Source organism: Crotalus tigris, unplaced genomic scaffold, assembly GCF_016545835.1.
Source record: "Crotalus tigris isolate CLP2741 ecotype Arizona unplaced genomic scaffold, ASM1654583v1 scf7180000017614.5298720, whole genome shotgun sequence".
In the NCBI taxonomy this organism is placed as follows: domain Eukaryota; kingdom Metazoa; phylum Chordata; class Lepidosauria; order Squamata; family Viperidae; genus Crotalus; species Crotalus tigris.
This window is the reverse complement of record NW_024096513.1, coordinates 2,869,051-2,938,908: the sequence shown is the minus strand read 5'-3', so window position 1 is coordinate 2,938,908 and position 69,858 is coordinate 2,869,051. Positions and strand designations below refer to the sequence as shown.

The window sequence follows — 69,858 nt, the reverse complement described above, 5'->3', positions numbered from 1 at the left end:
ATTTGTTTTGGGTACTGTCTTGATCATCCGATAGTATTTTATATTTTCCTTCTAAAGGTCCCATATAAACGGGCGGGAAGGGGGGAAAGCAGAGGCAGCCTGAGCAGAACTGGTGCCCCTCACCCGGCAGTCATGTCCAATCAGCTCCTTGCACTCGTCGCAAGTGTTGGCAAAGTGGGAGTCGTAGCAGGGGATGCAGAAAGGACCCCCATCTCCCTGGATGTACTTGCGCCCGTAAAGAGACTCCTTGCAGCTGGCGCAGTCAAAGCTCTCCGTCATGTTGCTGGCTGGAAGTCAAGGGGCTTCCTGGGAAACGAGAAAAAACAAACCGCAGTTGACTTCCCTAGCCAAGTTTCGGGGGAAGATCTGCCCGCTGGGGGGAAAGTGGTCCCATTTGTCTTTCGTACGCAGACCCACGCCAGCTGGGAAAAGGAGGGTGCCGCTCCCTACGAGCTGTGGAAGCCACACCTTGCACTGGGATTGAACGGTGTGGGAAGTGCAAGGTAGGAAAGGGTTTCTGAAGTTTTCAGAATCAGAATCCAACCCTTGATGCGGTTCTCTTTTCTACATCTCTGGATCAGCTGTAGGTACAGCGATTCCCAGCCTCCACTTTCAAACTGTGGTTATCAGGGGCACCCTTGGCTAGGTAGCCCTCCGGCTTTCTTGGCTGACAGCCAGGGCAGCCATCTGGGGGGCAAATTCCCCACTCCTCATCCGCAAGTGCATTGGTTGTCAATTCTCTGCAGAAGCTTTAGCTAGAGGCTGCCCCCTCCCCGGACCAGAGTCAGGGGGAGGGGAGGGTCTTCCAGGGTACCAAAAGCCAGGAGTTCCTCCAGACCTCTCATCTCCTGTCAGTGAACTGCAGCATCCTCCCCAGATGAGCAAGGAGCCAGAGCCCATGGGTTGGTCTCCAGCCAGGAGCCCCCGCGTTAGCATGCCTGGACTAGCTGTCCTGAAACTGGGAGAGGGTGAGCAATCACTGTAGCCTCCAGGAAATTCCAGCATTTCAATTCTTTTTGAAATAAACCAGAGAAGGAAGGAGGGGGGGTACGAAGAGGGTTGAGGAAGAGGGAAAACTGCAAAAGCAGCACACGCAAGGCTGTGTTGCAACAAAAGCTGAACTTCCACTGGCCCTGGCCAAGCCAAGGGCCCTGTCTCCCGTGACGAGCGCTGTCTTGAGCAGAAGAACCACATCCTGGCTCTCCAGCAGCGATCTTCCCAGCCACCGGCTAGTTTTACACTCCAAAATATGAACGAAATGGCTAGTTTTGCATTCAATAACACCCATTTAGCTGCCGTAAACGAAGGCAGATTTTTATTATTTGATCTAACAATCCCGGTGCACTTGGTCACCCAGCTCAAGCTGCAATATCCCAAGTGGCTAGAAAGCTTTTCTTCTGCAAGCTTCATCTTTTGCCCCTTCTTCAAATGCTAATTAATAAATATTTCCTTACATTTGAAACGAACTCCCAACAACCTCCAGAGACAACAGCTCTCCTTGTATGTTCTCCTCATGTGCTTAGAAACAGAGGCTATTTTGTAGGTCTCTCTTTGCCTCCCCCCTTGCCTGTGATTCAGCATCTCACCTCCAGAAATGGTGAGAATGAAATTCCTACAGCAGTGGGGCCAGGGTGGGCGGAAGAAAGAGGGAGCCAACTCCTTAACAAATCCTTTCTCTAAAACAAGAGTTTGCATCTGGGCCATGAGAACAGGAGAAGAAGGGAACCGGAGAAGAAAGGAAAACCTTTCAATGGTGCTCAGTGAAACGAACGTGGACAGGACAGGAGCCTGCAGTTGTGACCTGCAAGTCTGTGAAGAACCGGAGCGGAAGATGTCACACCTGAGTTGGTGAGAAAGGATGTGGATGTGCAAAGACAGGGAGGTGCTATAACAAAGACTTCCTCCGATGAACTGGGAGCAGCTCAGAGAAGGAGGACAATGACCAGAAGCAAAGGGGTTAGAAACCCTCCAGAAACTTAAGAAACCGTTTTCAGCTTCCTAGAAGCCAAAGATGGCAACAGAAAGAGAGGATGGATCTCCAAAGGGTGCAAAGGAAGAGATTGTGCCCGATAAGAAGACAAAGAAGAAGAATGGCAGGTGGTGATTCATTGACTACAAAAGGAACCGAAACAAAGACTATGTTGACTGGACCCATTAGCTCAAAAGGTACGCTGTCTGCCTGGAGTAAAGATCAAGGACATGATAGAACAACTCTCTAGACCTTCCCAGTCCACCGACAAGGCAATTATCCCTTCTTGCTTAGACGTGTGGAAGGAATGATACGGAGAGAGATAGCTGCAGCCCAGACACCACAGGCATGCAGACCTTGGAAGACAGCGCAAGACCTCAAGTGTGTGCTCATCATTCTTTCAGTCTGTAAAAGAGGACTGAAAAGGCAAATGGATCCCTGCAAGTCATGACATGGCTACACAAATGGGCTATCCATGGGAGCAATTGGGTTTCTGGAGCTGGGGCCTGAAATATCTACATAAAGGACTGTTGACACCAGGCGGATTGCATCAAACAAGGATTGCTTAAAAAAAAGTGTTTGGCTAACATGGTAAAATTGGTTTGGGGGGGGGACTTTAAATAGCAACTGAAGATGAAAACTCTATTGCGTAAAGAAATATGCATTGTACAAAGCGAAGGTGTTGCTGAAAGGGGGGGCTCATCGAGGGGTCCCCAAGATCTGGGCCATGAACCAGACCTGGTTCGGAACCAGGCCACACAAATGGCAGGCGAACCCATAGCTCCATTTGCACAAGTGGTGAGTGTGTGGGTGAGTGTGTGAAGCTCTATTTGTGCGAGCCCAGATGGAGTTTCCCCTGTACGTGCGAGGGTAGGCCACTTGCACAAATGGATGGAGCTTCACATGTGTGTGTGAATGGTCACCGCTGACGCAAATGGAATTTCATGCCCGTGCAGGAGTGCCTGTAAAATGGAGCTGTGCCTGCCGCTCGCCTGGAGCTGTTTCCTTTTCTCGGCCCCCCCACCCTCCCCCTGCTGGTCCGCAAAGCCACTTAAACCACTGAAAGAAAAAACAGAATATAGGCTGAGGAAGTTCATCGCCTTCGCTGCTTCTATGGTAACGTTCAGTGTGAAAAATAATAAGGATAGCAAAAACATCATAGGCACAATGAAGGTCAGGTGGATTCACCCAAATGCAGCCGTTATTTGAAAGAAACTGAAGCAACAAAAAAGGGAACAGGATTTAAACTTGCTAAAAAATCTCATCTGGAACAACTTTTTTTATTTTGAACGGGTTTAAATCTCCAGGACCAGTTAAAGGGCATTACAAGGAAGAAAGGAACAAGGTCTAGACCAGGGGTAGGCAACCTTGGCTCTTTTAGGACTTGTGGACTTCAACTCCCAGAATTCCTGAGCCAGCATAGCTGGCTCAGGAATTCTGGGAGTTGAAGTCCACAAGTCCTAAAAGAGCCAAGGTTGCCTACCCCTGGTCTAGACAATCCTTGATGCATTTGCCTTTGAGAAATCCAGAACAGGGAAGTAAGTGCTGGATGACTGGAAAAGGGCAGGTGTTGTCCCTATCTGGAAGGAAAAGGCAAGGAAGGAAATTCCAATAAATTACAGAGCAGCGCTTTGAAAATGTAGTAGTAATTACAAATATCTGCATGGGCTTTCTGCCAGGTTAATTTCATCTCATTTTTTTGATTGGGTAATTTTCCCAATACACATTGCACACTGCTATAAATATGTATCTTGTTTTCAGTGAAGTATGCGGCATGCTGATTAGGGTTCTAATCAATGTGAACCAGAAAGTGTGACAATGAACGGGAAAGATCCCTGCCCCCCAAAACCATCTACTGAAAGATGATGACCAATTATTCTTCACCAAATGAGGGCAATAGGTGGGATGCCCAAAGATCAGTCTCGGGGCCTTTATTTCTCACCATTTTTATGAGATGAGAAGGGGAATCAAGAAGAATTAAGACGGGGAAAATGCTTGTGAAGGGAGACACGAATGTAGAATAGTTTATACCCTAATACAGGGGTGTCAAACTGAATTTCATTGAGGGCCGCATCAGCATTGCGGTTGTCCTCGGTGTGTGTGTGTGTGTGTGGCCAGGGTGGGTGCGGCCTACTGGGTGGGCGTGGATGGAGTGGGTGTGGCCTACTGGGTGGGCATGGCCAGCTCTACATCATTCGTGTCAAGGGTGCCTGTGGGGGCCTGGGCAGGACAGATCTGAGGGTCTCTGGCAGAAGGGGATGGGACCGGGGCAAGCGCCAAGGCATGGTCCATTTCTTCATTCCTCACAAAGGGTGACACCTCTCCAGCATGACCCCGGGGGCCGGGGCCGACACGGCACAGGCTGGTTCCTCGCTGTTTCCAGACGGCCTTGTGGAGCTAAGATTGAATGCGTTTCAGCATAGATGGCCACCACAAAATTGTACATTGGCTCCCAGCCAGACTGGGCCAGGGCCAAGGCAGCGGGGGCCGTTCCCTCACTGTTTCCAGGATGGCTTCGCGGGCCACATGAAACCATGTCCCGGGCCGCATCCGGCCCCCGGGCCTTAGGTTTGACATGTCTGCCCTAATAGCTAATACCCTAAAAGAGAGAAATATACAGTAATAAGATTCACAACGAACATGGTTAGAGAAAAGGGCTGAGACTAACAAAATGAAATTTAACAGAGATAAAGAATAAAAAAAATAATGCTCAGATATGTAACTGAACAGGACCCAGAAGTGTCCTCTATCAGCAAAGAAGACATGCGGTTTAGGTGGCTAACAAAAATATCATGTTCCATTCATAGGACACAATCATTCCACTCTCCCACTTCAGTCAGATGCCTCTGAAGGACGGCCCCATTCTGGATGCCAACAGAATAAAATTGAAAGGTCAATGTAGACCCTGTGAAGAACGACTGAAGGAGCTGAGAAAAGACGAGTGACGGGGGGGGGGGGGAGGACAGCATCTTTCCAACACCAGACTATTTTTTTATCATGCCCAAGAGTGACTTACAGAGTAAACAATCTGTTCCAGAAAGGCATGTGACAGAGAATAACAGAATAACAAGAGTTGGAAGGGACCTTGGAGGTCTTCTAGTCCAACCCCCTGCGCAAGCAGGAGACGCTACACCATTTCAGACAAATGGCTGCCCAATCACTTCTTTAAAAGCTCCAGTGTCGGAGCACCCACAACTTCTGAAAGCAATTCATTCCACTGATGGGGATCAGCATGTGTCCAGATAGTTGAACTCCTGCACTGGCCCACAAGGGTCTCTTTGGCCTCTAGGACAGGGTTCCTCAACCTTGGCAACTTTGTGGACTTCAACTCCCAGCGGAGGGATTCTGGGAGTTGAAGTCCACAAGTCTTAAAGTTGCCAAGGTTGAGGACCCCTGCTCTAGGATACTGGAGGCAACCTAGCGATGACATTAAGCATACTGGTCCACCATCCAAGGAGGCTGGGAAACAGATGCTTCCCCTTATGGTCTGGCCTAGAACCTGCCTCCCATTAAATCTCTGCTTCCCCTTCCCCACCCTGGGGCCGTAAGCAACTCGAAAGGCATTTTTTCCCATAAGAAACAACGTACTTTAAGGCTTCTAGAAAGAGCAGAATTGTTAAAATGATTAACATTCACCGCAAGCAAGTCTTGAAATTGCGGCCGCCCGCTGCCCACATGGAGTCTTCTGAATAATTCCACTCTCTTTTCAGGGAGGTGAGAGCCAAGGAGGCAGACTGATGGAGAGAAGCAGCACAGCAGTTCCCTGGCAGCCCAAGGCTGGAGAAAGCACGTTCTTCACAGCCAGAGCAGGGTTGGCCTCGGCTCTGGCAACTCTGCTCTGTGCCCTCCCAGAGCCCAAGCATGCTTGAGGACCAGCCCCATGAGCTCAGCGGAGGTGACAGCCTAGGATGGGTCTGAAGGGGTGCCTCTCCCCCAGCTTTTAGCAGTGCTGTGTGACTGTAGTGGGTGGGGGTTTGCAGCTCCCAGAAGGCTCAGCGTTCTGGGTCCCAGGCTTGCGAAAGAGTTGATGACTTTTCGTTGACCAGGAAGCGGGGCTTTTGGTGGCAGGTTGATAGGGAAGGCAAAGTCCACGTTTCCTGCAAGCTGTACCAGCAAGAAACATCCCTTCTCACTGGGGACCCAAACACAATTGACTATTCAGCTGAAAAGCACTCTTTAGCCACAATGGGCAGAAGGAATATCCTTGAGGAGAAAGAACCAGAATCAAGACAACAGGAGCACAGGAAGGAAATCTAAGTCTGGGGCAAAAATGTAATTTGAGGAAGCATCTCATACAAGACCCTATTCTCATGAAGACAAAGGGATGGAGGAGGGAGAACAGCGTTCAGACGTGCAAGATTCTGTTAGGGTAACCCTGTAATAAAAGTAACACTGGTAGTCCTCGGTTAACAACCATTCATTCACCAAGCATTCAAAGTTATGAGAGTGCTGGACGAATGGTGGTTACGAGTCCTCGAAGTTTCAGCCATTCCAGCACCCACCCCACCCCGTCACATTATTATTTGTGATTTGGGCACTTGGTAACTGGCTCACACTTATGAGGGTTACAGTGTCCTGCAGTCACGTGGTTGCCATTTTCAACCTTCCCTATCAACTTCCTACAAAGTCAACAATGGGAAGCTGGCAGAGGACGTTGCTTGAGAAAGTCTCCCCCATCTGTGCATCCTGCCCGTCCCTCGGTGCTGCGCCCTGCCACCACCCACTCTCGTGCGCCCTCTCCCACCTGGCAGCAGTCACCCCACACCTTGCCACACCTCTCCCACCCAGCAGCAGCTGCTGGCCTGCCTGGCCTCTTGCTTGCAAGCCACCTGGGGCTTGCAGCTTCCATCCAGCTTCCCCAGAGTTTGGTGGTTGGAAGCTTATAAGAAATTGTGAGGAGGTGCCTGTTTAAAGACCCACAATCTTTGCTTAAAGGCAGCAAAAGAGGTAGCAGGAACAGCTGTTGCTAAGCAATGTGGCCACAATAGGTTGCATTTTTACAAGCAGTCCCAATCGCCACTGTAAAGGCTACTGCTACTGTATTAGCTTGCATGACTTTGGTTTCCTAGTCTGGTTTCCCTTGGAGAGCTGGCAGTCTCCAAGGACAGCCCCCCAAAGGAGATATTGCAGTGGTTTGGGTGCCCTCCTGTAGCTGGGCCTACCTTTTACAGGAAGGGCAGCCACAAAGGCGGGTTCCTGGCTGCTGTCCTTCCACGGCCTTCCCACAAATCTGCTTCTTCTGTGGGAGCACAGTCCCTCTTGCCATGCCCCAGGGCCAGAGTCACTTGACTCATTATCCAGCCTGTGTCCTCATCGCAGGACTCCCTAAAACAGTGGTTCTCAACCTTTTTAATGCCGCAACCCCCAACCGGTCGTAAGTCGAGGACTACTCAACCGGTCGTAAGTCGAGGACTACTCAACTGGTGCAGCACCGTTTGCAGAGTGGGACTTTTGGCGGGCTCAGCAGGGCAGAGACAGCCTGGACAATTCCTATTGGCTTTTGAAAGCCAATAGAATTAGACTCTATTCAAGAGAGTCTCTTCTATTGGCTTTCAAAAGCCAGTAGAATAAAAGGGAGTAGCACAGCTAAGGAAAAGGGGGAAAAAATGGCGGACTGTGTTGTTTGGCGACCCCCGTGAAATGGTCATTCGACCCAAATGGGGTCCCGACCCACAGGTTGAGAACCACTGCCCTAAAACAAGCAGGGCTGCAACAGAGAAAGCTGCTGCTCTACTGCACCCAGGCAAATCCAAACGGAAAAATTGGAGACGGAGACGGTGCTCCTTGGAACTGGTTGCCTGTTCAGCCAGGGGAGGCAGCAGTTCTCCATCTTCCACATACTGATGTTGCTCAACAGCTCAAGGGAACTTTTTTCCCCAAATTTGGTCAAAACAGGCTCGCTCCGCGGTGGTGACTCTTTGTTTGGAGAGCTGCCACTGGGGGGGGGGGGGGAAGGAGGAGGAGAAGCAGGAGACGGGGAGGATATAAATCAGGTGTTTAAGGGTGTGAAGGCTTTGCAACCCTCCCTGATGAGAAATCAAGTCAAGTGGCCGCATCTTGGTTACCGAGGACGGGTAAAAAGAACTTTTGATCTCTTTTCCAGCAAAGGAAACGTGCCCCCTCCCCATGCACCGCCCCCCCCCACAAATTTCAGTCTGAAATGACACAGAGCTGACAGGCTCGGGCTGTTCTTCTCCGGCCATCTGCTGCTGTGTGTTTGCGAGAGGGGGGGGAGGCTGGATAGAATTCCCTTAGCAGAGACTGGGCAGGGGCCATCCGGTATCTATTACAGCCCCAGCACAAATCAACCCTAACTCTTTGCAGAAAGCTTTTCTTGTTTTAAAACCCTGCACAGGAGAGCAGCAACTCAAAACTCCCAGCCTGGTTAAAAGCACCTATGGGCCAGGGGTTCTCAACCGTGGCAACTTTAAGACTTGTGGACTTCAACTCCCAGAATTGGGAGTTGAAGTCCACAAGTCTTAAAGTTGCCAAGGTTGAATATCCCTAAGTCCTATGTTCAAGCAAGGAGGAGATTCATGCGGAGTCTTTCCTGGGAAGAGACCTTTCAAGGCCACGACAAATGCCCTCTTTGGTGCCATGGCTCAGAGGCAAGCCAACCCATTCCACTGGGAGATTTGGTGGGAAGCATCATTGCAGGTTCAGCTTGCCAGACCTGAGAGAGCCTGCTGACCAAAACTACCCCGGTACAACTCCAGAAGGAACCTCAAAGACGTCTACTACGAAAGGGTTGCGGAGGAGAAAAAGGGAACCCCTTCCCCCCACCGCCTTCACCTATAAAATTCAGGAAACGAGGAAAAATAGCCCCCCCTCCCCCCATGTGAACCAAAGATCCAAGAGGCAGACTGAGTATTCTGCCTCCTGGAAGCGAGTTTTACATTCAGAACTCTCGTGTCCCACACTGTAATTGATCTGAGGGCAAAGAGGGACGTTGGCATCTGGATGGACGAGAGCAGCTTCTGATGAAATCCTGCTTTGCCAGTAAGCCTCTGGCAGGGAACACACTTAGCCTGGGAGGGAGGTCCTCCCGACTGGTGGCACCTGCGTAAACAGCAGGTGAAAACCAAGCTCACCTTGCCGCCGTACCGGGTGGAGGAAAGGAAATGCCAGGGGGACGACGTAAGACATTCTGCGAGACAGCCGTTGGAAATGATCCCAAACGGAGACTGGCACAAAGCATATTGGTGGGTGCGTTGGGGAGCACAGCCTGCCCTGGTTGAGCAATGCCATCTTAAAGTTACCTCAAGAGCTTCCAGCCCAGGGCACCCTGCTGCTTCCTAGTCCTAAACCAGGGGTGGGCAACCTTGGCTCTTTCACGACTCGTGGACTTCAACTCCCAGAATTCCTGAGCCAGCATGGGGGAACTATGGCCCCCTCATGACTGGTGGACTTCAACTCCCAGAATTCCTCAGCCAGCCTGGCTCAGCTTGGAAACCTCTCCCTTTCCCCTCAGTACGGCTGGCTCAGGAATTCTGGGAGCTGAAGTCCACGAGTCGTAAAAGAGCCAAGGTTGCCTACCCCTGTCCCAAACCAACCCCCTTATGAGACAGCACCAGGATCTGCCCATCTAGGCCAGACGTCATTGAGGACCCCCCTCCCCAAAGTGCACAGGAAATGGATGAGGCAGTGCTTCTGGGGTAGCCCTTCTCTTTGGAAGGTCCTCTGGATGGACACATGGCTTCCACCCTGTTGACATTTCTCAAGCAGATAAAGCCAATAAGATTCAACAGCGCTTAGCCCAAGCTGGCTATAAGGATTTATGGTTGTGTGATCACGGGTGGACAAATTATTCTATTACATTATTGTATTATTCTACTTTTGTTGATCGACTGTGCGCTGCCCGGAGTCCACCAGGATATAAACACTGTTAAATAAACCAACATCTACACTGAAATTTTCACTGGGCTATTCCAATCTGCCCTACAGGACCTTTGGCATCACCTTCTTGCATACATCCTCCTCACAATTGGTGGGTGGGTGGGTTCAAATGTAAAGGAATTGAGGAGGGGGGGAGTGCTGCTGATCTGGTAACTGGGCTTCTTGGTCCCTCCATGACTGATCAACACCTAGCACAGGGGTAGGCAACCTTGGCTCTTTTATGACTCTTGGACTTCAACTCCCAGAATGCCTGAGCCAGCCATGCTGAGGGGAAAGGGAGAGGTTTCCAAGCTAAGCCATGTTGGCTCAGGAATTCTGGGAGCTGAAGTCCACGAGTCATAAAAGAGCCCAGGTTGCCTACCCCTGGCCTAGCAGGAACTGAGTTGAGGCTGAACATGGTCTAAGAGCCGCAGAGCCAGCCCTTAGGTGGGTCAGGGAAGGAGGGCAATTTTGAAATCCACAAGGAAGCTTCCTGCTGTGCTGAAAGTTTCACCTTTGGGCAGAAAAGCAGTTGCAAAACACAAAGCTGCCGGCGCCACGCCTGATTCACCGAGGAGACAGACTGACACATCCGAGGGAGCAAGTTTGTTTTTCCACATTCTAAGCTGGGGAGAGCCTCCGTGGCAAGAGTGACGGGGCACCGCTGGAAAACCCGAGGCCAGATCCTCCTGGATCCCCTCTGTGCCACTAAGAACATTGTCTTGATGGCATATGTCACAAAGGGTATCAAAATCACTCAGCACCATCCAAGACCGCCTGAAAATTCAGAATAAGGATTCCCCCGGTCGCAAAAGGCGAAACCCATATTAACGGTTACATCTTTAATGCCAGGGATAGGAAAAAGTGAGAGTGGGATTTGTCCCTCTTTCCTCCACCTGAACATGCGGGTGACAGGCCAAGGCAGAAGAGACGGGCCGCTCCAAAGCCCAGGACCCACTCCAGGGGCAGGAAACCCCCCCCTCCCCCACTGACAATCTATTCCAAACTTTTTGCACTCATGAACCTCTAAACTAGTGTTTCCCAAACTTGACAATTTTAAGGCATGTGGACTTCAACTCCCAGAATTCCACAGCCAGCAATGCTGGCTGTGGAATTCTGGGAGTTGAAGTCCACATGCCTTAAAATTGTCAAGTTTGGGAAACACTGCTCTAAACAAAAGGGTGGAGAAGGTCGGGGAGGGGGGCAACCTCACCCATCCATCCACTTTCCTTTGGTCCCAGAGAAGAGACTGATGAGGATCGCATTTGGGTTTACCTCCATAGTGTCTCCACCTTTTAAATGCCTTTGCAAACCAAACGTCGGTGTTCATTTACCCTATTGTCAAATATCAGCCATGCTTAGTACATTGGGTACATCGTCTGACTCTAGCCCCCACCCCCACCCCACCCCACCTGACCTTCAGCCTCCTCTTCAGCTATCAGAAAAGGCTTTGGAAAGCTCTTGCCGTGCTTGGGATTCAACTGGAGTCATATCCAAATTAGTCCTGACTTTTGGCAGCTGGCAAGGCAGCTTCGGAGCTTCCAAAAACAAGAGGCGGAAAGAAAAGTGGCAATTTGAGCCCCAGAGCTCCTTGGGGTCGCAATAGAGCGGTTCAAAAAGGACCCAGAGATTTGAGCAGTTTTCATTTTCTTTGCAAAGTGGGGTCAAAGTGTTCAAGCCAATGTCATAAAGCACGCGAATTGTGCATTGTATAAAGCAGAAGTGCAAATCTGCTTCTTGGCCAGTAGAACGGTGCAAGAAAATTTTTTTGACTGACACAGAATGTGAGGTCAGTTGCAATGCTCAAAACTACTGAATAACTGAATGCCTGTCATTCTAAATAAGGGTGTATTGGTATCTGGTGCGAATTCTTGTAATCTTTCGTCTGATAGCCCTTTAAAATGCACACAGATGCAACAATATTAAATCTCTCTCTAGAACTGGACAAAAAGAGGTGTATATACTGGCAGCCCCCAGCTGACGCACAGCGCATACCTTTTCCACCAAATTCTAGTATGGAGTTGCCCAGAAAAGAGGTGAAAAGCAGGCATGAAAGCTATAACAGATGTTTGAGGCTCTTCTGGAGAGGTTGAAAGCCCTCTTTAAAGGCAGTTCTATAGGAGATGACCAGGTTCGGCCAGGAGTCCCTGTGCCTCTGAAAGAGACTTAAGTCCAGCCCCCCTTGAAGTCCGTTGACTCTTATCGGGCACCAATTCACACTGACTATGAGTAGATCAGATCCTGAATAGACGGCATAGAATAAATTTGCTTCTGAACTCTCTCCTGGCTCCGTGTTCCTGACAACTCAGTGGCTGAGTGAGGGAAAAGGTGAACCAAATGGGGGCTCTACAGGCGCAGCTTTGTATGGAGAAGGAACAGATGATCTTCCTCACTCCCAGACAAGTTCTCCCAGTCATTTTTTTATGCAAGGTGGTGATCCTCTACCTCCCCCCACCCCCCATGATCACCCTAATGCCTTTCCAAGGGTAGCATAAAGGGGTGGAATCAATACACGGTTGACACACAAAGTAACATAGCTCTCTGTAACAATCCCCCTATTTTGGTTGCTGTGCAGCTTGGGAGAGAATAGGAAGGCATGCCCTGATGACAGCGAGAGCAGGTGGGAAAGGGCAGCTTCCAACACGGGAGGACACCAAGGTCTTGGCCAGCTGCTTTGGACCCTCCAGGCACCCATATGATGGGCCACCACAGAAGGACAGAAGACCTTCTAATCTGGAACCAGTATTTTTAGTCTGAGAGATGCCAGGCATTAATGGAAGCAGGAAAGTGAGCAGAGGATTCAAGCCAGCAGCTGCTCTTGGCAGAAGCCGGCAAGCTGGGAGGGGAGGGGGAGCATCCAGGCATTTGTAGCAAGTCCCCAGGCACAGAAAAGTGGGGTGTCTTGAGGAGTGGAAGGCTGCTTCCTAAAGATTAATGTTGAGTTGGTTTAACTGTGTGCTCACTGAGGCCTTGAGTCCCTGACAAGGGGATCGCTGTAGAGAGACCCCCACGCAGCCTTCTGAAACCTGCAGCAATGGCCCTGCCAAGGAGGCCGAAGCCTTTGGATGTGTGTCTGAGGCCCTGGACCGCCCGAAAGAAAGCAGTTGCGCTCTACACCCTGCGGCCCACACTTTCTTCCTACTTAGCCATGCACAGGAAGTTGGTCAGCATTGGAAGCTTGCGGCCTCTCTCTTGGCATACAAAGGCAGCATGACTTAAATCTGTTTAAATCTGGGTTTTTTTCCCCCCTTTTTTCATGTTGCCCAGCCAGGGATCTTTGGGAAATCCAGTGCTGCAAAAGGAAAAGGAGAAACAGCACATTCCCAACACTCTCATGGGACTGCTGACGTGGATCCCTGGCACAGCCGTGACCGCCAAGATGATCTCCATTTGCCTTAGCTATTCAACCCCCCCCCCCCCCTGGTGGGAATCAAGGCCAGGCCAGGGGGCCTCCTACGGCCCAGCAGAGCCTGGCAGCCAGGAGGGCAGCAGCTACAGCACAAAGCAAGCACAGAGTCCCACTCCCCACCTGGGAGCCAGACCAGAGCCTGGGGGAGGCTGCAGGGAGCTACCTTTGAGACCTTAAGACTCATACTGGCTTCTGTGAGATTGTGAAATGAATCAGCAGCTGGGAGGAAGGCAGAAGAGGGAAGCCACATTGCGAAAGCAAAGGCAGGCAGCCTTGGGCCAAGCCTCCCTGAGCAAGAGCGACCTCGGCTTCTGCATGGGAATCACTCCAGATCTCTGAGGGAAGGGCTTCATCTGACAACAAAAGAGGTGGTTTCTCTGGGAAGGCGGATTGGCGGCGGTGGTGGGGGGATGGGGTGGAAAGATCTGGAAAGAGAACATTCCAGACCACTGAGTCAACCTGCCCAGGGCTGGGGGTGAATTGGTGGATACAGTGGCTTCTTCAGTAGCTTCAAAATGGATCCCAAGCCCAGAGAGCTCAAAAGAAGGGGCTCTGGAGAGGTGGCCTGTCTCTGCCACCCATGCTGCAACCTTGGGGGGGGGGCTCGGTCTGGGTGGGAGAAGCTCCAAGCTCAGAGGGCTTCTCTGTACTTCTGCCAAACCTGCTCTTCGGGCCACTATTTATTTGATATAAACCAGGGGTAGGCAACCATGGCTCTTTTATGACCCGTGGACTTCAACTCCCAGAATTCCTGAGCCAGCCATGCTGAGGAGAAATGGAGAAGTTTCCATGCTGAGCCATGCTGGCTCAGGAATTCTGGGAGTTGAAGTCCACGAGTCATAAAAGAGCCAAGGTTGCCTACCTCTGATATAAACTAACTGCTTCATTGGGTGATTCCTGGAAGACTTCATGGATCTTCAATTATACTTGGTTGTCAAGCAAGTCTAGGATAAACGCAAGAGAACTTTTTAAACGAGAAGTTGATGGTTACTGCCGTTGCAAATCCAGCTCCTGAAAGACTGGGTAACTCAGGACTGGGGGGAGTGTCTGGAGAAAGGATTGATGGGCTGCCTCCCCAGACTCCATCTCCCGGAGTCAGACCACATTTTCCTATTTGAGCTGTAACTGAAAGAGATGTGAGCGTCCAGATGGCCTTTGCACCCAAGGAGACAGACAAGGAGGGGGAAAGAGCAACCCCCCATCCATTTGCATGGCCTTGCAATCCAGCCTGGGCCTCAAAAGCCTCTTTCAAGTGCCTCAGCGTGAGTGAGGTCCGTGTAGAAGTAGAAGGGAGACGCACACCTCCAGAGACCCTGACCCAAACACTGTGGGAGGGTGTACAACCTCATTCCCCCCCCCCAGGAATCTAGGAAAGTATTTGTCTCTACTTCTTCAACCTGTCCCCAGCTGGAAGGACATGGAATGGAGACCAGAAGCAGAGCAAGGACGTTTTTCTGGAGCCAACTCTCACCAAGGACAATCTTTGCAGCAGCAGCAACAACAACAAAAAGGGGGACCAATCTCCATCCTAAGCACTGACCAGCCAGACAGCATCCTAAAAGAACTACCCCCAACCCCACGCTTCATGTTTGGGAAGACCCAGCCGGGCTTTGAACTGCCATGACCAAAAGTTCAGAAAGCTTTCAGCATCTTGGCCAGAAAATGGGGAGGTGGGGGGGAGGCATCTCAAGGTGCTACAGATGCCATGCAGGAGGCTGTGGGCCTGAGCTGGCTTTTCTGCTTTGAAAGCCAGCAACAAGAGACTGTTAGTCTTAGCAATGCCTCGCAGCCAAGTCCGTTTCCAGGCTGGCTGCGCCTTGGCACCGTTCCTGGGGTTGAATCCCCTGCGGAATGCAGCGTGCCCCCCCCCCCAGAAGGAGCCTGCTGCTCTAGGAATAGCCGGGAACGGATTCAATAGCTGCTGTACTCCATTTCCCAGCCAGCTTTACTTAGCCACTGTTTTCTTTGGCCAGGGAGCCCATTTTTCAGCAGCACAAATACAAGGGCCACCAGGGCCGGCTTTATCTATTCCCCCACACCACGATACAGTTGGATCCCACCCTCGCTGCATTGGAAAGAGCCCTGAAATCCTCCATCTTTCCCCAGGCTTCAGGAGTTTTTAGGGCACATCGCCCAGGGTTCTTGTAGAACCTGGCAATCTGAGATAAATAGCTACAAGTGGGCAGGAAGCAAATTACTCACGTTGCGAATGTGCATGCGGGTAGATCGAACAGTTTTCAATTAGGCACTTAGATCCTGGCCTGTGAGAGGACTCAAGCCTTCCCCAGGGAAACAGGTCAGGCTGTACAGAAGACGGCCGACATATCTGAGAGAGCCAGGGTTCTGCCAGCAGCTAAGCTGGTTTGCTATCTCTGAGTCTCACAAATGCCCCCACCACACATGGAGTCTCCTCCAGGCACCCCCAGCCTTCAGAGACACTGAAATCCAGTGCCTTGTGAGAACACAGCATTGTTCAGTAGTCACAAAATATCAAATGTCTGGTATTGTAATGGCCAGAACCGGGTGCTAGCTGACCAGTTCAACATAGAGCAAAACTGCTCCTCTGTTAATGCATCCCAAGGTTACAGAGGCTGCACTGCTGGCTTAATTTGTGGTATCCTAGGACAGGCCTTCACACACACACTGTTGGTGAGACAAGTGGCCTTTACTGTACATCTGGTTTTCCTTATTTAAATGCAGAATGCCACATAGTTCTCACCACTGGACTGCATATTATGAGAGAGGGCCCAGTGTCAAATCTACTGGGATCCCTTTGAAGGTTGATTCTGGTCACCAAATCGTATTCTATGTCAATCCTGCAAATACCACCCCATTTAGAAAACATGTGGTAGGAGGAAATCAAACAGTCTCTCAACATCATGGGCTGACGCTATATTGGCATGGAGTTTATGCTGATCCAACCAGCGTAATGGCACAGCACCCCAGTAAGAAAACCTCCATCCTCCAAACAACAGCTAGTTCCTGGGACTGGAGTCTTCTACTACAACTCTCCTGAAGACAGAAGGCTTCCTGCTTCCCAAGGAAAAACATCCTGGAGAGGGACCCAGGTCAGGATCTTAACACACCCACACGTAACAACATGAAAACGGCATTGCAAATGCTCTGGAGCCAAGTATGACAATTCTACTTCGTTGTTTTTTTTTTCTCCTAGCGTGAACTTTTCATTTTCACAAATGAAAATGAACACACACCCCCACCCACCCAATGATGTCTTCGCAGAACTGCCGCTCTTTGGCGATGCAATAGCAGCCAACACCTCCCAAATGCAATTCTCCACAGCTGGGACTACAGCAGCACGAATGCGTCACCTGGTAAGATGCCAAGTGGGCACCTCCAGGGCAAGACTGGCCCCGTTCTTTGAGGGCTCAACCTTTTAGCCGTCAGGATTTCTCCTTGGTAAGGAAGTCTCTCCCCCCCACTCGATGCTATCAGCGGACTGTGACCAAGATAAGCAGGCAGCTTCCTATGCAGCGGAGACCCTTTGACCGAGAGGCCAGGCTGACCCAGCACTCGCTTTACGCCAGTTTTCAGTTGCAGTTTTCAAACTGACCGAAGAACAAAGAAGCCAAATTTGGGGGGGGAGGGAGGGAATGGAGAGGGTTTGATCCAAGATTTAGGAAGAGATGGCAGGATTGCTGGCAGTGGGTGGGTGCAAGACGAAGCAGACGGCCCAGCACAGAGGAGGGGGCTGGTCGCCAACTTGTGCCCCCTCTGCGAGAGGAGGGAAGCAACCCTCCTGACCCCCTTTGGGCCTCCAGGACGGAGGTCTCTACTCTTCGCAAGGGCGGTGGGACAAGCTCCCTGCTAAGGCGGGGAGGGGGCTCCCCCTGCTCTGGAGGGAGACGGGAACCGTCCCGAGGGAATCTGCCCCGTCAGCCTGCAGAGCAGCAACGGGAATCTCCCGGGACTGAATTGGGTGCCCCGAGAAGGGCGTCCACGGCCCACGAGCCTCGTCCTCCCGGAGACTCGCTCCCGAAGGCGGCCAGGCTGCGGAGGCCCCCAGCAGCCCCCGCCCCCCCAGCCGAAAAGGGAGATCGAGTCCGTCGAGAAGCCCGCCGCACTTTGGGAGGCTCTGGGCGGGCAGTCCGAAGGGCGACCAGGCGGGGGCCGGAGGGGAAATCCCAGGCCGGGCGGCCGAGCCTCCCCCTCCTCATTCAAACTCCCGACGGGCACTTTCCGCCTCCACCGACCCAGCCGGGCGGCGGGCTCCACCGTCGGCCCCTCCGCTCCGTCCCGGACACATACCCAGGAGGGGAAGCGCGAACAAAGGGACAAAGGGGCGGCTTTCCCCCCTTCGATCACCCACCCGCCCGCGCTGTCCCACTGCGACAGCCGCCGGGAACCCGCACCCCCACCCCCGGCGCCTCTCGCCCGCTCTTACCGGCAGCGGTCCGGCGCACGACGGGACCCGTCGGAGGCAGCCCGCCGAGTCCGAGCAGCCACGCGAGCCGCCCGCCTTGCCCCCCCGAGGGCGTGGCCTGGGAGCGCGGAGGCGGGGCGCCGCCGCTGCCGCACGTGGGGGGGGCGGGCTTGGGAGCCAGAGGCGCGGCCCCGCCCAACAGGTCGGGAGCGCGCGAGGGAGCCCGGGGCGGGGCGAGGGACGCAGGCCCCGCCTATCGCGCCTGCGTGGCGCGGACGGGGCGGCCCTTCGCCGGAAGCGGGAGCCATGGCGGCGTTCACGAAGGCGGCCAAGTCGCGGCAGCGGCAGCACCTCGAGCGGGGCCAGGTGGGCTCCGGGGTCGCGGGGGGGGGACGGGTGGTGGCGGGGGGTCTCTTTCTCACCCTCTCCCCCACTGACGGCGCGTTTCCCCTCAGCTGGCCTCGCGAAGGGCGCTGGGGCTGCTGGAGAAGAAGGGCGACTACCGGCTGCGTGCCGCGTGAGTGACGGGCCTCGCGGGCGGGGGGAGGGGGCGGGCCGGCCGGCGGGTCTCCCTGGGGCTGCTGACCCCGCGCTTTCCCCCGCAGCGACTTCCACAAGAAGCGGGATGCGTTGCGGGCGCTGCGCCGCCGGGCGCAGGAGAAGAACCCCGACGAGTTCTACTTCCGCATGACCCGCGAGCGGCTGCAGGTGGGTTGCGGGGAGTGGTGGGGGGGGTAGGTGGCCCCGCGGCCCGCCTTTCCCGCCCGGTTTCCCCGCTGGGCTGCGCGGGAGTGGGCCGGGGGTGTCCGAAAGGGTCCCGGGTCCCCCTCCCCTGCCCTCGGAGCCCGACGCCCGCTTCCTTGCCGGCAGGACGGGGCGCACGTGATCAGCCAGCAGGAAGAAGACCCGCCGCCCGAGCAGCAGAAGCTGCTGAAGACGCAGGACCTGAAGTACGTGGAGATGAAGCGGGCGGCCGAGGTCCAGGTGAGAAGACCCGCTTCCCGGTCCTGGCACGCGCAGCCCTTCCCCCTGGCCCTGCGGAGGAGGCCGCGCGTCCCACCTGTTAGCCCGAAGGTGGCTGGGAAGAGGGAGCCCTTGACTCCCCCCATCCCCCTCTCTCCCCGGGTGCTGGCGAGGTCTTCTGGCCCAGCCGCTCTCCGCTTGTTTTGTGGAAAACCAAAATATTGGCTTTTGGTTTTTTTTAATGCAAGGTTTAGGCCCAGGCGAACTAAATCAGGCCTCATGGGCCAAGTATTGAACCCAAGTCTGTGCTATGCTTAATTTTGCAGTTTGCAATTGTACCTCACTTAATATGATTTTGCTAAGCTTGCTTGCTTCAAATATATTTAGAACATAGTCTGGAACAGTAAGAAACAGGGTACTGAAAGTAGCTGATGGATGCAGGTTCCAATGTACACCTGCAAGGAACTGATTTTGCAAGATAATGACTATCTGTGGGTGGTCATTAGAAGAAGAAAAGTATAAAAACGTTAGTTTAAGTCTAGCTCGGGGCCATTGGCCTATAGGTGTCCTTCTGGAATCTGCTATGCCATATGGTCGTCATTGCAATGGGTTATTAATGTAAGTGATGTGTTATGCTTCCTATGTTCCAAATTATTAGCAAAATAAACCTCTGGATATTATTGTTTTGCGTTGCCCTTGTGTTTCTTTCATTGGGTTTTCCACAAAAGAGGAAACCCGCAAGGAGCCCATGGGGCTGAGGTCCTCTCCGGAGGGTGGGCCTTGCTTGGACCTCAGGGGTTCCAGCAAGCCAATAAACCCCATCCTGGTGCTGGGAGAGATGGCAGTTGGGGGCCCAGAATCCTTCCAGCTTCTCCTTGTTCAGCTGTTCCAGGATCGCCTTTTTTTGGGGGGAGGGAACCAATGCCTGACCTCAGAATTTTGCTGGGGGCGGAGGGGGGAGGCAGCTGCCCAAGCCTCTGTTCCTGACTTTGTGCCTGGCATTTTTTTAAATCCCAGAAAATCGAGAGGCTGAAGTCGGAGCTCCACCTGCTGGGAGCCGAAGGGAAGCAGCCCAATAAGCACCTGTTCTTTTTTGACACCAAGGAGGAAGGTAAGGAGGATAGCAGCGTTCCAATATCTCGGGGGCTGCCCCAAAGAAGAGGGAGTCAAGCTGTTCTCCAAAGCGCCTGAAGGCAGGACAAGAAGCAACGGATGGAAACTAATCAAGGAGAGAAGCAACCTAGAACTAAGGACAGTTAGAGCAATTAATTAGTGGAACCACCTGCCTCCAGAAGTGGTGAATGCTCCAACACTGGAAGTTTTTAAGAAGAGACTGGACAGCCATTTGTCTGAAATGGTTTAGGGTCTCCTGCCTGAGCAGGGGGTTGGACTAGATGACCTCCAAGGTCCCTTCCAACCTTACTATTATTATTATTATTAGACTGGGTATGGAAAAATCAAGGTGGCAGAGAAACCTGCCTAACTGGACTTTGACCTTCTGGTAGGACGCTGAAGGAAAGGGAGCAGGGCTACCTTGTTGGTCATTTATCTTGATCTGATTTTTTTTTTTTTACATCTCAAAATCCTTGCATTTAACAGGGGGGTGTGGTGTTTTTATATCCACTGTATTCACCCTTTTGTCTCAGAGCCAAAATTCAGAACTAGCAAGTTTTTCAGTTTGGCTGAATTGCAATTCACCTAGAACAGATTGGTGAAACTTCCAAGACTCAAGGTATTCAAGTCTTTGTGGATATTCAGTATCAGTAAAAAGTAAAAATCTGGTTTCTTGAGATCGTGAACCTTTTTAAGAAGATTAGGGGACCCCCCCCCCAAGGAAGAATGCAACCAGCTTCTGCTCGCCCTCTGCTGAAGCTGTTCTAAGTGAAGTAGCATGCCTGAGTTATTTGGCCTTTTCCCATTGGTGCAGCACGTTTCCTTTGTAAACCTAAGGCTGGCCTCAGTCGGTTTGCAAGCTGGGAGTCGGTGAGGGAGGGCCCAACTAATTACGAAAAACCAACTAATTACGAAAAACCAACCTGTCCTTTTCTCAGTGCAAGGGTTTGATGTTGCTCTCCACCTGAACACTGCTCCGGAGCTGGTCAGCAGAGTCTACAACAGGCCAACCCTTGAAACCCTGAAGAGAAACGCTGTTTCGGGGATCACCACTGATGGGCAATTACAGGTCTGATATTCTAAAGCTTCTTAGATTCCAAGAGTCTTCTCTTGGTCTCAGTTTGCACCCAGGGGTGGGGGGAGGAGCAAATTTGTGCAGATACCTGAAGTCGTTGGGAGTGGCCAGGGCACCTCAGTTGTACGTGCCAAAGCTGAGTAGGCACTCGCTTTCCTTTTACTGTCCAGGAGAAGGTTTATGCTCTTCCTAGTGTGCCTTCAAGCCCCTCCTCCTGGATGGGGCAACATGTAGGAAGAGGTCAGGGTGGACAGAGTCCTCTCTGGTTCTCCACGGTGTTGCCAGTCCTACTTAGACTCAGTGTTTTTTTTTTTTTTGTGGTTCGTAAAACATGCTTCAAAAGGCAGTGTCTTAAGTGGCAACTGGGAGGTGATGGGAAGTGGCCGTTCATCCTTTTCAAGGGACTTCAGTGAGCTTGTGGCTGCTGCCAGGTTTAACTCTGGGTGGCTTCTTATTGCTCCGCTGGCAGAAGCTGGATGGCCTGGCGGCTGGGATGAGCAGCTGAGCCACAGAAGAGTGCAACTGTTCTCCCTCCTGTTGTGGATTTCAGGCTGATCTGCCAGGGAAGCCACTTTCAGGGCTGAGTGCGGCTGCTTCCTCTGCATGTGAGGTTGTTGCTGTTCACTTGGTCCCCTCCTGTAAAGCTGGAGTGGAGGGAACTTAGCTCCAGAAGCTGCAATGGAGTTGCACCAGGCTGCCTTTGGGATGGGGAGGACCCGACGGGAGATGTAATGCGGGGACATGTAAAGGTTGCCTAGAATAGTGTTTCTCAACCTTGACAATTTTAAGGCATGTGGACTTCAACTCCCAGAATTCCACAGCCAGCATTGCTGGCTGTGGAATTCTGGGAGTTGAAGTCCACATGCCTTAAAATTGTCAAGGTTGAGAAACACTGGCCTAGAACCACCGAGGGGAAGGGAACCTCAACAGATGATGATAAACTCCCCTTCTCTCTGGCTGGCTTATTGCTGACATCGCTAGACTAGTTCAGACTGGTGGGTTTGCTTCTTTCCCAGGAGACTTGAGTCATCCTCGTCTACAGGGGAACAAGTTTGGATCTGTCCTGAGTGTTGGGGCTAATCAGCTCACATCTGCCATGATGGGTTGTGCTCAGGAATGCTTGGGCTAGGGTGCAGCAGGACTGGACAGCCCTGTTGCTGGGGTGAGCCAGCCCCTGCCCCCTCCAGTTCTCCTCCTGCAAAGGCAGAGCAGCGTCCCTTGACTGCAGCTTCAGAGCACTTCCATTAGGTGGTCCTGCCCAACCTGATTGCAGAAGGACGGGGTTGCAGGGAGGACCTGGGTGCAAGGAGAGCCCCGCCCAGCCTCAGGGAAGGAGGTGGGAGCACTCTGAACATTGTGTCACTTTGGGAGCACCTGGGTGAAAAGAATGGCCTCTTTCTTCTCTGCCTCCAGAGGTTGGCCCGCCAGAGGAAGGGTCAATACAGCCTGTTGAAGCAGCGCATCGAGCGTGAGCGGAAGATGTTTGTCATTGCGCAGAAGCTCCAGACCCGGAAAGATCTCTTGGTGAGGATTGCTGCTGATGGGCCCTGCAGAAGGTGGCCTCTGCTCTGCCTTGCAGGCGATGGGAGCAGCAACCCCCTTCCTCTCTGGCATTTTGTCTTTCTGGCTACCAGCTTGGGAAGACCCTGTTTTTTCTGTGGGGAAGCAGCTGGCTGATGGGCCAAGGGCTGGGCTGGGCACCTGGCCCTTCTCTGGAAGCAACGGCCAGGCTTTTGACAGAGCAAGCGGCCTAGAGAATCTTTTCTTCTTGATTTCAGGACAAAACAGAGAGAGTGAAGTTGAAGAAGGAAACTGTAAATCAGCCAGCAATTTATAGGTTCCAGTTCAGACGGAAGCGCTGACTCTTCTGTGAAGAGGGATCTCTTCCCTTGATTGGCTTGCAAACTTTACAAATGCTTCCCCCCTTAGCTTTTTACCTGGTACCTGTTCAATAAACCCAATAAGAATGGTTGCGAGTGTGTTACTGTCCTTTCCACCCTGCCCATCCAGGCGCTGTCTTTGGAGCTTGGCTCCTCCTTTTTCCCTTTTTAAGGTAGAAGGACTGGGGAAAAAAGAGCCCTGCGCCCGATCCCGGCCAGGTCAGACGGAAGGGGAAGGTAAGCCCTGGGATAAGATGCCTCTTGCCTTCCTGAAGGGCTCTGAAAGTGGGGAGAAGCTGGGCCAGGCTGGGCTTTGGCAGCCTCCCACCTGGCTTGGGGTTTGCACAGCTCCCGAGGGAGGAAAGGGACTTGCAGAAGTGGAGGGATAAAAATGTGCATTCCGGGGCTGTGATGCAAGTATAAAAAAGGCGGACCCTGCGTGGCACTTCTGCGTGTTTTAGAATTTGGTGCTGTGCTTATATGCCCTAGAGGCTTCGGCGTGAGAGAGTAGAGTGGCGAGGTGCAGGTGTGCTCCCCAATGGCAAGGTGGGTGTTGTGGATGGATGCCCAGCAGGTGGCGGTGCTGTTTCACGGAAGGCTGGCTGGGAACGTGACCGCTGTGGCTGGATTTGGGCGCTAACCAGAACGGGCTTTGGTCTGGATGGGCTTGCTAGGCTCTGCCAGCAGATACACTGGCTATAATCTGGTTGGCCAGTCTTGCTGCTCTCCTCTTTCCCCCCATTTGAAGTATTTGTCCCTGAAAGAGAATGGCTGTGATGATGGGAGACGCTGAACCGTGTGGTTTGTTGCAATGTGCAAGGCTAAAAGGGAGCTGGAAAATCTGGTTTGTGGTATCAGGCCAGCTCTTCTAGGGGAGGTGAGTAACCAAGAGAGGGTTTTGTGTGAGCTGAGAGGCAGCAAGCACTCTGACCGATTTGCAGTTTCTCCATTTTTCTGTGTTCCCGTGGCTTCCTGGCTCTCCTTCAGTCCCACGCCTGTGTCTTGAAGGAGGAGAAAAATTCTCTGCCCGACCGTTTCCTTTCTGCCCTACTGTTGGGCATTGGGAAACGTTCCTGCTGGAAGGGGAAGAGTCTTAAGGGGTTGTCTTGCAAGTCCACGAGGAACTGAGGGTTCAGGGCAGTGAAGTGAAAAGCAATTGCAAAGAGCTGCCGTAAAATCTCTCGCAATGGGGTGGATGGTGCCTCAGGGGATGCCTGGAAACCAGGAGAAAGTGACTCGTCCCCTTTGCCTGAAAAAGTCACAAAAGAGGCAAGGTTGCCTACCCCTGGCCCAAGGGAAGAAGCGCTCCCCCCCCACTTCTGCTGGCGGGGCCCCACCGGTGAGCAGAGGGAAGGGTGACGGGCACAGCTTCTGGGCTGCAGCTGGAGCAGGGGCTGTCTGGCTGCTCCTCAGCATGGGGGGAACGGTGTCCCTGCGAGGTTGATCCAATTTAATTAACCTAATTAAAGGCGCTGATTGCAGAGATGATTGGGGCGCAGCCAGCAGCCACGGCATCTTTCTAATGAGCTGGAAGGTGCGGGACCTCAGCCAAGCGAGATGCGTCTCTAATGAGCCGGGGCGCTCGGAGCCTCCTGCTTCGAGAACGCCGCTCTTGGCTTTTGGCAAGCGCCCTGTGTTTCTCTCCCTGAGAAAGGTGTGGGAGCCTTTCACCTCCCCCCTCTCCCCCCGCCCTCTTGCTGCAGACAAACCCAGGGGCCTCTTCTCAGATTGGGGGGAAAGCAGGACTACCTTGGGGGGGGGGTAGGATGCAGGAATGAGAGCAAGAGACCCCCTTCCATCGACAAAGAGTGATGGCCCATACAAGTGATGCTAAAAGATGGGCTATGGCTGCAGTTATGTGTAGCTGTGATAGTTTTGCTAAGGCAAGGCAGAGTGGCTGGTCCACTGCCTTGGTCAGGAACCAAGAACAACACAATCAGTTGTACTTTCTTTTATTGCTGTCTTCCCACAGCCCTCCCTCCTGCAACTTAGGGCAGATTCCACCAGGCCTACCTGCCTGTATGCTTGCTCTGTCCTCTCTGCTCAGTACCTGCCAACCAGAGCTGGGGGGGGGGTCAGTTTAAGGCTACCCTTATGACGTCTCTGCTCTTTTTGCCCTGACTCAGAGCTGTCATATGAATGAATGAATGTTCTTTATTGGCCGTGTGATTAGACACACAAGGAACAAGGAAAGAATTAGACCTACAAGAAATTGAATTGCAATCAGCTTTGGAACTCTAGCGTGTTTCCCTTTGTCAGACATCTCAGGCGGTGTTAAAGCCGTGGGTACATCTGCATTGGGGCTGTCCCAAAATCTCCTGAGAAAACAAGCACGCCGATGAAAAGAAATGGATCCTCCTCTGAGCTCAGCGGAGTCCCAAATTCATTTCCTGATGTGGGCAAAGAGATGGATGGTGGTGGGCCTGTTGTTGCTGCTCAGGGCCAGCCTATGTTGCTGAGAGTCTGGGCCCCAGCAGACTAGCAATTTCCACACCTGATGGGGCACCTTGTTACCTCTCTTTTCTAGGCAGAAGTCAATCAGGCTTCCTTCTGGCAATCCAGCCATGACTTAGGGCTAAGTCAACCTAACTGGGAGCTACCAGCTACCCCTTGGCTGGTTTTCCTGGGCATTTGCAAAAGCCTCGGAGGTCCTTTTTTTTCCCTGGGCATCTCTCACCAATCTCTCTACAATTCCAAGCAGTCTCACACACTTCCTTGATAGCCTGTCTTTGTTCCCCACCTTGTGGATATGTTCTTCCTGTTGTTTACAGAGCATCTGTTAAGTTTTTGTTCAGCTATTCTGTTTGCCTTCTATTATTTTCAGCTTGGAATTCCTTGAGCGTTCGCATCTCCCTTTTCAGACACTTTGCCAATTCAAGGCCCTTTTTCTTGTTGTTTCCTCTTTACCACTGATTTACCCTGGTTAAACTCCGTGTGTGTGCTTTACAGATGTGGCTTTTGCTTCTCTAGCATTCCGTGGCATCTTCACCCAATTTTTCTTTTCTCTTCCACCACAGAACGCTCTCTGCAGATGAGGATCAAGATAAAGATAGATAAACAACTCAAGAAGGAAGTTGTCAGCCAAACAGGCTGGAAATCCCCTGGAGGGACCATGCCGGGAATCAGACAAGAGTCACCCACAGATGCACTCAGATGCTGCTGCTTCCTACTGGAGTTGAATTCATGGGACGGAGTTTGGGGAGAGTCAGGCAGAGCGACTGTGTGAGGCAGAAGAGGTTTGAATCCAAATAATTATCCCAAAGGCAGGAAAGGATGGTGGGGTGAGGTGCAGCTACAGATTGAGAGCCATCTGAGTGCTTCTGACACCTTGGGACAGTCACCAGGTTGGTCACTAGTGGTAGGTAGGTACGTGCTCCTACAATCAGAATTTGTCTGCTTCTCCTTTAAATGGGATGAAATCAGTGGCTGTCACTAACTTCACAATGGCAAATCTTGCTGTCTTCTAGTCTAGGCTTTGTGAAAGCCCCCCTTCACCCTGCTTTGATTTTTTAACCATAAAGCTTTAGAGAATGGATCCCCCCCTCTCCCCCTCCCTCCCCCTCTCTCTCTCACACACCCCTACTCTTGGACCTTCTTTTCATCCAGTTCTAAATCACAAGTCACCCTTTTTACATCCCAGCTATCAGCTGGATTATGGCAATGCTCTCTGCCTGGGCTGTCTTGGGAAAGAATTCGGAAGCTGCAATTAATGCAGAATTCAATGGCTCAGGTAAATACGGGTACTGGATGGTATGTGAGAGTATCCCTAGATACCTGATGGCTGCATCTAGGTGCAGTTCAAGGGGGTACTTTTATCTTTAAAGCTCTTCATGGCTGTGGACTTGGGTCTCTTCAGGACCAACGTCTTCCAGTGGTCCCATGAGATCTAAGAGGATGAACTCCAATATCTCAGGGGCTGCCCCGAAGAAGAGGGAGTCAAGCTATTCTCCAAGGCGCATGAAGGCAGGACAAGAAGCAATGGATGGAAACTAAGCAAGGAGAGAAGCAACCTAGAACTAAGGAGAAACTTCCTGACCGTGAGAACAATTAACCAGTGGAACAACCTGCCTCCAGAAGTTGTAAATGCTCCAACACTGGAAGTTTTTAAGAAGAGACTGGACAGTCATTTGTCTGAAATGGTATAGAGTTCCCTGCCTGAGCAGGGGGTTGGACTAGAAGACCTCCAAGGTCCCTTCCAACTCGATTGTTGTTGTTATATTTTATTCATTAAATATGAACCTCAGTCAGCTGAACATTCAAATTGGCTGGCGCTGATGGTTGACACGGGTTGCTGCCAGCATCCTAGGTGTCAACCAGGTACCTCCTTAAAATATAAGATGTTCCAAGTAGCGCAGCTGTTGTTATTATTACTGTTGTTGTTCCCAGTGGGTCCCTACCCTATTTAAAGTAGGCTTTTGAGAGTAAGCCTTCTTTCTCTTTGATTTCTTTTCATCTTTTTCTTACTTTATACTAGTTTGCATTAGTATAAAAACCTTTATCTTTAAAAAAAATCTTTAATAAACGTTAAACCGAGAGAGGGGGGCCTTCTCTGCAGCTCCCAACGTCTCTGAAACCGAGCCTCTCTCTGAGATCAGAGTCTCTTTCCGGTCCCAAAACTTTCAGAATTTGGGACCTGAAGGTTGGGAAGGCCCCTTTGTACAGGGGGGGTGTTTGTTGGTGACGTTCCTTTCCCCTTAATTCTTTTCTCTTTTGTTAGTGTGATTATTCCTCTTATTTTATTGTTGCTCTTCTCATTATCTTTTTATTTATTTTTTATTCAATTACTGCATGAGGTTTGGGAAACCTTATGCATCCGCTTCTTTATTGGAGGGACACATGAACCTCCTACATAAGAAATGAACTTGCAGGATGAGGCGTCTCGTGGCAGTTGCTCCTTGAAGTGGCAAGGTCTATCCCCAGGCAGCTTGCGCGGATCCCGCCCTCCTTTAGGGAATAAGAGGAAAACGTGGATTATTTTCCCACTTTAACATGGCTTTGATTAGTTTGCTGCTGGCAAGAAGCTAGCTGTTTCTGTGCTTGGAAGTTGGCTGAGGGCTGTGTGTTGAATTTTCACCGTCACTTTATATTTTTGTGATATTTAATTAATCATTGCTTTTCGTATTCTTGCACACCATAGGAGTTTCTTTTCATCAGGAACATTTAAATATGTATAAGCCAAATATATTGGAAGGGTCCTTGGTGCTCTCTGAGTTTGGTTATTTTCTTGCAGATATTTCGTTAGCCAAACTAGGTAACATCATTAGCGCGAGTGATATTACTAAGACTGATGATTGTGCCAAAGGTGCTTTTTCCGAAGGCAACTGGACTTTCTTTGCTTCTGAAGAGGATTCTTGGCTGAGAAGCGAAATATTTTCAAAGAAAAACAAAGTAAGTCCAATTGCCTTTGAAAAGCACTTTTTGGAACAATCACGACCTGGATTGAGAATCTCCATAGCCATTTAGCTCTGATGATGTTAGCTAGTTTGGGTAATAAAATGTCTGCAGAAAACAACCAGAGATCAGCAAGGACCCCTCAACTATATTAGGACTATGCATACAGTATTTAAATCAGGGGTAGTCAACCTTGGCTCTTTTATGACTCGTGGACTTCAACTCCCAGAATTCCTGAGCCAGCATAGGAATTCTGGGAGTTGAAGTCCACAAGTCATAAAAGAGCCAAGGTTGACTACCCGTGATTTATATGTTACTGATTAAAAAGCTCAGAGAGCACCAAGAACTCCTCATGTCAATCCTGAGCTACAAAAATATTCTTCTTTATTAGTACCAAATACATTTACTAACAAACACCACCATCTCTCGTAGACTAGAATCAACCTACATTGACTTCCACCACTGAAAATGCTGGTCTGTTATGTTCCTGTTTGCTCTGTGGTAAATATGACAGCTTAAGTCTCCTTCCCCATTTCCCTTTTGGTGCAAAGCAGGCACAGGGCCTCTGTAGACAAGGTTAAAATAAAAACATGATACATTTTAATAATGGCAGCATATGCTTTTCATTCTGGACTTTGGCAATAGAATTGTATGCCCTTCTAAACAGAAATAAGCCCCGTTGACCTCAGCGGGAGCTTCTCACAGCTAAGTCTATACAGGATTGCAGTCCAAGAATTTTTCTGCTCCTGCGTGCCTCGGAAAAATCCCATTAGAAATACATCAGTGCAAAAAGGCAGTTACCTTCTTTTTGCAATATGTGCTTCTTAACTAATACCAATGATTCAGGAGATGGTCTAAAACAGCCGTTCTCAACCTATGGGTCGCGACCCCATTTGGGGTCGATTGCCCATTTTTCGGGGGTCGCCAAAGGCGGCGATCCGCCATTTTTCGCGCCGCCACGCATGTGCGCCGCGCATGGGGGCGGCACCGTGCACGCGCGCTGCGCATGGGGGGCACCGCGTATGCACGCCACGCATGGCAGCGCCGTGCACGTGCGCCGTGCGTGGGGGGCCGTTGCGCATGCGTGATGCGCATGGGGGCACCGTCGCGCATCTGCGCCGCATGGGGGCCCCGCCCCCATGCGCGCAGCCCGGCGCATGCGCAGAACGTTTGTGTGACAGGGTCGCCGTCACACAAACGTTGAGAAGCACTGGTCTAAAATGATGAGGGGTCCAGTTTTGCTCAACACAAGGGCAACAGTATCTTATATGGGTAGGAGATATACACAATGCTTTCTTTGTTAAAACAAAAAAAAAAAAGGTGCCAGAACTCACACATGTCATACAACTGCCTTGCCTACCCTACAAGGTTCCATCCAAAAAAGGTGCCAGAATTCTGTTCTGGGTATTCTGTGACAAAAAAAGCCCTGGATATACACATATTAGGAAATCCTTATGTATGATATTGTGATAAAACTCTAAACCTGAAATGAAAGCTTCAGTATAATTTTAAGTGAAGATTTCAGAAAATAAAATTTATGTTTCTCCACAAGTTCCTCTAAGCCATTATTGAAATGAAAACATATTCCCTCTTTAACTGCTCCCATTGTGGTTTTATTTTAATGTTGGGCATCCAATCACATTTTATTTCAGTTAATCTATTGTATATGTATGGTTTTTAGTGGTTTTGAATCCTCTTTTTAATTACTACATTCTTATGAATATGTTAGTTCATATTTTCTAGCACATTTCATCTGTTTACAGTGATGTTTGAAAAGCAAATTGTATCATTTTAAACTTGGCCATGAGTGAAATTTTTTAAATTTTTTTCAGTATAACATCTAACCATTTTGTAAATATCAGTTACGGTTAGAGGGTAGAAAAATGTCTTTAATAATAGTGATTAAATGAAATCGGTTTTCTTTCAATCTTCAAACTAGTCAAGGAGCGATCCAATGTAGAAATAAAGAGAAATTTCCTGGCTATGGGAATAGCCAATCAGTGGAACAGCTTGCCTATTGGACAGCCATTGGTCCAGAATGGCATAGGTTCTCCTGCTTGTGTAAGGGGTTGGACTAGAAGACCTCCAAGGTCCCATCCAACTCTCTTATTATATTCTATTCTTGAGCCAACACAGTTTAAAAATAAAAAAACGCAACATGGAAAGGAGGTCTTGTGTAAGTGGTATAAGCTGGGGGCTGGGCAAGGGGATAAGAGGTGGACCTTGGCACAGACCTGCCCGTAACTGACACAGTGGCAGCCACAAAGCTGAGGTGTGCCAGGAGACCCCATCCCCTTCAAGCAAACCAAGTTAATCAGTTTATACTTTTTCTCCAAAAAAGGCAAATCTCTCTCTACACCACACACACACACACACACACCGGCTTATGCCCATTATCCCTCAGACTGGTGTCCACATGCCATTGGCACAATGGGCGTGCCTTGCCCTGGGCATCCCCTTGAGGTGTTGAGGTGCCTAGAGAGTCACAGGGACACAATTGGAAAGAAGGCATTTTGAAGGGCTGAGTCGTATCCTGTTGTGTATTGGTAATTCAGCTTTAGAGATGCCATGCAGTATGGAGCCATGTAGTGTGTGTGTGTGAGAGAGAGAGAGAGAGAGAGAGAGAGAGAGAATGAGAATGGGGGGCAGATGCATTAGCACAATGCATTTCTCTGGAATAATTTTGATGCCTAGCAGATGCCGAAGAAACAAAGCAACAGCCCTGTGAATGCAAGGGAGCTGTTTCCCTGAACTTGATGACTTGGTCTAATTACTGGTGGATTTATGTAGTATACCAAAAAGCAGAACTAACTGGGTTTTCCTCATGATAAATGTATTGCTTCTTTCCCCCAAGAGTAGGCTCAAAAGAAGCAGTTTCTTCCCCAATTAAGAGCTGATATGATCTCTTTCCCCCCCTCCCACGAAAGAAAGAACCTCTTTGGCTTACCCGCATTAACTTCCTTAAGAGACAGAATCTGTCGTGCAGAAAACAACCATTGCACCGTTGAGCATTCTTCCATTTTGCACCTGGGGCAAAGGAGAGGCTCCTCTCTATTTTGTGTACAAACCCCAAATAGATTAACATCTGGATTCCAATTTCCGCCTGGGAAAGATGTTGAATCCATCCCTTTCCTACCTTCCAGGGCAGCCAAGAGGTATGGGTGGGGGAAGGGGGTAGTGGTGCAGCCTGGCTGCTTTTGGAGAGAGTGGGTGCTCTCCTGGGGGGCGGGGGAAGAGCTTCTCTCGAGAGAATGGAGGACATGTGTACCCCTGAAGGGAAGGCTCTTCTGCAAGCAAACACCAAACTCAAGAGAGCACCGAGGACTCCACAGGATCTTTCTACCAGGATTAAAGATTGCTTTTGCTCCTCAGCAGTCAGACAAGGGCCGGTTCCATCCTGCCTTTTTTCCTCCAATCCTTCACGTGCAGGAAGCAAAGCGAGTGGAGCTCTTTCTAACCAGATGCATTTCTGAAAAACGCAACTGAAAATCTCCAAATCTTTGTAGTTCCCCTTTGCTGCTCTCTTCATGCTCTGCTGGGGGGGGGGGGATACTGCCCTCCAGTGAGAAGGTTCCCTTCCTCCTCCAGCCAGGGCAAACTGACATCTAGGTGCTCTTTGCTCTTTAGCAGAGAAGAGCTGAGCTGAGCCCCTTTTCTTGGGCTGATTGCTTAAGCTCTCCATCCTCCAGCCTGGTGAGTTGGCTTTCTGGGACACGAAGGAGAAGGCATCTCCTGGCAGCTTGGCTGGCCCTTCTGTGCTAGCAGAGCAAAAGCCTGCCAACTGGCAGCTTGTGGCCCAATAGAGACCCCCGGAGGCTCTGGAAATGGGGGAATCCCCAATGTCAGGAGGAGGGAGGGAAGTGGAGCCAAAAGACAGACTTGAAGCTGTGCCACTTATGCACAGAACAGGTTGCGATGTGAACGGCAACAAAACTGTTCTAAAAGTGGATGCTTGCCAGGCAAGAGGCGGCGGTGGCAGGAAACCATTTACTCCGATTCTCCGCACGACAGCCCCAATAATGATGGAAGATGGTGAAGTTCATCTAAGACACTCACCCTATTTCCAAAGGATGCTCCTTCCTCCCCATCTCACTTCGGAGAAATTCTTCCAAAGGCTGCTTGGCTTGCAGCAAGAACCTGGCGGAGCAGCGTGGTCAGTCTGGCCGGAGACTCTTCTCCCGGACAGCCCAGTTCAGGAAGTCAAAGGAATAAACCAGAAAGCATCTGAGGCACCCAGCAGCCTTTAAGGTAGTAATAAAGGTATTGGGAGCACTTTGGGTCTTCCTCTTGTCATCAGTGTTGATTTCAAGCACTTCAGTGGATTAAATAAAAAAAAAGAATGAAAGCAGGGAGTAAAATTGAGATGGCCACCCTTCGAAAATTACTACTTAGATATCATTTTTTAATGATTTTTAAAAAAAATTATAATAAAAAAGAAAAAGCTGTTTTGGCACCCTAAAGTCTAACCCATTTGTCATGGCCTATCCTGAACGCTCGCCTTGAAAGCCCGCCGGGTGGAAACGCAGCTCCCCTGTCAGGAAAAAGGCTAGTGTTCTCCCTATTATTTTCCCCTTGGAGGCCAGCGAAGACCGATCTGGGAAGCAGAGCCCTGGACGGCGGCCCTCCAGCAGAATATCCCGGCGCCAACTTGCCACTATTACCCGCACCTCCCTTTCCCGGCCAGCACCGGCCCCGCTTGAGCGGCAGGGGAAGAAAGGCCCGAGTTGAGAGGACGGGGCCAGCCCAGCGTCGCTCGCCTCTCTGCGCTCCCGGGCGGGGAGCTTGGAGCGCAAGCGGGAGAAGGGCGACACTCCCGGCTTGGGCGGCGGGGAGCTCCGGAGCGAATCGAGAGCGCGGCCTAAGGCCAGGCTTTACGCGGCCGCCTGGCGACTGCGGCGGGAAGGAAAGAAAGCCTGGCAGGCGAAGTGGGGCTTCGCCACGGCCCTCCCCGGGACCCAAGGTGGACCTGCCCTGCGCCCTCCCCGCCTTTCTCGCCCGGTGTTTAAAAACAAAGACAGAGGCGGGTTCCGGATAAATGTTTTATGCGAGTAATAAAATAATTGATTGTAACATAAATAAGGGAGAAGACAACGGCTTCAACCGCTCGCTGGGCGCGGAGCCCCTCCGAGGCCGCTGGCCACGAGCCCCCTTCGGAAAGAGCTCGGCTGAGGGGGGAGGGCTGGGCCGTCGGGCCTAGAAGCGCCGCCTCGAGTCCCCCGGGCGAGGGAGACGGGCGCAGCCCGGACACGTCCTCAAGGAAGCGGGGCCCCTCCGCGCTTCTCTCGGCCGGCGCTTTTCCGAGGGGGGTCAATAAATATCGAGTTTAAATTAGAGCCGAGTGGCGGCGGGAAGGCCCAGGGCGCTCCCCCGGGCGGGGGCCGAAGGCGGCTCTCCTAGCTTCGAGGCTTCCCGCCGTCCCCGAGGCCCAAGACGTCGCCCGCGCAAGAGTCCTGCCGCCGGTCCCAGCCAGACCAGCCGGCTGCGCAGCCGCCGGCGCCGCTATCCAGTCATGGCACCGGGCTCCGGAGCGTGTGGTGCAGCGGCGGGGAGGCCTCGCCCTGCGAGTAAGCGTCCTCCATGGCGGGCGCGTGCGGGCCCCCGGCCGGCGTCATGCGCTTCTCCTTCTGCCGCCGGTTGCAGAACCACACGCGCACCACCTCCTTCTCCAGCTGCAGCGAGTCCGCCAGCGAGGTGATCTCGTGGGCCGACGGCTTGGGGCAGCGGAGGAAGTGGCTCTCCAGCGCGCCTTTCACGCCGACCTCGATGGAGGTGCGCTTCTTGCGCTTGCGGCCCTGCGCCGCGATCTTGTCCAGGCTGGCCGGGCTGCCGCTGCCCGCGTCGGTTTCCTCCAGCCACTTGTTGAGCAGCGGCTTCAGCTTGCACATGTTCTTGAAGCTCAGCTGCAGCGCCTCGAAGCGGCAGATGGTGGTCTGCGAGAAGACGTTGCCGTACAGGGTGCCCAGCGCCAGCCCCACGTCCGCCTGCGTGAAGCCCAGCTTGATCCGGCGTTGCTTGAACTGCTTGGCGAACTGCTCCAGGTCGTCGGAGCTGGGCGCGTCCTCGTCGGAGGGCGGCTCGGGCCCCGCGTGGCCCAGCGGCGTCGGGGAGCCATCCAGGTGGGCCTCGGACACCTCGTCGTGGCCGTGCGGCAGGTGGAGAGCGGGCGCCTGCGGTCCCAGCATCCCGTTGAGCCCCGGGTACGCCGCCTGAGAGTAGAGCAGAGGCTGCGGACCGCCGGCCGTCGGGGACATGGCGGCGGGGCAGCCGCCCAGGTGGTGCGTGGGGCCGCCCTGGCCCCAGTGACCCCCGCCGCCTCCCGCCGCCTGCTGGTGCACCAGGTGGGAGCGCGAGTGGAAGCCGCCTCCGCTGCCGTCCAAGTCTCCGCGCGGCCCGCCGCTGGCCTTGGCGTGGTCCAGATGGGTCCCGCCGCCGCCCCAGTCGCCCGTGGCGCCCTGGAGCCACTGGTGGTGCGGGAGGGTCCCCATGGGGTGGCCCGGGGTGGCCGCCAGCCCCTGGAGGTACTCGTGGTGCATCATCTTCTGGACCTCGCGATAGGTGGGGCCCTGGTGCAGCCGCTCGGCCTCCGGCGCGGACATGGGCAGCAGCGAGGCGCCGCGCGGCAAGTATTGAGCCGTGGTGGCCATGGCCGCTCGGGTCGCGCACGGGAGGTGGCTGGGCCGCGCTCCGCTCTGCGGCTCTCACTGGGACACCCCGGGCGGCGGGGCGCGCTTTAGAGCCCCGGTTCGGCCCTGCGCGCAGCCACGCCCCCCCCGCGCGCCCTATTGGTTCCGTCGCCCGCGAGTGGCAGGCAGTCCCGCACCTCCATAGGGCGCCCCGGCGAGGGACCCGCCCCCGCCCCGTCTAGAGACGCCGGCCCGGGATTTGCGCGGGGAGGGGGATTCCTGATTGGAGCGGGAGGCGCGTCTGTCGCGGGGCTCCGGCGCTCGGCGCGTGGGCGGAAGGGAAGAAGCGCGCCCGCAGCTGCCGGAGGAGACGGGAGGGTGCAAGCCGGTCTTCTGCCGGCGCCGGGCCCTCCGTGGCCCCCTTCGGCGTGCCCGCTGGCGTCTTCGCGGGAAGCGGGAGCCCAGCGGCGTCGATCCAGGTGAGTCCACGGGCGGCGAGCCGACTTCCCTCGGAATGACGCCCGCTCATTTCTCCGGGGTTCAGGAGGAGCCGCGCCCCGAACTGTTTCGGGGGGGGCATTGAAGTTCCGCGCCCCACGAGGTTCTCCTTTTCCCGAGGGGTGGATCGCGCGCTCGGCCCGCTCCGGAGCCAAATGGCGGGAGCTCCAAGCCGCCCTGGGGGCTCGTCTCGCAGCGCGGAGTAGATTTACAGGGGTTCTCAACCTTGGCAACTTTAAGACTTGTGGACTTCAACTCCCAGAATTCCTCAGCCAGCTTTGCTGGCTGAGGAATTCTGGGAGTTGAAGTCCACAAGTCTTAAAGTTGCCAAGGTTGAGAACCCCTGGAGTAGAACCTCGTGGCGCCGCCGCCGCCGGCTCGGCTTCCCCGCGCGCCCATTTTCCAGCCTGGCCCTTTTGACGCCTTCCCGGCCGCTGCAGCCTGGTGGCTAAAGCCAAGGGAGCCCGAGCATCGCGGGACGCCGGGCGCTTCCTTCTGGTCACTGGTTCCGTCCCCGGCCCGGACTCCTCTTCCGCTTCTGGCCGGCGCATGGCGTCTGCCCCTATCCAGACGACCGCGCTCCCTCCTCGGCTTTTCCCATTCCGCCGTCCGGGGAGCGAGGAGGGGCTTCCGAACGGGTCTTCGAGGCTGCTCGGCTTCTCCCTCGGGAAGGCTCTCCCGGCAGGGCTGGCGGGCTGGAGGTCCAAGCGTCCGGCCGAATTTCCGGACAGTGACCGCCACCAACGGAGCGGCTGGCCTCCAGGGATTGTGGGCGCTCCATCCCTGGAGGTTTTCAAGGAGAGACTGGGCAGCCCTTTGTCCGGGGGGGGGGTCTGGGGTCTCCTGCTCCAGCAGGGGGCTGGACTAGAAGACCTCCAAGGTCCCTCCCGACCCTGTTACTCTAGGTTCTGCCAGCGTCCTGCCAAGAATTCGCGGGGGCGCGCAGACCCTTCCCACATTGCGAGTTCCACGACCTCCACCTTTGTCCCCAAGGGGGAGCAGGTGCGGTTCACCCCTTTAGGGGCAGAGAAGGACAATCTTTGGGACAACCCTCAGCGCCCTTCGGGAAGAGTCCGAGCGGCCTCTCGGAGTAGCGGCCGTTGCTCGACGCCGCCGCCCCCGTAGACCCCGCTGGCGGCGCGTAAAGGGCTCCCGGGCCGGCGAGAAAAGGCACCTGCCGGCCTTTGGGCGACCTCCACCTTAAGGGCCTCTTTGGGCCCCAGGCGCCTCTTTTTCTGCCTTCAACCCAACTGGATGACCCCCGAGGGGCGGGGGAGCTGGGCGACCCTCCGGTACCGGGCCGGTTCCCCCGTTCCCGCCCCTCCACGGCCCCGGCGGCGCTCGGCTGCTCTCCACCGGCGTTTCCGCCCCTCTGACGAGCACGAAGGCCTCCCGCCGCTCCCGGGCCTGGCTTAACGGGGGAAACCTTCCGAGGTCCACCTGGAGCGGGCTGCTGCGCCCCCGCCGGCCGAGTCTCCCGGAACCCGCGAACCTTTGGCCTCCCTGCTCGGGGAAAGGGCCGCTTCGCGTTGTCCGGAGTTGCTGCCGCCAAGGGAGTCTGTGCCGGTCCGCCCTCCTGCCCGCCGGGCGCCGGCTCCGCGCAGAGGCTCCCAGCCACCCCCCTCCGAAGCCTGGACGACCCACTGCGGGCGATGGGCGCGACGGCTACTCGGTCAAGGGCTAAAGCAGGGGTTCTCAACCTTGGCAACTTTAAGACTTGTGGACTTCAACTCCCAGAATTCCTCAGCCAGCAAAGCTGGCTGAGGAATTCTGGGAGTTGAAGTCCACAAGTCTTAACGTTGCCAAGGTTGAGAACCCCTGGGCTAAAGCCTGCTCACTCTCCGGGAAAGGCGTTAGGCGTGCCCGGTTTGGGTCTCATCCTGACGGTCTCCGACGGAAGGGACGGAGGTTTTCAGCGCCGCTCCCCCCTCCCCCGCTTGTTGTTGACCCAGCCTGCTGCTCGATCGGTAAGTTTGAGACCTTCCTCGTCTCAAGCCTAAGATTTAAAGATGATATTTTGTCCACTGATCTATTGGTCGCAATTCCTTCTGAACTATCATCGTTCCTTACAATGGTTGGCACGCAAAAAAAGCAAGAAGCAAGTTGTGACCGTGGTAGACACAGCTGGGCACTTGAAACGTGTATGTGTGTGTGAGTGGGGGGGGGGGCAACATTAGGGATGAAGAGCTCCATAGCAGGGAAAGGAGCACCCCCTTCCCCAGCCCCTCTTCTGTCCTTGCAGTCTTCTTCAGCATCCCCAACCTCACGTTAACACCCTCCTGTTCCCGATTATCTCCAGTGCACGAATGTAACATCCCCACAAGACGCTTCTTGGAACGGGAAGAAAAGTTGCATTTTAAAGTTTAGTTCTCAGGGAGTCCACAAAACTTTCCCTGCTGGGGCCCCCTTTGTGGGTGCCATGTCTGCTTCCCAGTGACAACGGAAGGGAGAGGCAGCCCCTCCAGAATGGAGCCTCACCGGCCACTGGACTGTCTGGCAGGGGCACCATTCAGCCCACCTACCCCCCAATTCCTTGGAAGAGATGCAATTACACCCGCCAGAAGGGCTGGCATTGGGGCAGCCCATTTCATGCCCACTGTTTTGTGCTGGCCTACGGGGAAAGACTCACCCCAAGGATTGTCCCCGCAAGTCAGTCTTTGCATGCAGCAACACCTAGTAAATAATGAATTTGTCAATGAATTTTAATAAGGATAAAAGTAACGTCCAGGAAATTCTCTCTCTCTCTCTCTCCCTCTCTCTCTCTCTCCCTCTCCCCCTCTCCCCCTCTCTCCCTCCCCCCTCTCTCCCCCCTCTCTCTCCCCCTCTCTCCCTCCATCCCTCTCTCCCTCTCTCTCTCTCTCTCTCTCTCTCTCCCCCTCTCTCTCTCCCTCCATCTCTCTCTCTCTCTTTCTCTCTCCCTCTCCTCTCTCTCTCTCTGTGTAATGGGGCGAACCCTACTAGGCAGCACAACACAGTCCCTCTGCACAGCTTGGCAGTCCTGGACTTGCAGCTTGATGAGCATATGGAAGCTGTGGCAGGAGGATTTTGTACAGGTTCCTCTTGTGCACCATTCACATCCATTCCTTGACTTGAGGCAATTGCATCCTAGTCATCTCCTGGCTGGACTACTGCAATGGGAGATATCTGGGGCTGTCCTTGGAGATCAACCAGAAATGACAGCTGATCCAAAATAAAACATCTCAGCACTACTCATTGTGCCCATGTCATCACTGCAGGTTGCATTGGCTGTCAATTGCCGTCGGGGTACAGTTCAAAGTGTTGCTTGTCACCCATAAAGTCTTCGATTGCATAGGAGCTGATTATCTGCTTGGCCAAACTGTCTCCAGTTATTTTGGCCTGCCTGGTACACACGGGCAGAGTGGCTATGACCTTGGTGCCCTCAGTTAAACTTGTCATCTTGTGCCTTCTCTGTGCCTGCTTTCTTAGGGTCTATTCCCTGTCATGGAATTAGTGGAACCCCTCTTTTGACTGATGCCTTAATTCTATATTTGATATGTGCTAAGACATCCAGAACCATTGGGCACAGGCGACTGTAATAAAGCTAGATAGGAAGGACTTGATAGGTAGCTACAAATGCCAAATCCAGTCTAAACATCTGTCTGACTGAACCATAATAACTGAATAAACTGATAACGTTTTGGTACATACACACCAGAATTAACTGTGGTTGAACAAAAGAAAATGTGGATAATTAATGTGGCAGTGCCAGGGGATAGTAGAATAGAAGACAGAGAACTGGAGAAAGTCATAAACTATCAAGATCTGAAAATCGAAGTTGTAAGTTTATGGCATAAACTGACTGGTGGTCCCAGTGGTTATCACCATTCTGGGTGCCAAACTAAAAAAATCTTGGATGGTGCTTAGAAAATCTGCACTCTGACAAAATGTTGATGTGTCAATTGCAAAAGACCATACTGCTTGGGGGACATTTTTGTGACTATGCTGATACATTAGAACATCCTAGATTCTTGGGAAGAACTTGATATGTATGAAGGCCAACAGCAGCTAAAGAACCCACAGCTCTGACTGCATATTGTTGTGAACAACCACTGGAACCATTGGCATTGACAAGTTCCCATCAGTCAATTGCAAAAGGCAGCTTTATTTGGAACAGCTTACATTTTGCAATGGTACCTTTCACACTTTCAAGCAACATCTGTCTATACCAGGTCCTTGGGAAGGATGTGATCAGTGTATAAAAATTTCAAATCTGGTCTAAACATCTGGGTGACCGAGTGACAAACTCTAATAATAATTCTCCTTGTGTTTTCTGCTTTTAATTGCATTGTGCCTGCTTATAGAGACTGGTGGGAAAAAAACAACCAGCTTGATCATTATGCCTTGTCCTGACTTTTCCTCTCCTCCGTGTTTTGCAGATAGCCTGTATTGCAGTCTGCAGAAGAAAGGAGACACAGCTATCCTCATTTTGGCAGGGGCTAAAACTGGGGATCACACCATCCTGGTGATGTCGTAAGTACTTGGTGAGATCCTTGAAAGGGAGGGACCATCTAACAGATGTTGTAGTCGGTCCACCAAACATCCCCACTGAAGAAAAAAAAAGAGTGTGCACAGTGTGGAACATTCCAAATGGCTTCTTTGTGGCTTTGAGAGTTTGTTTTCAGTGTAAAGAAGCAAGTTTTAAGCCCTCCCAACAACTTCAGTCTGGGCACATAAAAAGCAGAATTTACTGTGAGATTTGGAATTTCAGTTTAAACTTTGGAAGATAGATTCAAGATGCAGAAGGATCTTGACAGACTGGAGCATTGGGCCCTATCCAACAAAATGCAAAAGTAGTTTTACACTTAGGCAAGCAAAACCCAATACACAGGTATGGAATAGGTGATACCTGGCTCAACAGTAGTATTATCGTGAGAAGGATCTAGGTGTCTTAGAGGATCATCACCTACGTATGAGCCAGCAATGGGTTGCAGCAGCCAAAATGGCCAATGCAGTTCTAGGCTGCATCAACAGAGGGACAGCATCAAGATCACGAGAAGTGATAGTACCACTTTATACTGCACTAGTGAGGCCAAACTTGGAGTCCTGCATCCAGTTCTGGTTCCCAAGATATATATAAAAACAAAAAATGCTGTGACTCCAGGAAATGTGCAGAGAAGAGCAACAAAGATGATAAGGGTCTGGAGGTTAAGCCATGTGATTAGTGGCTAAGTGAACTAGGTACGTCTCTAGCCTATTATAGAGAAGGATTAGGAGGGGGGAGACATGGTAACTGTCTTCCAGTACTTGAAAGGCTGTAAAGGGAAGAGGGGTTCTCCAAAGCACCTGAGGGCAGGACAAGAAGCAGTGAATGGAAGCTTGTTCAAGAGAGATGCAACGTAAAACTAAGGAGAAATTTCCTGCTGGTGAGAGAACGATTGATCAGAGGAGCAGTTTGCCCCCCCCCCCGGATTTCTGGCTGCTCCACTGCAGCAGGTGTTCGAGAAAAGATTAGGACCTTCATTTGTCTGGGACAGAATAAAGACTTCAGCTTGGGCAGGGGGGTTGAGTAGAAGACCACCAAGGTCCGCTCCAGCCCTGGGGTTTTTTAATCAGGGCAGGACCTGCAAAAGATGCCTTCTTTGAGCCTATAAGGGAAACAGGTAGATTGTCTTTCTTGCTGTTTCTCCAATGGTGTTCTTTTTTATTTCATGCTCGTTTGATTTAGAAGATGCTCAGATGGGGTGGAAAAATGGGGGAGAAATAGCAGCCCAAAGAAGCCTAAGGTCAGACCCTTCCTTCCTGCTGCAGCTCCCCTCCTCTGGGCTGGTGCTGAGTGAAGCCCACCCCCACCCCCTGCTTGTGAGGAGTGCCCTTATCACCCAAGGGGACCTCTTCTGCAGAGGCTCCAAAACAGATGCTGGAGAGGGCTGGACCGTGGCTGAAGCTGCTGCCCTAACAAAGGCTTCCTTGGGTTTCTTTGTGAACAAGGGATCTTGGCAGGCCTTTGCGCTGTCTTCTCACAGAGGTCTGAGTGCAGCAGCTGCAAATGCTGTGTTATCTGTCTTTACACATGGGATTCCCAAACAAGCCAGGTTATCTGTTAACATGATGTCCTAGTTCAGGGGTAGGCAACCTTGGCTCTTTTATGACTCGTGGACTTCAACTCCCAGAATTCCTGAGCCAGCTATGCTGGCTCAGGAATTCTGGGAGTTGAAGTCCACGAGTCATAAAAGAGCCAAGGTTGCCTACCCCTGAACTAGTTCATAGAATATGCTAGTCCAGTGATGGCGAACCTTTTAGAGACCGAGTGCCCAAACTGCAACCCAAAACCCACTTATGCATCATCGGGTGCCAAGTGGATGTGGTCCCTTGGCTGAGTGTGGCCCATTGGGTGGGCGTGGCTGCAGTGGTAACGGCAGACTGGGTGAGACTAAAAAGTTCAATCAATCAATTTCAACTTTGCAAGGTCTTTTTTTCCCCCGCGAGAAGTTGAAATTGACTGATTGATTGAACCTTTTTTTTTTTGTACATGGCAGCAGAGGCCTAAAGCGAAAAGGTTTTATAAAATGCAGTGAAGGCCTAGGACTGGGGCGACAGCGCGCGTGCCCACAGAGAGGGCTCTGAGTGCCGCCTCTGGCACCCGTGCCATAGGTTCGCCACCATTGTGCCAGACATTGCCGTGTTCCCATAAGATGCTCAACCTGAAACTAACCACCCTACTTCAGCCTTCACTAACCTATTGTGCAAATTTGGCCTAGTGCTAGTTTGGGGAGGGGGAGGAGATTAGGCTACTTTCTGAAGCTGGTGTGTGTTTGTGTATGTGTGTGTGTGTGACTTCCCTGTGGCAACCTATAAAGGATTTGAAGAAGGCAGTTGAGACTGAACAAACTTTTTTTTTAACCCATCTCTCCTTGGGAGACGGATTCTGCTTGCCTGCTTGCCTTTTGGTTCCTCTTTTCATGTTTCTTGGAACTTTCTTGAAACTTTCTTGTGACTGGAACTGTGCAGTTCATTCATGGCTGTATCTGAGCCTGGAAAAGTATCTCTTCCTGGTAGATTGGACCTGAAATTACACACATGTGCCTGTGTGTACCCACTCCCCCCCCCACACTATTTCATACTACTACGATGGCAATCACGTACTCCACTAAGATCTTTTTTTCCCAAGCGAATGATACTTGCACGCTTGATTTCTGTTTCCCACTTGAAGAATTTTGCATTGATCTCTCCTAAATTTTATTCTGTTTGTCCAATTTTCTAATCAATTAAGATCATTCTGGGTTTTTTCCCTGTTAGCTAGCTTAATGTAGCAGAAGGCAGATTCCAATTGGAATTTGAATTTTTTTTAAAAAAAAAAGACAAGAGAAATATTCCTAACAGTAAGAGCAGTCTGAAGGGGGGGGAGGGATGCTTTTCGGAGCAGGGGATCTTCATGAGATGCCAGACTTTTGTTTGGGTTCCTGCCTGGAACAGAGGACTGGACCTGGGATCCCTCAACTCTAGGATTTCGCGATGACCAGTAGCCCAATCTCAGCCATGAGTTGTTCCCTTTAGAAGAAGGCCCTCATCCACTTATGTCCCAATTTAGTAGCCAGGGTTGAGCCTGCATTTCACTTTTCAGTACAGATGTAGCATAATTAAATTATCAAAGCTTCCTTGGTTGTTTGGCTTCATAAATTAACATTTTCCTACTGTATATGCTACTCTGTTTGAACTCTGAAACTAAGCGGAATTTGGCCTGGCCACTGCTTGCTCACTAGGGAATCCCAGGGTTATAGATTAGCCAGCAAATCTGAGCAAAGAATCGTTGAAATAGGGTGGGAACTTTTTCCACCCTGTAGCCTTGAACCTGTCCACGAAGCCACCAGTGCTTGAGCTTAACTTGAAGAAAACCCTCTTCAGTAAGTGGGGCGGCTATCGTTCTTTGTTGCGTTATTTCTCCCCATCCCCGTCACATCATTATTGTGCTTTGGGCACTGTGTGGGATCCAAACTAGCATGGCCTGTTCTTTTATCTTGGTTCTGTGTTAAAATATTCGTAGAAGCAGGAGATAAGAACAGGTTTGCCTGTAGATGTGTGATAGACCAGCAGTAGGAGTTCCATTGTCCTCCACTTGTGCTCTGCCGGTACTTGTTTACTTGACTAGTAAGAGACACTTCTCAGTTCTCAGCTTTTGGTCCTCCAAAGAAGCATGAACTTGACAATGCCGCTTCTGAAAGTTTCTCACCATTTGGCCTATTGCTCTGCTGCTGATGGGCCCATCCTTCACCGAAGAACTACTTTTAAAGAGTCATCACTTAAGGTGTGTTTTGCAACCTGTGACATTTTCCATCCGAGACTTGGGATCAGGTGTTTCATGATGCGGCTGGAGAAGCAGCCCAGGAGTCTCTGTCAGTGGCCAAGTCCTTATCCAGCAAGTCCACTTGGCTTTGTCTCCCAGAGTTGTGTGTTGCAAGCATCTCCTTGGCTGAGGCCCAGCACTCCCTAAACCCGTCTTGCTGGAGCCACAATCTGCTCCACAACTCGTCTTGCTCGGATTGCATTTCACCAACTCCCACTGTTGTCAACGAGGCCCTGAGGAGGATTTCTTCCAGCCCAGGCTCGCCCACAACGAGTTGCTTGGCTGCTCTTGCTGCAATTTTGTGAGAAGCAGCTCTCCTTGGTGGCGGCAGTGGCTGGCTGACAGCCAGTTCCAATCCAGTGGGCAGAGAACGAGGTTTGCATCACTCTCGTCTGGGAAAGTGAGAGGCCTGCCACCGTGCCCCACGCAGCCCCGTGCCTCTAGGGCTCAAGAGGAAGCCACATCTCTGGACCAGGCCAGAACAGGCAGCTGCCATCCTCCTTGCCTCCAGCCAGTGTTGCTTTGCTTTCTGAAGATAGAGCATTGCGGAGGTGGGGTTGAGGGAGCAACACACTTCCGCTGAAAACAACAGGAAATTAAAACAAAAACAAATGGCTGCAGAGTGCAGGTTTGAACATACGAAAAATGAAGTAATTTCTGTTCCGTAGGCATGGAGCCTTTGTCTCTTTGATGTCTGCCTTTGAGGTCCTCACAAGATGGATTTGAGAAATCGGGTTAGCCTCATGAATCTATGCAACTCCTAGAACAGCCTATTTGGGGGGTGGGGGGTGAAGGCTGCGGTTGGTCATTGAGGGGTGTGACAGACCACATGCCAGAAAATGGGGCAAGGCCAGGACAGAGGTGGGGGAGACGGTAAGGAGGCAAAAGCATGACCACAATCGTATCCACCAATTGATCGATTAGACATGGATCATGGCCTTTTTTGGGGGGGGGGGGACTTGAGGGTTATATTTAAGATTCCGGGAATGTAGGCAGATAGTGCAGCTCAAAAAATATCTAGAGTCAGCCACATCAACTGTGGTCTGGCAACAATAGTTTAGAATACAGACTTTCCTAACTCTACTTGGAAGTCTACTCCATGCATTTCATCTGGCGAGTCTTGGCACGTCCCCTTTGACTTACCATCTTAGGTGGGCCAGGAACATCCGTTTTTTTTTCTTTTATCTCGGAATGGCAAGCTACAATAATTTTTATGCTCCTCTCTGCCGTTCTGCTTCTAACAGAGGGCAGAGCATGCCATCCAGATTCACCTCTTACTGTATGGCCTGTTTACAGGCAGAAAAGCATTTGGGTTTCTCCTTACGTGCTCAATACTTATTGAGTCTTGTTTAGGATCAGTGACCAAGCTTGTTGGTTTCTGGCTGCTTCTGAAAAGAGTTTGAGAGAGGGCCATGCAGAGTGAAATAGAAAAACAAAAAAACCTAGAGTCAGAGGACAAATTGCACAATTAATCAATGGAACATCTTGCCTCAAGAAGCTGGTGCTCCATCACTGGAGGTTTTTAAGAAGAGACTGGACAGTCTTTTTTCTGAAATGGTATAGGGAAGGGGTAGGCAACCTCAGCTCTTTTATGACTCATGGACTTCAACTCCCAGAATTCCTGAGCAGATATGCTGGCTCAGGAATTCTGGGAGTTCAAGTCCAGAGTCATAAAAGAGCCAAGGTTGCCTACCCCTGGTATAGGGTCTCCTGCTTGAGCAGGGGGTTGGACTACAAGACCTCCATGGTCTCTTCCAATCTTGTCACTCAATGTTCTGTGTTCTAAGATAAGTAGGGAGAAGGAAAGAGTTAAACAATATAAAAGCTTTCCTGTTTCAGATTTCTGAAATGGTGTCAACTGACTGCAGAGCAGAAGGGAAAAAAAAGGGAATCACCCGAAAGAAACAGGATCTGAAGCGCAGAGTTTGGACAACAAGGCAGATGGTCTTTCCCAGCATCCCCTTCTCCAAATATATACTTTGCTGTTGCCCAATTAGAGGTGTGGGTGATCTCCTCTTTCTTGGCAGCCCTCTTTCAAGGCACATGTGGTAAGATGGGTGACCTACAAGTATGATAAATAAATAAATGCATCAAATTCTCTCCACAAAAATAAAGAAATCATTTTTTAATAACTTATTCTTTTTGTCTTAAATTATTTCTCATAGGATCTGGTTTCCAGTCCCCTCATCGCCTTGCTAGCCATCCTCTGAACTGGCTCCAGTTTGTCAGTGTCCTTAAAGGAGTTCAGTGCCTGGAACTGGCCACATTATTCTGGGGGAGGGGGACTCTAACCAAGATAGAGTGGGGCAATGCTGTCCGGTGATCTGAATTATGCTTCAATTAACATACCATAAGGGGGCATTTGTTTTGTCAGCAGCTGCATCACACCGTTCAATCATGTTCAAGTTCAACATTCAGATCCTTTTCGCATCTTCCACTGCCAAGCCGGTTTCCTCCCCCCCCCGCATCCTGTAATTTGCTCCCCCTGTTTTCTCCCTCTATGCAGGAATAATTTCTATTTCTCTCCTACCTTGCCAAGGCTCCATTGGTTTCCCTATGCTCATTTGATGAAAATATTTAGATAAGAATTATTAATTTAAAAATAGTAAGATTGAATTTGATATGGAGTTGTGTACAAACGATCGTGTTATTGCTAAGATGTATGAACTTTTATTGAAAATGGAAACAGGATGAACACATTATGCAGTATAAAGTGGGCAATTTTTTTGATTATAATATACAGTTTGATCAGTTGGAGAAAATGTAAAACATTTACACTGAATCATAATCTCAAAGAGAATTTTTATAAAATGATGTATCATTGATATATGACATCAGATAAACTGTGAAGAATGTATATGAAAATTTCAAATATTTGTTGGAAATGTAATCACATTGAGGGTAAGTTTTTTCATCCTTGGTGGGCAAATAAGAAAGCTAAAAATATTGGGATCAAATATGTATTCTGATTCAGAAGACTTTAAAAATGAAGGTACACTTGAAATTAGAGATTTTTTTGATTTAATGGACAAACAAATGGAAACATCTTATGCAAAGTTGCTTTTATATATGCTAACAACAGCAAGACTTTTATAGCAATAGCACTTAGACTTATATACCGCTTCACAATGCTTTACAGCCCTCTCTAAGCGGTTTACAGAGTCAGTATCTTTCCCCAACAATCTGGCTTCTCAGTTTACTGACTTCAGGAGGATGGAAGGCTGAGTCAACCTTGAGCTGGTGCGGATCGAACTGCTGAACTGCTGGCAGAGTTAGCCTGCAATGCTGCATTCTCACCACTGCACCACCACATCTCAAAGGTGGAAGGACTTACGAATACCTACAATGGAAAAGTCGATGGTGAAACTGATGGAGATGGCAAAACTGATAGCTTTGATTAAAGAAAAGAGTTTGACTAATTGTATTTTTACTTTGAAGCCATTTTTGGATTTGTTGTGAGGAACTGAAAGAAATGAAATATTGATTAATGGGATTTAATCATTAGAATTAGGTTTATAGAAATTATATAGACAAATTTTAACCTTAGAATAAGAGTTTGGGGGGAGGGGCTAAATTCATTTTGTACTAGAGAAAGTCGGAAGTCATTCTCTTGGTTTATCTTTTCTTTATCTTTTTGCATCTCTGTCTTCTTTTTTTCTTGATCTTTTTTCTTCAATTTTTTTCTTCGTTGTTTATCTATTAATCTTGTATTTTTGAAAATAAATAAAGCTATAATAATAAAAAAGAACATTGTCTGGTTTAATTCATATTTTTTTAAAAAAACACATTTTTTTTTAAAAGAGAGGACATATTTCTACAAAGCCTCACTAGACCGAAAGTAACATTTTGTAAAGAAAAAACCACACACCGATTACTCCCAGCCTGAAAGAGGCATGCTATGCAGTGCTTATTTGTTGCAATAATTTTATTAGAATTTATAATTTGCTCTTCATTTCAAATGCTCAGAGTGGTAAACTGTTTACATGATGCAGAATGATAGTAAACTCCCGCACCCCATCAAAATAGGCCATGTGAATAGCTTATTCACATGGAAATGAATTCAAAGGTCCAAATTATCCAGACAGAATGGATTAGGGATAAAAGATTTTCCTGCCTCTAGTGAGATGGGTGGCTATATAACTACAATAATAAAATAAAATAGGGAGAGAAAGAAAAACAGGATTTCAGGATTCTGTTATTTGAGCCAGTATCAATTAAGGAGATTTCTAGTATTTCTTATGGAATCTGTTTCCTGACTTGGACTACCTTGAAGAGCTGATGGTTTAGTAAGGCTTGTTCTGGATAAACATTTTTACCAAGGACATTTTTATAAATGTTCACAAACTGCTTAACAGTCTGTTTCAGAGCTTTGCCTAGAACAGGGGTAGGCAACCTGGGCTCTTTTATGACTCGTGGACTTCAACTCCCAGAATTCCTGAGCCAGCCTGGCTCAGCTTGGAAACCTCTCCCTTTCCCCTCAGCTGTGCTGGCTCAGGAATTCTGGGAGTTGAAGTCCTCGAGTCATAAATGAGCCCAGGTTGCCTACCCCTGGCCTAGAATCTTTGTCAAGGAGAGAAGACTGTAGGTCCCCAGGTTATCTTATTCTTTTTTTTTTTTTTTTTTTTTTGAAAGCTAGGAATTACATTTGCTCTTATCCAGTCTTTTGGGTCATCCTCCATGATTTGCTGAAGATCACAGAAAGGGGCTCCAAAGGGACATCCCACAGGTCCTTCCTATTCTCAGCTGCCATTGAACTGGTTCTGCTGACTGACATTTCATTATGCCAATCAGGTGTTCCCAAGTGTCTCTTTATTTAACCTGGGTTGCCACTATTCCCTTTTATCATTTCTACGTCAACACAGTTGCCCTTTAGGGAAAAGATGAAAGCAAAGTCGGTATTTAGTAATTGCTCAGTTTGCACGAGGATCACCCCCCTCAAAACTTCTCCAACACAATGGAGAACTTCCCTTTTCTTCCTTAGGGTTCTGCTTGAGGCCCACATTCAGCCCTAGTTTACTTTTTACCTTAAAAAAACAAACCCAATAATAAGGCAAATACACCCCCCTACAAGCTCTGATAACTTAAAAGTGTTCCAAAAAGGGGGGGGGGAAGGTATTTGACAAACTGTTTATTTTAAGGAAATATTCTCTGTGGAGGATAACAAACTCTAAATGTTTCTTTAGATGTCTTGTCCTGGAAGTTACTCTGTTGTTGTATCTTCTATGTACAGAATTTGGAACAGGAGCAGAATTGCAGAATTTGGAACAGGAGCCCTTTCCAGACAGGGCCCAGGGCTGTCTTTGGCCTTTGCCTCCCCCCCGGATCTGGCCGTGGTGCTGAAACGAACCCTTGTTTAATATGCTGCAGCTGCTGCTGATTCAGCTCTGGTCTCAGCTTGGCCAGGGGAAGACAGTAGACATCCCTGGGTGGTTTTTTGTTTTTTTTTTTGCAGAGAAGAGGAATTTATTGTAAAGTGAGCGCTACTTCTTTTTGGATTGAACATCATTCTTGCCCCAGGAAAATGTTCTGAGGGTGGTGGATGAGAGAGAGAAGAATGTCAACAAATCAGTGACATGACAAAATGGCAATGGAACATCTGTCGACATGGATTCTAAGCCTGTGGCTAGAGATGAGTGAGGCATTGAACACCAAGCTTGTTAAAGCTAACATGTTTTTGATTTCTCTTCTCCATACCAAATAAGATTTAGCTTGAGGGAAGTTTGTAATCGGTTAATTGACACTGAATTAACCATGAAATGTACTATACCTACTTTTCTTCTGCAGTAGAACCCTGCAGTGCTTTAACAAGACTTTTAATTATTGATGATTTTGTATATAGGGAAGTGTCCCTATTTTCCCCATGTCCTTCACCTTGAATTTTCCCAGAAAAATGATCTTCAGGGATATTATTCTTTATGTATAGTATTAGGAAACAAGCCAACAATCTGTGTGAATGACTCAAGTGATGCTTTGTTACAGTTATTTATAGAAGAAATTGGAACTTTCCTTCATGTACAGCAATTGGAATAGCTGGGATTGTAAAACTGAGATGGTATCTCATAAAAAATGGGCTGTAGGCAGCTGAGATCTCAGACTCTTTGGTGATAACCTGATCAGGAACTGGATTGGATCCTTCTTCACAGGATTTTGATGTAGAGTAAGGACATATTGTTTTAGTCTTCTCTGTTGGACTGAATCCCAAAAAGGTGTTAGAAGACTGTGATTTATCACTGATTATGAGGGCCACATAGTTTTATTATCTTGTCTTCTGTGTTATAAGAAATCTCTATGATGCCACTAGAAAAGTCGTTTGCGGTTTCACGGGATGGCGATGCCATTAAGCTGATGATATTCAGCTCTTAGTGTTTAGCAACAAGTAAGCAGCACATGCCTGTAACTATTCTGAATTCAATTATAGGTGAGGCTGAAGAATTTGAGATGCAAACAAATTTAAAATAAGCACTGTTTGTCTCTAAAAAGTTAAGCTTGTAAACTGCCATGAATGCTCCTTCTGGAAAACAAAAAGAGATTCCTTCTGAAATATCAGCTTTGTAGCTAGAGGGGACATTAAACCTTCTGTTGTCCTTGGAGTTTGAGATGACCACGATGGAAAGAGTTTATTGCAAATTATTTTTGTTAATCTCCTGTAATATTTTTTTTGAGTCAGTGTGGTTCAGCTCACAAAAAGTGCAACTTCTTTCAAGAGTTATGTAAAATATATAAACCGTCTATTCACACACGCCAATAGTTATAAGAGTGTTGCCAACAGATTTAGTGTGTATCCTGTGAGTACGCTTGATCGCTTGAGCCCCTAGAATCACTTTTGCCCTTCAATTTTGGAGAGTCAATTTTTTCAATTTTTGATCACTAAGGCTGCAGGAGACGATCTTTCAATGGGGATGCCATGCAGCAGCTAGTCAGTTTCCATCCCAGGAATGAGACCGAGTGTGGCACAAACACTCAGAAAACAAAATTCACAGGCACTGCAACTTGGTTCAGACAATAGAATGGCCTTGCTTAACTAAATCAATCCAGTTTCTGTTTTGCAGAATATGCTGGATCCTAAATTAATCAGCCAGGCTGGATTTCCACAACACTCCAAGCTAATCCACAGAAAAACTAACCTAGGAGTGCAGCTTTAACTGAGCTGGTTAAACACGATGTGTGAAGTCCATCTGGCGTGCCCAGATGCTGGGGGAGATTGCCAGAGAGAGCTGGGATCACGCCGGGAGTTTTCCTCATCTTCTCCCCAGGGAAAAAGAGAGCAAAATCACTACTGCTTCTGTCACTCAGCTTCTCCTCTGACTAAGACAACTCCTGTTCCCCAACACAGGACCTTTGTGTGTCTCACTTTCTTTGAGGTAAATATGGGCAAAACACAGGCTGAAGTTCATGGCCAGGACTGAGCTGGATTCCTGAACTCCCAAAACGCGATTTCCACCCTGCTGAAGTACGCAGGCAGCCTCTGGTTACAGTTCAGCAGTGTCCTGCCTGTGGGAATCTCCAATCCTCACGCAGGCCTTGGTGGGACTTCTTTGGCAGCTGAGTTCAGACACACGCAGGCAAAGGGAGCCGCGCCTTTGACGAGCCGCTCGCCAGAGGAAGGGAGGGCAGATCACACACACAGAGCAGCGGCTGCTGCCGGCAGAGGCAACCTTCTCACCCAGCTACCTCCAGGAAAATCCCAGGTGCCTTCCACCTGCTGCTCTTTTCAGTACCTCTTGGGTTTGCCATTGCATTGCAGTTGCTTGCTGGAGCTGACACCTGGCGCAGGGGCTCCATTCATTTATGAACAAACTGTCGGTAAGGTGAGGGAGCAGAGCAGCCTGAAGCAAAGAGAGGGTATTTTTGAAGATTTGAAAGCTCTTTTCCAACCCTTTGGCAATTCCATATCTGTCCCATTGTTGTACATCCATTAGGAAAGTTGTCTGTTGTCCTGCCTGCTAGACAAACTCCGCATAATTCTGCTACTTCTTCTACATGACAGTCCTTTATATCCTTGGATAGCTTTCTTGCCTCTATTTCTTTTCCCTGTCCAAATGCAGAATTTTGCATTTGTCTTTGTTGAATTTCATCTGGTTGGTTTTTTTTTTTTTTTTGCCTGTTTCAGCTTATCAAGATCATCCTTTATTTTGTCATCTAAGGAGTTCCATATCACTGCTATTTTTGTGTCATCTGCAGATTTGATAATTATGGGTTCTAACCTCTTGTCCATAAATACGTTCTCCTTGGGACTACATGCATGACCCTATCTTTGTTAAATCGAACTGGACTTTGAAACAATCTGTTCTTAATCAATGTCCCACTGAAGCTATATTTTAAACTGTAAGCCACCCAGTTTCATTAGCGGTTGGGTGGCATGCCCATTGGACAGATAAATGGATAACTTTACAGTGCGCATTTTTAATTTTTTTGTAATAGGGTTTATTTCACTTTACACAATTGCCTGATGTATTGATACCTTCTTCTCTAACCGGCCTTGAGCATTGGCTAGTCTGAAAGGCCCCCAATTGCTGGGCTTCTCCTGCTGTTACTATTTGGGGTGGACTTTTCCTGCCGCAAGTTTGCTAGCCGAAGCAGAATGGCTGCTGATGTTTTGCAAAAGTGGCCCTCTCCAGCTGCCTCTCCAGCAGGCTCAGACTGGATGTGGAATGTGCTTTCAGGAAAGGGGCAGCACTCAGGGAATTTCTCTCTTGCTGACATTGGAAGAGACAAGCTCTGTTCTGCTGAATGTGCCCAGCCCCCACCGTGACCTTTTCCAGCCCTGGCCAAGACCAAGAGGTTGCAAAGTTCCCAGAGAAGCTTTCTTCTCCTGGTGATGATCTGGAGGAGGCTGTGGAACTGATGAAAGAAAGCAAAATATGTTTATCATGTATGCTCTGGCCTGATCATGCCACAAAAAGTGATAGTGGCTGCCCAACAAGTTGAGTTTGGTTCGTTGCAACCTTGGTTAGTGTTTTGTGTATATGGAATTGTAAGAGAAGGGGTGGCAGAACCTGAGGGTGGAATCAAAAGAGGAATCAGTCTAGAGTCTCTACGTAGCTACAAATGGACTAATTTCTCTTGAATTCTGTTGACCCTTATTTAGCACCAAAATAGTGCTAACTATTACTTGAGTAGATTCCAGTGCATAGGCATGAGTAGTAATAAATCAGTGTGATTGGAACTTACACACCTGGATCTGGTCCTTCATGCCTGACACTGCCTCATTGTTTGAAGGGTTGGAATAGACCCCAACCAGATGCTCAGTGCTAGAAGCCAGCATCCCTGACAGATGGTCATCCAACCTCTATTTTACAATTTCCAGCAAGGGAGATCCTAGTTACTTCTGAGGTTCTGTCAAGATTTTTTTTCTGATTCCAGCTGAAATCTCCTTCTTTATAATATTAATCCCCTATTCCTTGTTTTCCAAGTCATCTCTTAACATCTCACAACAACTCTGCTGTGGGGAAAAAACCCTACATGATGGCACTTCAGATGCTTGTAGAGAGCTATCATCTTTTCCTGCATTGGTCTCTGCTCCAGATTAAACACACTAAATGCCTCTAATTGTTCCTTCTAAGTTTACCTTCTTTGCTCCTTAGCATCCCCCTCTTAGACATATTCAATTTGTTAATGTCCTTTGTAAAAATAATAAAGGCGGGATATAAATAAACAAATCATGGTGCCCAAACTGGATGTTGTATTGTAGGTGTGATCTAATCAATGAACAATAGAGAGGAACTGTGACTTTTGTTAAGTTGCTTTGATTGCACTTCCCTTTTTATTTTTTGCAAATGCATCATACGTTGGCTCAATCAGTTCTTATCCAAATTTTGGGTTTGAGGACAATTTAACGTTTTCCAGATCAGTCTGAAGAACAATTTATATAATTTATCAGGTTAATGACCAAAATAAATATATTTTCTCCCCATCTCTCTCCCTCCCCCATCATATATCTCTATCTATCTATCTATCTATCTATCTATCTATCTATCTATCTATCTATCTATCTATCTATCTATTCCAAAATATGAATTATGAAACAAAATTCAGTCTCTTTCCCAGGAGCATGAGGCTTTAGGAGATATACCAATGGACCACATTTCAAAATACATTTGGTGGATTCAAGAAAAAGGCTACATTTTTATAATTACATTTACAGTTGCATTGAATTAATATAAAGTATGCAATTATTCTCCAACTGTGCATTTAACACATTTTGCTAATTATATTAAATTTTTCAATTAATCAATTACACTTGGTAACTACTCTTTGGGAGACTGTACTCAATGCTCTCCTTACAAAAATTGTAATCTTTAATTTCTGGTCCCTTCTAGTGTCCAATGTTCAAATTCCCAACTTAATCAAGTTTTTGTTTAAAATTTCAAAACAAGAGCATTCTTCCATGGGAAGGAATCTTATAATTAATTCCAAAATCTTATTTCGAATCTATCTGGATTCTTGTTCATTTATAACTTTCCAAAACCAACTTTGTAATCATCTTTTTGCTGTTTATTCCAAAAAATAAACTGTTTTTTTTTTAAATGTAATTTTTTTCAAACTTCTTTTACTGTAGATTAAAAGAAATTCACCTGAGGTGTATCATAAAACTTATTGATTGAAATGTTCTTAATAGTTGAAATAAATGAATAGTTAATAGTTTATTAGTTGAAAAGCAATAATTAAGAAGCAATTTCCAAATCTGATGGGTAACAGAACTTTGTGTTCATAAGGCTATATTGTAGCTGCAAGCTTGATGGAAATCCTTCAGCTCAGTTCATGAGCTAACTGCAAAAGCCTCAGTTCCTGTAGCTTATTCATGAGGACCAGCTGTCTGAAGTGCAGGTGGGCAATCTCGTGATCTCTCCTTGATCGAGATAGATTTGGCCAGCCAGAAATTGTCTGGCTACTGACATAGCAATAGAATCATATGGCCTTAAGGTCTTCTAGTCAGTTGGTTGTCCAATTTCTAATCTCATTGCAATGCTGTTTCTGCTCCTTGGGAGACATTTAGTTTGCCACGAATCTTCACTGGAAGTCCCTGGATGTCCAGATCTGACACAGAATGAAATCAAATCCACCTGACCCATCCATTTTATATAAATGTCTGTTCCAAGCTGCAGTGCTTGGTCATGAAACTGGCTTTAGCCAAATATCAAGCACATTCCTAAGATTTTTATTGTCTTGTCCCAAACACCCACAAATACACAAAGAGGTAGTTTTGTGCTCCTTATTAAATGACATTTTTAACGCACACAGGTGCAATATAGAGATAGGCTCACCCAAAATTCAGCAAGCTCGGCGTTCTAAATCACAGTAGCAAGCAAGGGGGTATTCAGGCAAGTCTGAGGGCCAGATCCTGTAGCAGATCCTGTTAGCTGGCCTGGGTTCAAGTCGGGATTGAGAGGTTCAAGAGTCAAGGCACAAGGAGTTAACCGGCAGTTGTCATCAAAGAACAACCCGTGCTTGCGGCTCCATTTTAATAGAGGCTCATTTAGTGGGGTGGGACTCCTTGTTTGTGAACAGTCTCTCAGAAGGCCTTTGCTCTACCCCCTTTGCAGCCCACTGAACTCTTGTGCTGGGAGGGGCAGCAATTGCACACCCTCAGAAAGCAACGGCAGCTGGGTTTTCTGAGTGCTGCTCAGCACCACCTTCTCTGCCTGTTCAGACCGCAGTCTGTCTGGAGCCGGCTGCTCGTCATCTGTCCTCTTTGCTGCCTCCAAATCTGAGCTCACCAAGATATTGATAGAGAGATCTACATATCTGTATGCAAGAGGGAGACTGGACCAAAATCAGAAAGGCCATTCATTTAAGTGCTACCTGGTTCATCTCCGGCAACAAAACCTGTTGGGACACAGGAAGTTTTTTTTCACAGCTGGAAAGAGGAGAGCGCCAGGATAGGTGGCAGAATAAAATGGTGCAACTGTCTACCTGAGGTCACTGGAGAAGGTCTAGGGGTTCTCCCTGGAAAGGCCAGGTCCCTTTCCTGCCTGCTCACCCTCCGCCACATCCATCAGAGAATGAAAACCTAGAGCATTGTCACCCCTCCAGGGTGCACCTCTTTCCTTTCCAGAGCCACAGGAGGCTCCTCCCACCTCCACTGCCCTTCTGTCTCTAGGCACACTGCAAGACGAATGCCACAATTCCCTTCCGGCAGCAAAATAATGCAAATAATAAATTATGTAAATCACAAATGCATCTTTATGTTGAAAAATGGATCTCTAGCTGCTTCCTTTCCGCTCCTCTTCTCGGCTTTCTTTCTTCCATCTTTGTTCTGTATGGGAAGCTTCTCTTTCCTCTCAACCCCCCCCCCAAGAAGAAAGGACACCCCCTCCTTGTCGTTGTCTCCTCCTCCTCCTCTTATAGTATCTAAACAGCATGGGTTTGTTTTGGTTCATTAAGAAACATCTGTATTTATGTCTTAAATCAGATAGGCTACAGTACAATAAGCACAGTAATGAACATCAAGGTGTGATCGTTAGAGACCAGGACTAGGTGGGTAACAGGCGTTTGCCCCTTCTAATTAAGCATCCTCCTGAAACAGCCCCACTGGGGCAGCTTGTTATACTTCCAGATGGGAAGCAAATGCAGGGAGAACCTCCAGCAGGCCACAGTGTGGGAGGAGATGGGGGTTGGAAAGACAGGGAGTGCTTGGAACAGCAAATTGGGAGAGGGGGAGGCCTCTGAAGTTCTCCACTTGCTCAAGACTGAAGCAGAGAAATGTGGGTGGGACCATGACCCACCACTTGGCCTCTTTTGGTTCCTCCATGACCCAAAATGCCCTCCTCTACAGAAAGAATAGGGGTAGGGGATAAGGGTAATTGCATTTTGCAGGTCTGAGGACCCCCTTTAATTGCACCACAATTTGGTGGCAAAATACTGAGAATTGGTGGCGTCATCTTCCATTGTTTAAATAGATATTTCAAGACTTAGGATAGGTTTACAGAACTACAAATGACATACACAAAAAGCTAGAAAAATTCTACAGAAAAGCTTGGGGAAAAAGTAGTCTCAGTCATTTCTGTAATATATGCCCACTCAAAGTAGGCATATACAAAGGGCCTTATCCATCAGGTAAAAGTTGCTCAGACTAGAAATAAACTAAAATAAGGACTGTAACAGGATTGATGATAAGGCAATCCAAATGAATGGAAAGAAAAGAAATGTATTAATATGATGATTATTTTTTTAGGAATATTGGAAAAAATATATACTAAATTGTCAGTTATTAAAATAATAAGAATTGTATTAACGCAATGTTTGTAAAAAAGGATGTTTTTAGGGAAAGAGGAAAGTAAACAAAATTAATATATGAAATACTGACTATAGAAATTAATTGTTAAGGACTGTTTTTACAAATGTAACCCAGACACCACACTGTTTACCAACTATTGAATGACTTATGTTTGTGTAAAAAACTAATAAAAATTATAATCAAAAGTTGCTCAGACTAGTGAACAAACCTTAGACGACTGCTATCATCTAAATCTTGTCGTCTGAAGCCTAAGCGTTTTCAGTCTCTTCAATATCTTTTCCTGTAATTTAATTCATACTTTCCTCACTGCCTTCTCTAAACCTTTCAAATGCATCTGAATCCATTTTAAAGTGTGGTACCCAGAACTGGGCACAAAGTGAAGCTGACCACCGCAATATAATTGGATCTGTTCCCTTCTAAGAAAGCCATGCATCTCTTGGTGAAGCCTAAAACAGTATTTCGTAAATTGTCTTTCTTTAAAGACTCTCTACTTCCAGAAATGACACCACTTCAATGTTCAGCATTTTTTTTCCCAGAAGCCAAACTTACTGGAGAGAGAAACCAGGCTGTTCCTTGCCCCTTCCACTTCCTCCTCTGAGACGGTGGATCTAAATCAGATCTGAAAGGAGAGCAGGTCGCCCAGTAGCTGTATTCTCTTCTTGGCAGATGGTTGTGCTTTTGTTGGTGAGAAAGCTGACGGTCATTCTGGTCACCATGTGGGAACTGTCTCCAATTAGTTCTTCTGCTTTAATTTTAGTCAAAGCCTGTGGGGTGATTGAAAAAGGAGAGTAAAGATCAACAGTTTTTGACTCAGTACAATTTCTAGGCAAGTGGCTTTAGCACTTGGTCTCCTGTCCAATCTTTTGTAGTCCTGCTTAAAAGACACAGATGCTTCTCCCTGCAATAGGTGTCAACCTATGATTTTTGTGCCCATGATCAGGCTCACCGACAGATCTTTCTGAGTGTCTGGCATTCTTAAGTTCCTCTTCTTTTGGACCGGTGTTCAGCTCAGCTCCACTGTCTGGCCTCTTGCATCAGACTTCAGGTCATACAGACATGAAGTCTCGAAATAAAATATGCATGCATGCTGGTGGCTTTGACTGTCTACTCAGGGAAGGAGGCGAAGAGCAGCACAAAAGGACAACAGTTCAGAGACAGAGGCGAAGCAAAAAGAAGTCATGTGGGGATTAACTGGAAGATGTAGGTGGGGATACGACCCCCTGGACTTAAAAACGCAACTGGCAAAAGAGAATCTAGAGGTGGAAAGTGGGATCACAGGAAGAAAAATGGGGCAAGTAGGTGCAGGTATTTTTTTTTCCGGCAGATGCTGGGACTCAGTGTCACAGAACAAAGTGTTGATCACTGATTTAAAATATAAGATACATTTGAACAAAGTAACTATATCTATCCAAGTAATAATTTATTCATACTCTGAACTTGGGCAAACAGGAGAAAACCATAAATGTCAGCAAATGGAGACAAGATAACAGTAAGCTGATTAGATCCTTGATGTTAATCTAGGAAGGGAAATCAGAAGGAGCTTCTCCTAAAACAGGTTTGTGAGAAGCAGAAAGAACAGGATCATGAAGGATGTAACTCGTTGCCCAGCAGCCTGGCCTGCTCCAAGTTGGGCGCCTGGCAAAAAAAGAAGAGGAGAGAAGCTGCATTTGAAGGCAAATGCCTTTCTCTGCAGAGATGATGATGGCCAAGTGTAATGGAGGACAGACAGGAATTCACAGTTACTTCAGAACAAGTACCATATTTTCCGGCGTATAAGACGACTTTCTAACCATGCAAATCTTCTCCGAAGTCAGGGGTCGTCTTATACGCCGAGTCGTCTTATACGCTGGAAAATACAGTACACAAATACATACACACATACAAACAGAGACAACCTGTGACTTGTTGCATCACTGGGGTGAAGATATTTATTGAGCTAAACAGATCAACAGAATGACCACAGGTGAGCAAAAAACAGGGGGAGCAGTAGCAAAGACTTCCCGCCGGCTTCCCCACTGACTTTGCTTATGGGAAGTTGGCAGGAAGAAAGTCAATGGGGAAGCTGGCAGGAAAGGTCGCAAGTTACTTGGGTATGTGCACCCTACCCACACATCCTCCCCCATGCCCTCTGCCTCACGCTGCACCAGCCAATTGAACACCCCCATGCACCCTCTTCAAGCCACGCAACACCCTCACTCATGCTTGCTGATTCTTGTTGCACTTGTCAGGACCACCAGCTTTGGCTGGGTGCCTTGCTGGCATTCTATCATCAAAGGGAGAGGGAGGGGGGGAAACAAACGGACAATTTACTATATACTTTTATGGAGGGAAATTAGGAGAGGGGGATTGACAGTTGAGAAAGAACAGAGGTGGTGGGAATCTGGTTAGCACTGTTAGCTTGGAGGGTGGGGAGCAAGACAGAGCAAGTTTTGCACACCCCTCACTCCCACCTCCACTTGGTAGCAGCATTTACCTGCCTGCTGGCTTGGGACTTGCAACTTCCACTACCTTTCCTACTGACTTTGCTTGTGGGAAGCTAACGGGGAATTTTGGAAATGGCTATCACATCACTTTGTCCGACCATGGCAGCATAGCAGCGCTGAAATGGCTACAGCTTTTCCAAATTTCACACCTATGGGAGTGATGAGTCCTGGAGTTTGGGCAAAAAGTAGCCCATTTGAGGCCTCTTAGTTCAAAAATTGCCCTTTTTCTTGCTCTGAATGAAGTCTTGCCATCAAGTTGAGAAACAGAGAGCTACGTCCTAAGTCACTCTGATATCAGATGTTGATTTCTCCAGTCCTTTTGCTATCAGCTGCATTCAGAGTTGACAGTTGGGATATCTCGATCAAAACATTTCCCCAATGAGTTCAATTTTTGATTGATTACAAAGAGAATTATTAAAACAGGGGTAGGCAACCTTGGCTCTTTTAGGACTCGTGGACTTCAACTCCCAGAATTCCTGAGCCAGCTGGCTCAGGAATTCTGGGAGTTGAAGTCCACGAGTCCTAAAAGAGCCAAGGTTGCCTACCAAAAATGTATGTGTTAAAAACTAGGTATAGATTGTATTGATAATACGTGTGTTAAATATTCTATGTGTAATAAAGGAATAATTAAACCAAAGTGAAAGGGGGAGAGGTGTCATGGGATGCCTAACTTCAAGCGCAACCCTTTAAGTGCCTGTCAGCTGCTTCTTCTTCTTCTTCTTCTTCTTCTTCTTCTTCTTCTTCTTCTTCTTCTTCTTCTTCTTCTTCTTCTTCTTCTTCTTCTTCTTCTTCTTCTTCTTCTTATTCTTCTTCTTCTTCTTCTTCTTCTTCTTCTTCTTCTTCTTCTTCTTCTTCTACTTCTTCTTCTTCTTCTTCTTCTTCTTCTTCTTCTTCTTCTTCTTCTTCTTCTTCTTCTTCTTCTTCTTCTTCTTCTTCTTCTTCTTCTTCTTCTTCTTCTCCTCCTTCTCCTTCTCTTTCTCCTTCTTCTTCTTCTTCTTCTTTAAATGAATTTTAGATCAACCAATGACTAAACAGTTGGGAGAGGAAATATATCTCTTTATAGTTCTAGATAATTGTCCCTAGAAAAGAAAACAACAAACCTTTAATTACAACTTGCATGGAGAAAGCTTGATTTGTGCTCTCCCCTGAAATGCTGAGGAGTTGAATGTAAAATATTTGTAATATTTAGGGAACCCAGAGTTTTACATAAAAGTAAACAGCGCTGCCTGAAGGCGCAATTTCCAGCAACACAATAAAATGTGCAGTGAATTTATGGTGGCCATCCATTAGCTCTTACCAAGGCAACGCTCCCTATATTTGTCGTCCATCATTATAATAGAGGGTTAATGCACCGAATTTACATAAAAAAGTCATATTGTCGGCATGAATTATTTACACTCTCAGCTGTTTTTACAGCTTGGTTTCAAGCTGGATTCTGGGAGAGATTTCGCCAGTAAATTACTCTGTGCAAACCCGGTAGGCTCAGAGCAAAAGAGGGCTGGGGAGGCAATGAAAGGAAGCAGGAAGACCCAACCAGGCCAACCCGGTCCTGTTTTGCCAAGAGGAGGGGCATCTTCCTGCCCACTGACAGGCAAGGGGCTTATACCCAGGATCCTTGGATGAAAAAGATGCCCCTCACCTGCCTTTTTCCCATCCAGGGAAGGGGGAACATGAAGCTCTAAGCAAGAAAGAGAGGGCAAATGGCATCCTTTGTGTCATCTCAGAAGGAAAAAGCCCAGGATTGAATCTCGCTGGTCAAACTTGCTGTTTTCGTGAGGTGCAGCCCATCCCTCATGGCGAGGGATGGCCTGCACCTCACAAAAACAGGGGAAAGTGTACTCGTAAGAAGATTAGCCCGACTCATCAGAAGTGTTTTAAACTAAAATTTTCCAAAGCACCAGAGGGCAGGATAAGAAACAATGGTTGGAAACTGACCAAAGAGAGATGCAACCTGGAATTAGGGAGAAACCTCCTAACAGTGAGGACAATTAACCAGTGGAGCAGCTTGCCTCCAGAAATTGTGGGTGCTCCATCATTGGAGGGTTTTAAGACAAGGCTAGACAGTCACTTGTCTGAAATGGTATAGGTTCTCCTGCTTGAGCAGGGGGCTGGACTAGAAAAGCTCCAAGGTTCTATTCTATTCTATTCTATTCTATTCTATTCTATTCTATTCTGTTCTGTTCTGTTCTGTTCTGTTCTGTTCCGTTCCGTTCTGTTCTGTTCTATTCTATTCTATTCTACTCCACTCCACTCCACTCCACTCCACTCCACTCCACTCCACTCCACTCCATTCTATTCTATTCTATTCTATTCTATTCTATTCTATTCTATTCTATTCTATTCTATTCTATTCTATTCTATTCTATTCTACTCTACTCTACTCCACTCCACTCCACTCCACTCCACTCCACTCCACTCCACTCCACTCCACTCCATTCCATTCCATTCCATTCCATTCCATTCTATTCTATTCTATTCTATTCTATTCTATTCTATTCTATTCTATTCTATTGGAAGAAGGAGAAAGACAGGAATCAGGATGATCTCCCCTGCTGTTTTTCACTGGAATTGCCCTCCTATAGCTGAAATCTATGACTCGTTCCTTCCGTTCTGCCCTGCGGAATGAACAGAACACCTCTGACCTCTCTGAGATGTTGGCAGAATGCGATTCTACCCCCTCGATTATGACTCATCTGCCTCATTCCCCCTTTCTGCTCTCATTTCTCTCCCTTGTCCTTTAAGGTGGGCTCAAAATAAGACCTAACCAATCAGAGAAAAGTGGAGCCTCCCTGGATATCTTGGTGGATGCAACCTAAAATTTCCACTGTCCTCTTTGCAGCCACCTCATGCTGCTGAATCATTTTTCTGTTTCCTGTGTGAAGAACATTGCACCTGCCTTGCTATATTTCATTCTGTTATTTTCAGCCCATCCCTCTAACCTATTAGGATAGTTTTGAAAGTTATTTCTGTCTTCTTGCCATTAAACTCTCCCTTCCCGATTTATCTACACATTTAGCATTATTTCCACCTATTCACCATCATTATTAAAAGACATCGAAGAGTACGGTGGTCAGAATTGAAGCATGTGACAATCTGTTTAGTACCTCAATCAAGCCTGATGAGGAACCATTGAAAAAAAAAATTAAGAGTGATTTCAAACAAGTGATGTGTCCACACAACCGTTATGCCATCCAGTCTATTGTTAACTTCCTAACTAGAATATCAGAGGATGTTTCGTCAAATACAATAGGATGTGTTATTTTCCCCCTTATTCCCACAATCTATTACAGAAAGAATAAATAATTAAAATTAATGTAGGCAGACCTATTGATAATTCCATGCTGACCTATGAAAATTACAATAGATTGCTATAACGCAGCTGATCTGTTATGCACAAGACCCTGAACCAGATAACCACATGATTATTTTTAGGTCTTATTATCCTGTTCTAGAATCTTCCTGGGGATTGATGTGGACTGTATGATTTGTAAATCATTAGATGCTCCTGTTCACCATTTTGAAGACATGGACAACAGACCAGCTCCAGTCACTTTGCCTCCTTCTTGTTGATGATCCCTGGCAGGGGTAGAATAGGGGTGATGTGACTGTCCTGGCATGATATAGACTAGAGTAGGGCTCTTCAAACTTGGCAACTTTAAGACTTGTGGATTTCAATTCCCAATTTCCCCAGCCACCCATGCTGGCTGGGGAATTCTGGGAGTTGAAGTCCGCAAGTCTTACAGTTGTCAAGTTTGGAGAGCCCTGGATTAGAGTAACAGAACTTTGAAAACCGAACGGCATTTTTCCTCCCTCTATCATTCCTTCTTATAGCAAAGAATGCTAAGGTAGTTTTAGGGTGGGTTTTTTGTGTTTTGCTTTTTTTCAAGATGGACAGCGTTTAATATTTATTTGTTATGTATATGTAGGGGTGTGGGTCTATACATATGTTGTATATAGTATGTTAGGTGTGTGTCATGTGTGTGTTCACTTTGAGAGCGGGCAACTGAATTTCATTTTCGATGTGTACCGTTGTGCCCCCAGTAAAGAAAAAAGGACAATAAGGGTCATCTTGTACCACCCACTGTATGTGCAGGAGACGCTTTGTCCATTGTCTGCTGAAAGAACTGAGGAAGTAGGATTTCTCCCATCAGTTTTGGAAAAGAAAGGAAGCTTGGATGAAAAAGAAACACTGGCCTAGGCTTAAGAAGGGAATCTTTCCAAAGTACATCACAGAATCTAAAATGGAAACTTTCTGGCCCTTTCCCAAGCTGATTCTCCCACATGGGGACTGGACTAGCCCAGGCAGGACTGAGCTCTACCTTTGCCCTCAGCAGGTGAGAAACGGTGGGTGACGAGAGGTGAGCAAGTTCACTCTGTGCGGCCTGGCTCATCCGTCATGGCAGCTGATGTTCCTTGGCAGCTGGTGCTCTTCCAGGACATGAAACCCAGTATTTGGCAGATTCTCTCCAGCCCAGGGTGTTTTCTTCACACCGAGGAGCGTGTGCTGCCACAACAAGATCATGTAGCCTGTCAGCTTCTAGCTGATTTCTCGGGATTAGTGGCTCCAAGCCCAGGAAGGGAAGCCTTCTGGCTCAGGGGAATTGAGATTGCAGGACCCAACTGCACAAGCCTGGGGGATGGAGCCTGGTTTTCCCCGAGAGAGGCCCTGTAATGCTGCCTGGTGGGTCTCAGCTATGCCTGGGGACAAGATGGGCTTGCACTTCAAAGTGTGTCTCTTACTGCTGGCTGTTCTTGATGCAAACATTAAGGCTGGTCATGCAGCAGTCTGGAAAACAGTCTGGAAAGCCCCCCTCCCTCCTCTCTCCCCCTGTTAGGAGGATCCCCTTCTGTCCTTGGAACCTCCATTGGGCCCTCCAGCTGTTCCAAAGCCAGAAACATCTGTGCTCCTCTGGGCCACTGCTGAAGACTAGAAAGAGAACATCTGTAGCATAATTTCAAGCAGACGTTGATGAAGAATTCCATTCCTGTTTTGCCTTGTGATTTTGAAAGGCTTGCATGAAAATGTACATTCCTGCATGCATCACTTCTCCCTCATCCGAGATGCAGCCTGCAAGCTCCCAAAATGACATGAATAAAATTAGACTGCTAGATATCTAGATGTGCAAGCAAAGGATGGGGGGAAGGGGGAGCCTTTGCCAGGTTTAAGGCACCTTCTCTGCTCAACACCCCCACCCCACTCTTAAGAAAAAGGACGTCACCCGTCCTGCAACCCACCCATTGCGAACCAAGTTCAGCACTGCTTGGCAAATGCTGGCTGCCCCTGGTCTGCCCTCCTCGTTGGCAACATATTTTCTAGAATGCAATTGCTGGATGCATTTTTCCTTCCCAAGGGCACTTCATAGCATGAGTTTATTTGGGGGTAGCTAATGGCAAAACTTGACAAATTGCAAAAAATGAAAAGATGACTCCATACTGGTTAGCGTCTTGGTTTGGTAGATACAATGTATAGGGTCTACCTGTAGGTCTTCTGCAGTCACGGCATAAGTCTAAGACTGAAAATCAGGCTTGTCAGATGCTATATTTTTTTCTATCCTGCTCTATGGAGTAGGGAGTCGGTCTCTGACAGAAGGCCAACCTGAAGAGTCTAGAAGCATTTGAAATGTGGATTTACAGGCGGCTGTTACATATAAGCTGGGTTGACAAGATCAGAAATGAGGAGGTGATAAGCCGCCTGGGAAAGCCAAGGGAACTCATCAAAACAATTAAAAATGAAAATTAGAATATTTCGGACACGTGATACGACACCCTGAAAAATATGGCATACTCCATTTAATCCTCCAGGGAAAGATGGAAGGCAAATGAGGTCCAGGCAGAAGAAGAACATCATACCTTCAAAATCTGGTTGGACTGGTTGGGACAAAACTCAGCAGCACTTTTTTGTGCGGCTGCTGATAAAAACAGGATCGCCAACATGATCGCCAACGTCCAATAATGGATATGGCACAAGAAGAAGAAGAAGAATGTATAGGGGTTTCCATTAAAATGTGAAATCAATAGATGTTCCCCACACCCCAGACACTCTGATAGGAGTAATATGGGAGTCTGTGATCCTCTCACAGGGAGAACATGAATCTGCCTCTTGGGACTCTCTTTTCTGTCTCGAAGCTAGAAATGAAAAGTGTTTCATTTTTTTGTTTGCTCTATTCCAGCTTTACTATCTTTATTTTCTTCGTTCTGCAATTGAGACCAGGGCTGGTTGAGCCTGGGAGAAACCTTTTCAAGAACAGCAGAGAATTCCATGTTGGCTTATCCTGGGGAGGGAGAGAAAAGCAAGGTTCTCTGGGCAGCATCCTAAGGACTAGGATCTTGGTTGTGGCCTCAATGCTTGTTCTCCATGCCGGCAAAGGGGCAGAGTGGGGTGGGGTGGGGGAGAAAGGACATGTCGATTCTAGCTTTCCAGCCTTGCGAAATGAATATTCATGACTGAAGCAATCTGTACTAGCCAGACTCTCTTGTCACCTTCTCCCTCACCCACTCCTCCCAACAAGAAACATTAGTTCTGCTTGATTCTATATTTAATGTGGAACTATTTCAACAATTTTAGTTAAAATGTGTACGAGAGAGGGAAAAAAAAGCTGAAGAGAGGCAGAAGGCTGTGTCAGGTAGTGCATACAAAGCCATGTGGGTTGGGGGCAGAGAAAACAACACCCCTCCCCCACACCCCTCCCCCTTGCTTCTCTCCTGATGGGGTCCCCACGGGATGTGGGGTGGGGGAGGAGGAGGGAGTTGTGGGTGGGGATGGAAAGAGGATGCAAAATAAGAACATGTTGCTGAAGGCCCCCTTGCAAGTGAGACAAGATCAACTCAGGCTTCCCCCCCCCCCACACACACAAAGAATAATCCTATGAAGTGAGAGAATCATAAAGAAGATGTTTAGGAAGCCCAACCCTCTGCCCAGTGTAGGAATCCAAATTAAAATACCCTTGGCAGATGGCAGCCCAGCCTCTGATGCACATCACATAAAGAAAAGACCTCTGGTCTTTGTGCCATTGAGTCTACTGTCCAGTGCTGCTGCTGCTCTTCTTCTCTCCCCCCTCCTCCTCCTCCTCCCCTCTCCCTCTCCTTCCTCCTCCTCCTCCTCCTCCCCTCCCCCCTCCTTCCTCCTCCTCCTCCTCCTCCTCCCCTCCCCCCTCCTTCCTCCTCCTCCTCCTCCTCCTGCTGCTGCTGATAAAAGCTCTCCATGCTATCCTCTCTCTCCATTGTATTCACAATTCTTGCAGATGCATTTCATCCATCTACCCATCTTAGCCTGTGACAGGTGGCCTAGAATGGCCTCTTATGCTTCTGTGACTTTTACTCACCATAGATGCCTTAGCCTCATCATGTGCCCCAAGTATCACGGGTGTATTTCCTCATCCTTGCTTCCAGTAGGCACCTGCTTTGATTTTTTTCTAGTATTCAAGGGAAGGTGAAGATGTTTTTCCAGCCCATGGCTCTTCTGCTCTTGTCCAAAGTCTGTCCCTCACCATGGTACATTCTAATAGGGAATACTACTGAGTTGACCATTCGTTTTGTTTGACATTTATTGGTCTTTCATGAGTTTTGTCCTTTTGCCTATTATTTTTTCATGGTCTGGACTACCTAGAGTGGCTGACAGATTGGTTTAGAAAACATCATCTCTATTTTATTATTAATTGTTTGCTTAGTAACTTCTAAATCTGTACTGCCTTTATTTCTTCTTCTAATGGCTTTAAACACATTCTCGCTGCAGTGCCATAATGTTGTTCTGTTGCATTTTTATAAAACTAGCTATTTTTAACATGGATTCCAACTCCTCCACCCTTCCGATTGCTTCTGTTCCTCTGCAATAAATTGTAATCTTCAGATATCATTCTCCAGTCATGGCAGGAATTCTCCATGTCTTAAATTGTACTTGCTTTCCTGTTGTGAAGGGTTCAAGCTTCTCTGGCTTATTTTCCATTCTCATAACCTGTAAACCAATTTCTTGATTCTTTTTTTCACGTTTTTAATAGGTCCGCAAATTCTCTCTGTTGAACTGCATGGTATTTCTAATTCATTACTTCGGCCCACTACAGTCCTCAATTTAAAGCTCTCTGATCAAATTCAACCTGCTTCGAACAATATTTTTTCCCAGTTGTTTTTGAGGTGCAATCCTTCTCACACTATTGCTTTATTTTACTGACTGTATTTCTCAGGATATTTGCAGGATCACCTTTTTCTGCTTGTGAAAGAGTGGCCCCAGCCTGGTCCCTAGGAAAGAATGACCCTTGACTCTATAGGTCTTAGAGAAAAGGTACTTTCACTAGAGTTGCTGGGTGCAGCATGAGGGAGGCAAGACCTGAGGAAAAAACAGTGCAAAAATTATATATTGAAAGCAATCCCCAACGTCCAACCCACCCACCCTTTGAGAGAGTAGTCCAATAAGGCTCTGTCCTGGTGTTGTGGGAGCGTAGTGTCTCAGGTGCCGCTATAAATTCCTTTCCTAGGCAGGTGTCCTTGGAGGAAGGAAGATGGCTCAGTCTGGCACCTCTGATTCCTGTTAGTGTTCATGTTCCCTAAATTCCCACAGCATTCTTTCACACCTCCAGTGCTCTCCTCCACCCAAATGCCCCCTCTCCCCTGGTTATGGCAATTGCTAGCAAGCTTCAAAGATAGTGAAGATAGGCAATTGACAGCTTGCTTGCTTCCTACCTGCTCTGGGAGATCCAACAAACAGGGCTTGCTCTGGGTCCCGTCTATTAAGAAATGTCACTTGACAGACCTAGGAAGTGGGCCTTTTCACGTGGAAGCCCTACTTCCCCAAGATCTGGGTGGTTCTAACTCTTTAGGCATCCTAACAAGCCTTAAAACATGTCTGTTTAGATGGGCCAGGAGCTGGAAGGTCAACGAGGCTCATGAAATGGCTGCTATTGTGATTGAGATGGGGAGCCATAGATAAATAAACAATAAATACTTGCTTTTGTACACATCTTCTGTTGTAGTCCGCTTTTCTTTCTAGCTCTTCCCATCAAATGGGAGAATGGAAAGAGACACTACCTCAGATTCTTCAGGTTCTTTCCTAGGGCTGATGGAGAGAGCATTGTCATCGGGGCTTTCATTTGAGCTGATGTGGACAAGCAGGAGGAGGTCTCAATCAATTGTCTTGAAGAGCTTTGGCAGCTGTTCTATCATATTTATGATCCATGCTCCTGGGAGGCAGCATATTTCATAAAATCGCAGGTTCAGTCAGCTTGTTCTTCCATCCTTCTTCTTCTAGCCTGACAACAGCTTATTCTATGGCTGCTCAATGGCTACTAGCTCTTTGCAGTTTCATCACAGCGGTTCACCAGGGCTGCCTCTTGGCAACGATTTCTCTCAGTTCTTGTGAATTCCAACTTACCCGCTTCCTCCAGGGGTCTCTGGGGTTGTAGGGCCACCATTCTCTCCACATTTTCTAAGAAGGGAAGGTTGGAGGCAGGTTTAAAATTATCCAAAACAGTAGCATTGAACTAAGATTTATTGAGTGGGTGGCACCACTGTCTTTTCGAGAGGTGGTGGAAACCCACCACCATTCAAAGAAGCAGTGATTACTGATAGCCCTCAGACACCAGTTCTTAGCAGTAAGAACCAATCAGTTCCTAGGATAATTTTTGGACATTTCAGTAATGATTTTTGAAAGTTTTCCTTGGAAAGAGATGAACGTTGCAGCTTCCGGCAAGATCAACCACGTCTGCTGTGGTTGCAGAGAAGACATAACAGCCTCAACAACCTGTGAGGAGGTTCTTGTGAAAATGGATCATCAATAGTGTAGATCAAAAGTCAACGCCCAGTTTGTGCTTCTGTAAAAATGTTACAAGCACTACCTCATCTTGAAACTCCTTATTGGGAACCTCCTGAATATGATATAGCTGCCAATGTCTGTTGTGCTTCAAATCTTCACAAATTTTGAGATTCTTTGATGTAATTCCTTGGTTTCGGGCTAATGGAACTTAAACAGCAGGCTTATTTATTTATTTATTACATTTATATGCTGCCTGATAAGACAATTCTTGCTCAATGCAGTCCTTTTTTCTTGCAAAACTTGCATTCCCATTCTCGAATCTGCACAGGGACCACAGACGCAACAACCCTTAGCAGGTCTGCATTCAGCTAAACTTTACAGTCACAAATTGGTATCTCCTTGAGTTTTGTGACTTGCACTTATTCAGTAATGCCCTTTCCTGAGCTTTGTGGTATTGATCGGTTGGTTTGTATACCATTTATTTAATTCTAGGTGGCTTATAATATATAAAACTCAAAAGCATCCATAAAGTCTGAGTGAAAGAATTCATAATAAGTAGAACTAGTAAATACTGTTAATAAAACCCATTGCTACCAGTAGGTAAGATATTTCTACTGTATCTCAATGCCCTCCCAAAGAGCATTGAGGTATCTCAATTGTGATACTCCTGACTGTAGGAAAACTGCTGTTCTAAAGTGAAGAATCTCTATTTGTCTTAAACCTCTATAAGTTGGGATGGCTTTAGAGAAGTACATGTGTGTCTCAGGGAGGCATTTGAGTAAAGCAACTGAATAAGTAGGAGCTGCCTTTTATCAATAGTGGAATGTCTCAGACATTACCAGATGTTGTAGCTCTCCCTCATCTGGCCTTGAAAAAGCCAGGCTGTGGGAGTCAGCCAGTCTCGCTAAATGAAGATG

At 48.5% G+C, this 69,858-nt stretch overlaps 3 protein-coding genes and 1 long non-coding RNA gene across 4 annotated transcripts in view; 2 read left to right on the top strand and 2 right to left on the bottom strand.

Annotated features, from left to right (window-relative positions):
- Positions 1–17,786, bottom strand: part of FHL3 (four and a half LIM domains 3) — a 21,390-nt gene extending 3,604 nt beyond the window's left edge. Inside the window, exons 1-2 of the mRNA XM_039329189.1 lie at positions 17,656–17,786; positions 124–306 (exon numbers count right to left, since the gene is read on the bottom strand). Coding sequence (XP_039185123.1) covers positions 124–279 — 156 coding nt within the window. The 5' untranslated portion in view covers positions 280–306; positions 17,656–17,786. The remainder of the gene's footprint in view (positions 1–123; positions 307–17,655) is intronic.
- Positions 17,787–17,873: 87 nt separating this feature from the next.
- UTP11 (UTP11 small subunit processome component) lies at positions 17,874–22,756 on the top strand. Its single transcript, XM_039329178.1, has 8 exons — positions 17,874–18,000; positions 18,090–18,151; positions 18,240–18,342; positions 18,505–18,618; positions 19,615–19,708; positions 20,649–20,779; positions 22,199–22,309; positions 22,564–22,756. Exons 1-8 carry the CDS (start codon positions 17,941–17,943, stop codon positions 22,645–22,647), a joined length of 759 nt encoding a protein of 252 aa, XP_039185112.1. The 5' UTR covers positions 17,874–17,940; the 3' UTR covers positions 22,648–22,756.
- Positions 22,757–33,085: 10,329 nt separating this feature from the next.
- POU3F1 (POU class 3 homeobox 1) lies at positions 33,086–35,152 on the bottom strand. The gene has a single exon (XM_039329159.1). The coding sequence runs from the start codon at positions 34,698–34,700 to the stop codon at positions 33,564–33,566; it is 1,137 nt and encodes a 378-aa protein (XP_039185093.1). The 5' UTR covers positions 34,701–35,152; the 3' UTR covers positions 33,086–33,563.
- Positions 35,153–41,747: 6,595 nt separating this feature from the next.
- LOC120301654 lies at positions 41,748–47,202 on the top strand. Its single transcript, XR_005554972.1, has 3 exons — positions 41,748–44,107; positions 45,319–45,527; positions 45,645–47,202. It is a non-coding gene; the product is annotated as an uncharacterized LOC120301654 (long non-coding RNA).
- The last annotated feature ends 22,656 nt before the right edge of the window (positions 47,203–69,858 follow it).

What these genes read in the sequence shown, in the direction of transcription:
- POU3F1 (XM_039329159.1), bottom strand. Translation starts at nt 34,700, where the DNA reads ATGGCCACCACGGCTCAATACTTGCCGCGCGGCGCCTCGCTGCTGCCC.
- UTP11 (XM_039329178.1), top strand. Translation starts at nt 17,941, where the DNA reads ATGGCGGCGTTCACGAAGGCGGCCAAGTCGCGGCAGCGGCAGCACCTC. An exon ending in GACTACCGGCTGCGTGCCGC is followed by an intron (nt 18,152 to 18,239) that starts GTGAGTGACGGG and finishes TTTCCCCCGCAG; the next exon opens with CGACTTCCACAAGAAGCGGG. An exon ending in AGACCCGGAAAGATCTCTTG is followed by an intron (nt 22,310 to 22,563) that starts GTGAGGATTGCT and finishes TCTTGATTTCAG; the next exon opens with GACAAAACAGAGAGAGTGAA.